This window comes from Juglans regia, chromosome 1, assembly GCF_001411555.2.
Source record: "Juglans regia cultivar Chandler chromosome 1, Walnut 2.0, whole genome shotgun sequence".
Lineage (NCBI taxonomy): Eukaryota > Viridiplantae > Streptophyta > Magnoliopsida > Fagales > Juglandaceae > Juglans > Juglans regia.
Window position 1 is genome coordinate 1,541,894 of NC_049901.1, and position 61,225 is coordinate 1,603,118.

General features: G+C 36.1%; 6 protein-coding genes across 12 annotated transcripts; 3 read left to right on the plus strand and 3 right to left on the minus strand.

Moving 5' to 3' along the window:
• Positions 1–2,469: 2,469 nt before the first annotated feature.
• On the plus strand, positions 2,470–5,475 carry LOC109012926 (GDSL esterase/lipase At1g71250-like). The gene is made up of 5 exons (XM_018994829.2): positions 2,470–2,797; positions 3,992–4,122; positions 4,283–4,525; positions 4,604–4,859; positions 5,261–5,475. Exons 1-5 carry the CDS (start codon positions 2,470–2,472, stop codon positions 5,473–5,475), a joined length of 1,173 nt encoding a protein of 390 aa, XP_018850374.1.
• Positions 5,476–19,625: 14,150 nt separating this feature from the next.
• LOC109001387 (RNA-binding protein 24-A-like) lies at positions 19,626–25,458 on the plus strand. 2 transcript variants are annotated; one of them, XM_018978636.2, is made up of 6 exons: positions 19,626–20,216; positions 20,499–20,631; positions 21,199–21,334; positions 21,955–21,994; positions 23,441–23,738; positions 24,102–25,458. In XM_018978636.2, exons 1-6 carry the CDS (start codon positions 20,034–20,036, stop codon positions 24,140–24,142), a joined length of 831 nt encoding a protein of 276 aa, XP_018834181.1. In that variant the 5' UTR covers positions 19,626–20,033; the 3' UTR covers positions 24,143–25,458. The 2 variants fall into 2 exon arrangements, with proteins under 2 accessions (XP_018834181.1, XP_018834182.1); XM_018978637.2 differs by having other exon boundaries at positions 19,627–20,216; positions 24,082–25,458.
• A 1,814-nt stretch (positions 25,459–27,272) lies between these two features.
• Positions 27,273–42,004, minus strand: LOC109001385 (vacuolar protein sorting-associated protein 52 A-like). Of its 3 annotated transcripts, XM_035688768.1 has the most exons (20): positions 41,761–42,004; positions 41,064–41,158; positions 40,806–40,863; positions 40,466–40,561; positions 39,352–39,453; positions 37,990–38,073; positions 37,338–37,418; positions 36,761–36,904; positions 33,273–33,364; positions 32,260–32,341; positions 31,857–32,042; positions 31,282–31,397; positions 31,129–31,187; positions 30,661–30,761; positions 30,402–30,452; positions 29,026–29,205; positions 28,798–28,932; positions 28,465–28,539; positions 27,764–27,821; positions 27,273–27,677 (listed from the first exon to the last, which is right to left on the minus strand). In XM_035688768.1, exons 1-20 carry the CDS (start codon positions 41,785–41,787, stop codon positions 27,373–27,375), a joined length of 2,127 nt encoding a protein of 708 aa, XP_035544661.1. In that variant the 5' UTR covers positions 41,788–42,004; the 3' UTR covers positions 27,273–27,372. The 3 variants fall into 3 exon arrangements, with proteins under 3 accessions (XP_035544661.1, XP_035544663.1, XP_035544665.1); XM_035688770.1 differs by lacking the exon at positions 40,806–40,863 and having other exon boundaries at positions 41,064–41,152; positions 41,761–41,981; XM_035688772.1 differs by lacking the exon at positions 40,806–40,863 and having other exon boundaries at positions 41,761–41,981.
• Positions 42,005–43,661: 1,657 nt separating this feature from the next.
• LOC109001388 (single-stranded DNA-binding protein WHY2, mitochondrial) lies at positions 43,662–49,997 on the plus strand. Its single transcript, XM_018978638.2, has 8 exons — positions 43,662–43,793; positions 45,723–45,844; positions 45,975–46,072; positions 46,174–46,266; positions 46,449–46,543; positions 46,736–46,809; positions 48,667–48,755; positions 49,624–49,997. Exons 1-8 carry the CDS (start codon positions 43,762–43,764, stop codon positions 49,738–49,740), a joined length of 720 nt encoding a protein of 239 aa, XP_018834183.2. The 5' UTR covers positions 43,662–43,761; the 3' UTR covers positions 49,741–49,997.
• Positions 49,998–51,198: 1,201 nt separating this feature from the next.
• LOC109001386 (phytolongin Phyl1.1) lies at positions 51,199–53,646 on the minus strand. Of its 2 annotated transcripts, none has more exons than XM_018978635.2 (2): positions 53,427–53,646; positions 51,199–52,910 (listed from the first exon to the last, which is right to left on the minus strand). In XM_018978635.2, the coding sequence occupies exon 2, from the start codon at positions 52,446–52,448 to the stop codon at positions 51,600–51,602; it is 849 nt and encodes a 282-aa protein (XP_018834180.1). In that variant the 5' UTR covers positions 52,449–52,910; positions 53,427–53,646; the 3' UTR covers positions 51,199–51,599. The 2 variants fall into 2 exon arrangements, with proteins under 2 accessions (XP_018834180.1, XP_035544674.1); XM_035688781.1 differs by having other exon boundaries at positions 53,503–53,645.
• Positions 53,647–54,721: 1,075 nt separating this feature from the next.
• LOC109001389 lies at positions 54,722–58,075 on the minus strand. 3 transcript variants are annotated; one of them, XM_035688789.1, is made up of 7 exons: positions 57,967–58,075; positions 57,605–57,698; positions 57,197–57,267; positions 56,866–56,971; positions 56,629–56,761; positions 54,999–55,148; positions 54,722–54,825 (listed from the first exon to the last, which is right to left on the minus strand). In XM_035688789.1, the coding sequence occupies exons 2-7, from the start codon at positions 57,679–57,681 to the stop codon at positions 54,751–54,753; spliced, it is 612 nt and encodes a 203-aa protein (XP_035544682.1). In that variant the 5' UTR covers positions 57,682–57,698; positions 57,967–58,075; the 3' UTR covers positions 54,722–54,750. The 3 variants fall into 3 exon arrangements, with proteins under 3 accessions (XP_035544682.1, XP_035544680.1, XP_035544685.1); XM_035688787.1 differs by lacking the exon at positions 57,967–58,075 and having other exon boundaries at positions 57,605–57,929; XM_035688792.1 differs by lacking the exon at positions 57,967–58,075 and having other exon boundaries at positions 57,637–57,928.
• Between the last annotated feature and the right edge of the window lie 3,150 nt (positions 58,076–61,225).

The window sequence follows — 61,225 nt, forward strand, 5'->3', positions numbered from 1 at the left end:
GGCAAACCGACGGTCGATCTTGGAAGATCCAGAGTCGCCAGTTCGGGAGCATCCGCGCGTTGCAACAGCGGAGAGCTCCTTGGTGGCGCGTGAAGGACATGCGCCGACGAGCTCGAAATTTTCGTCCCGCGCGTGCAGGCTATCCTCCACTCCGATTGGGGCCGTATTCGGTGGACGTGTAGATCGGCGGCTAGGCAACCTCCTGGTGGGGCGCGTGTTGACTATAGGGACCCGAAAGATCACGAACGGCGATTCTCCCTTTATTCGGCCTAGAAAAACAAAAAATTAAAAACAAATACAAAAAAACCAGAAGGGAGAGGGAAGAGTGAGGGGGGAAGGAGCCGAAGCTCCCACCCCCTCAAGCCGGTCAGAAAGTTTTAGAGAGAACGGGAGTTTTTGAGAGAGCGTCCAAGAGCGGAAGTCTTCACGATATTATAATTGGAGATAATCGAATCCGTGTTTAAGAACTATATATTTATATATATATATTTACCATTTCTAATCTCTTTGTCCGTACATTTCTGGAGTTTAAATGGTAAATGAAACACGCACACACGGAGAGATCCATTTACAAATATGCGCGTCGTGTGTGTGTGTGTGTGTGGGGAAAATAATGGAAAACGTTGTGCGGCAAATCCCCCTTTACATTAGTAATTATACATAAAAAGAAGATTAAGATAATTAAATATGATTGGTGGCCGTGCGCGATAATTAATTACGACGAAGAATGTGGATATATAGGGAGTTCATATAATCTTCAATATTGCCTTATTCTTATTATGAACAGGAACGCGAAGCACAGATGTCATATAATGCTCTTATTCTATGCTTCAATATATATGCAATGCCATTGAGTTTGACCCCTACACAGAGAAGGGGCTTCTTTTAACTGTGATAAATGCAACTTGCATGATAGCTAGTGGCCATTACGCCAGCTCCTTATCTCATGTGCTACTTTGGCAAGCAACTATATATCATTCAATTAACTCCTCATGATCTCCTTGTTTTACCAAACTTTGGGAAAAGATGGTGCAAGAAACTATAATCTCTTCCCCACTCTTTAACTCGATGATGGCAAACAAATATCAAGTGAAGAGATATATGGGCAACGTGATCGTATCCGTAATATATCCGATCTTATTCGATGAATAGATTTCAGTGATTATGCGCCTTGATTTCGTTAAGTGGAACCTTGAATATGCTCGACCTATAGCTAGCAACTGCATATATATATATATATATAAATCATGATTTATTACATTAATTATCTCTAATTTCTATCAGTACCTTAAGTTTTCGAGACAGTATTCAATAAGCACAACTAGAGATTGGGATGTAGCATTATTACAACCCTACGTAGCCATGATCCCCTTGCAAACCAAAACAGGGTCTCATAGATCAGATGCATGATTGATTATATCTTAAATTTGGAAATTTAAGGCGGTTGCCTTAAGCTTAGGTCCCCGAAGAAATGAAGACCCTTAAAATAGCATTCTACCTTCAATTAATGCCCTTGTAATACATACCAAGAACAATTAATTATCTTGTAAGAGAAACTCATGATGCTCGCTGTTTGGTGTATATATATATATAATATTAATTAAAGGAATTAAAACAATCAACCAAACATTATGATCATAAGTCTCACAGCTCACTGGCCGCCAAGACAGCGAGAATGCACTAGAAACACTAGATCATCTGGAACATGAAAACTGATAGGGATGGTCTCATTGTTTGCAACTAAAAAGTTAATATATCATGCAGCATGCATATCTTGCTGCATGGCTCCTAATAATTGCCTGCGTATTTAATGGAGTACTGGACTCATGTTAACAATATATGATAGCTTACGGGCCATGCTTGTTAATCCAATTTACAATTAGGAATATTGATCCCCTCGATTACCGGCCCGCTTAATCAGATTTACATGAATAAAATGAAGAATTTAACTAGCATATATATACAAATATATATATATATATATGTATGTATATATGTAGATATATATCCCCGCCTCCATAATGGCGTGCATGTCTATATTATATATACATTTGGGCGTTTCCTCTGAATAGAGATAATGATGTTCCAAAGCTCAACCAAGAGCAGATCATCGCTGACGAATATCCATGCATGTAGAAACCTTTAAATTTGTCTTTGTTAGGCTGATCGGTTACAAGACTAAACGAGATTTTACTCATAGACCGGCTGCCTACTGCAAGAAACCTTGACATGCGTCCTTGTACTTTAGATGCAAAAAGGAAAGAAACGGACATCCAAAACCTATAAAGGCAAAACGAACGTTAAAAAGACCATCTGAAAGTCAGGGGAAAAGGCATACACAAACGCAACAAAACATGTGTATTGCTTGCATTACATGATTAGCCGTTTCCAAATGGACAGATTTCACCTCCCTTCTCACCACCTTTATATATATTCCCCACCAGCTGCATTCATTTTCATCTCCAAAGCATGTCTGATCTTCCTAATTTTTTCCGTTACCGGAAAACAATAATGAAGGAGGAAGTAAAGAAAATTGTTACAATTTCTAATCAAAAGCTGTGGTTCACAACGACAATGATGCTTGTAACCCTGCCATTCTCTAATGGGATTAATGCTGCAGGCGGGTCACATGAGCGGGTTCCAGCAATGTTTGTGTTCGGAGATTCCTTGGTTGATGTTGGTAACAACAACTTCCTAAGCTCCATAGCAAAAGCCAATTACTTTCCTTATGGTTGTGACTTCAAAAGTGGCCCTACTGGGAGATTCACTAATGGCGAAACCTTTGTTGATATGCTAGGTATTAAGGTTCTATTTAATTTCATGTGTATGTTGGCGTTCGAGCAAAGAACATTAATCCATTTTTTTTTTTCCTTTTGGCATTTATTTTTCTAAAGAAATGGAGGAGAAACATCTTTTTTTTTTTTTAAATAATTATATATATTCATCCATGATTGGTTTTTTCAAGAGTACTACTTTTAGATATTATTTTAAACTTTATATATGATTGATAAATTTGAGAATGCATGTCATAGAAACCAGCTTCATGCGCAAGAACCTAATTAATTAATCATAATATATATAGAGAGAGATCAGAGAGTACTGGTACAACCGTAGAGATAATCAGAAGAACCCGAGTATTATATCAAGCTAGCTTCATATGGCTGTTTTGTATGCTTAAATATTGATGATCAACGTTGTTACTTTAATTTTGTTGTTCTTGTAATCATGCTCTTCCTGATCCTCGTGTTTTTATTATTTTAATGCACTTCTAAATGTTAATTTCAATCAAATTTAAATATAGTCATGTCTTGCATGCAACCGAGAGATATACATGATGGCGCTGGCATCGCGCCTAATTGCATGCGTAGATAACTAGATATTCCTTCGGAAGCAGTAGTGTTCGACAAACATGTATATATGGGCAAGAGCAATACTACACAATTTCTCCAACCTAGATATACCATATTTTTTAAATTTTTTAATATTTAAAAAAAAAATTTTTTTGAGTTTATTCTTTTTAAACTAATTCAATTCTTTTATTTATTATTCATATATTAAATATTTGATAAAAAAAATTATAGTGTGTGGATGTTGTGTGAATAGTAAGATCGAGGTTGTTTAGATTTTTTCATATGGGCAATAAATAAGTACCAAAATATATAAAAGCAGATTTTAGGCCCAACTCGCTTCATTAAAGGGAATTAACATTAATTCCCCCCACAAAGAAAGAAAAAATAATTAAAGATTTGTAATCTTCAATGGATAAAATTGGAAATTAAATAGAAGATATTTGGAAGTCGGTGTTATTAACATGCAGGAATTTCAGAATTTGGCCGTATGTATGGATCATCGATCGATAAGTAAATATTATTGTCAAGCTCATGTTCACGATCAATTCAAAGAGAAGTTAATTGGGCTAATAATTGAGCAAGAAGAGGTTTTAATATTTAAGTTCAATATTAATTTCGAATTAATCTAATTTGGTTTGCAGGCAGGTTGTTGGGTATTCCATATCTCCCGGCCTTTGCAGATTCCAACACGCGGAATGGAACTAGAATACTTACTGGAGTGAACTATGCTTCAGCAGCTGCTGGCATCCTTGATGAGTCCGGCCAGCACTACGTACGTACTCTAATTAATTAAGCAATATTCAGACTAATTAATATATAGTTGTGGAGGGCCCACTTATAAATTGTACGATTAATGTTTATTTCAAGTAAAAATGCATATATGTAGTATTAATAAAATTAAATAATTGTGTTGCGGATGCGCATGCATGCAGGGAGAGCGGTACAGCCTGAGCCAACAAGTGCTGAACTTTGAGACCACATTAAATCAATTAAGAACGATGATGAATGGGACGAGCCTGAGCCAACACCTAGCTAAATCCATAGCCATTCTGGTATTTGGAAGCAACGACTACATCAACAACTACCTCATGCCATCTATGTATCCATCCAGCTACAATTATAACCCTCCTGATTTTGCAAACCTTCTCCTCAACCGCTATGCCCGTCAACTTCTGGTATATATATATATATATAATAATATATTTTCACCCTTTTATTAACTATATATATGATTGATAATTTTGTTAAACCAGGCGCTGCACAGTGTAGGGTTAAGGAAGTTTGTACTAGCAGGAGTTGGACCGCTTGGCTGCATCCCTAACCAGAGAGCCACAGGTCAAGCCCTGCCGGGAAGGTGCGTGGACAATGTCAATCAGATTCTTGGTACCTTTAATGAGGGGCTCAAATCGCTGGTCACGCAGCTCAACGGCAACCACCCCGGCGCTGTTTTTGTCTATGGCAACACTTACGCTGCTATTGGTGACATCCTAAATAACCCTGCCTCTTATGGTAAGGATCATAAATAATACCCATAAATAATTATATATATCAGGATCAAGCATTGATCACGATGGACCAAAAACTAATTAGAGCATTAAGATCATTAGCATGCAGTTTGTATACCATGTAATTATATGTGAGAAATTTTATTTGCAGTCTCCATTTGGAGACTGTATGTGTAGGCCCTTTATTAAATGAGAAAAAACATCATTTTAGAAGAGATATTTTTATAATTTTAAAAAATCTTAAAGATAAAATTGCTTAGACTTGCATTGTAGTCCCCGTTTAGGGATCCACATTTAGGAACTGTATGTAGCATTCCTCATTATATATATACTTATTTTGGCATCATATATATATATATATATATAATTGTGATCACTTGGAACGATGAGAAAATAATATTGCAGGGTTCAGCGTGATTGATAGAGGTTGCTGCGGAATTGGACAGGGACAAATAACGTGTCTGCCATTTCAACTTCCATGCCTAAACAGGAGCCAGTATATGTTTTGGGACGCCTTCCATCCCACAGAAGTTGCAAATGCCATTCTTGCTTGGCGAGCTTTCTCCGGCCCACCCTCCGATTGTTACCCCATCAACATCCAACAACTGTCACTCATCTGATCATCATAAAAATATATATATATATATTTATATATATATATATATATTTTGTTCATGTTGTTGTCTGCTGCTCATGTTAGTTATATATGTTTGCTTGTTTTCGTAAGTTGGCAAATTGGAAAGTTTTGAAAGTATTTTGCATATATGCTTGTCGAATTCCTTTTCTGGCAACTCCAGTACTTCTCAACCAAGAGAGTGCATGCTAAAGTCGATGTTCGTTCTTTAATTAAAATTGAGTGCCGATGCTGAATCAGAGATGAAGATTATAATCGAGAAAAGAAAATGACAATTGGACAACCAAAACGTACATTATAATCTACAACAAGGAGTAATTGCAACCACCCTAAACGAGGTGGATCTTATATATATATATATATATATATTCTTTTAATGGGCTTGTCTTTTGGAGCCGGTAAGGTAGGCCGAACGGCTCCTTCAGAAGTGGTCTGAGACATAGGTGGGCTATGAAGGTCGATAGTGTTTAATTTAAAAGTATCAATCACAGTTCCAGTTCTTTCATGGTTGGGTATATATCGATCCCACAAAAATTATAATCCGGAAGAAACCCTTGTAATTTGAGCTAGCTGAAGTCAGAATATTAATGCATATGGTTAATTCCCTGTTTGGATATAGAGATGGTTTTATCTCGTCTCATCATTATAATTTTTTTAAATTTTTATACAAAATATAATAAATAAATTAAATTTTTCAAATTTTTATACAAAATATAATAAATAAATTAACTTTTTCAAATTTTAAAATAATAATAATATTAAAAAATAATATTATAATAATATTTTATTCATCTCATGATCTCATTCACTATTCAAACTAACATTAAATATTTAAGCATTTATTCAAATATTTAACTATAAAAAATACCTTTCTCTTTAACTAGATAAAAAAATACATTTCTAAGGGAGAAATTAATGATAATAATAATAATAATCTCTTTTAACTAGATCTAGATAAACAACCTAGTTGGTTAAGGGAGGGGTGGTAGTAGTACGAGGAGTAAGGATAACATTTTAGGAAAGAAATGGACAAGCTGGTGGGAGCGAAACCTAGTTGTAAGTGGTCCCCAGAGAAATACTGTGGGGGAAGGGGATGGAATAAAGCTGAAAGACAGGCATGAGTATGAATGAGCTGGTTCTCACGCACAAAAACGCAGACACTCTGCCCCCTGTTTCTGCCTCTCATCCCTCCCTTACAGTTCAAAGACAGCTAAAGTAAATATCCAGAAGCAGTAGTACTGCCTGGCTGTCGTATGGCATATGTATGGATAATTGTCGCTTTCTCTGGTCAAATTGTCAAACAAAGTTGGAGACAGCTGCCCCGCCCAACTGCCACTGCCAGATAATACTCCTCCTCTCTCTCTCATTCCCCACTCCTCACGTGTACTACTACCTCCTCCTCTCATCCCACCAGTGCCGCCACCTTTTTGGAATTTCACTTTTCCTTGTTACCAAAACGCACTTGCTTATCTGTCTTATTTCTTTAATGCCATCCCGTTCGTTTGCTTCCCCCACCGCCCACCCAGACGGTAAATATTGGATCGTTCGGGTCTAAATCAATATCCAAAAGCCGACGATGTACGTACGTAATATTGTTTAATTCCACTATTATTCCAACTATATTATTCATCAATACAAGTTGCTCTAACTTTATTATCATCCTTTTGTAACTTCCCTTATTTAGCATATTGAAATTGATTTTTTCCTTTCACTTAATGTTGTCAACACCATTCAATTACTTTTCATAGAGTTGAAAGAGGTTTATCCGTTTTATTTGTTTGTGAGAAATGTTAGATCTACACATAAATTTTACACAATAAAATTTATTCAAAAACGTAACTTAATGTAATATATTATATATATTTTAAAATAAAATAAAAATTATACTATTTGATGGGTCAAATTAAACAGTGTAAATTTTCTTTTATAAAAATTAGATATAAACTAAGTGTTAACGTCGTGTTTCATACGCTTTTGGATCAGGTTATAGCGACTCAGATATTCAAAGCTAGGCTTGCGAAAACAAAGAAGAAAGAAGCTGGGAAAGGGTGGCCTTAATTGGAGTCGGTGAGTCTTCGATGTTAAAGTCAGTAGATTATTTTTAGAAGTTTATAAATAATGAAAGACTCCAACGAGATTTTTCTTACTTATTCCTGTGGAGCTCATGTTCTTTTTATTATTCATTTTGTCAGAGTTTTTTAAATGCAGCGTGTCTTTACGACGACGTCATTAATGTGACGTGTTGCTTGGATAGTAGTATCATTAATACGACGTCGTTCTCCGATTTACTTTACTATGCTTGTATTTTCGGTAGTCCATCAATGTTTCCTTATCAGAAGATCAAAAGTTATCTGCCTTTTTCAATCTGTCATGTACGAGTCTTCATAAATGGAATATGGTCGAGTGACGTCAGGCCTGTCTGTCCCATCAACCATCATTACTTACTTTTTATTGCAGGAAAGTTACTTCGTAAACAAGTTTAGGCCCTGGGACCAAGTATTAGGACGAAGCCAGTTACTTTTAGTCGAGCGTCTAGTGGACTTATGAGTGAGGGAGAAATCCCCTTACACTAATTAAGCATCTATATATGTCTGTTATATAGTAAGACCTCCGCGTAATGCCATTTTCCTTAAGTGTCGCATATTGCTTTAATTCTCTGGTCTTTCCTTCATGGATCAACATCCCAAAAATTCCTGGGTTTGGCATGGCAGGTCATGTCCCTCGATCTGTTTAGAATAGAAGATAAATTGAGGGTATAGAAAGTCAGCAATTCATTATTTAAAAAAAAAATCAAGTTTCTTTAAAAAAAAATAATAATTCTGGAGACAGCTTACTGAACAAATTAAGTGGCCGCCAACCATGCACTATGACGTACGTTTGAGGTGGATAGTGCACCCCACACAGATAATCGAAGAAATTAAGATCCATCGTAAATTGATTTTGCCAAATCACGAGCAATGACTAGATCAGATTTATCCTAAACTAATGGATCTGACCATGCTGTACAAGAATCGTTATACAAACACGGATCTTCTACACGTATATAAGAGATAGACTGATAGATAAGGGCAAAATATATAAAGTTATTATTTACTAAAGTTTTTAATATTTATATACTGTTTACATCAATAATAACTTGTCAGTTTTGGTACTCATCATTTTTATACACTACACATCATATTTTTTTATTTTATAATTTTTTTTATTTTTTTAAATTAATTAAATTTTTTTATTTATTATTTATATAATATGTACGTAGTGTGTGGAGATGATGAATATATAAAAAAAATTACAACTTATTTTGTCTTTATTAGTTGGTACTCTAACTATAAGCCACCTTGCTCGATCTAGGGGTGGATTGATCGAAGCCTGCAGGCAATGTTAATCGTTATTAAACCGGTCCCGATCATGCAGTGTATCATAATTAAATAACATATATATATGATATAGTTATCAAATCTAAATGATATCAGAAAAGACAGATCATAATTGGGATTCCGGCCCCGTAATTATTTATACATGAGTCAACGTCCACGAATTAAGAGTACTACAATCAATCACATAAACCTAGCTACACTAGTTTTAATTTCCTATTCAATCCAATCCGATGGAGCATGTATGACATTTACCTATCAATAAATTAGACATGGAAGTAGCTCGCATCTTGTACGAGTAAAAGTTAGATTAGTCGACGACTTTTGTTAAGTAGTGAGCCGACAATATACTCATCATGTATATATATATATATATATATATATATATATATATATATATCCTGGCTGCTATATATGTTCTTAGTTCTAGGCAGCTATGGTCCTGCATTTATATATAGATATATATATATATATATATATATATATATTAATGCTACTAGTATTAATGTGCGCGCTGATGTTATATTTTGGTGTACCGGCCAGCAGTGATATTCATGTGTTCTGTCCAGATATATTGCATCGATCAATGTAATTTCTAATTATTAATGATATACACATTATACAATAATATTATAAAATGAGGATATTTTTAAAAAATTATGTTACTTTTATAATATATTTTATAAAAATATTCTTCATTTAAAACATAATTATGTAAAATATTGTAAAAAATATTATGCTTAAATCGTTTTCCATTTCTAATTAATCCAATGCATAAATGAAAGAAAAACAACATGCAACCACCGGCAGCATGATATATATAAATTTACGTATCATCATAGCCGTGGGACATGACAGAAAATAAATATTCTTTTGCATGCATTCACCGCATGATGATATCAAGGTGGTACATGCAAAGAGGACGGAATTTATATATATATATATATATATATATATATATTATATACGGCACACACGTACGTACAATTAATATAGTGATTCGTAAGCAAATGTGTGTGATCATTTTTGCTGCGCAACAAGGCAAAGGCCTTGTGACTTGATCGATCACGCCGGAATTTCTATCAAAAGGTAGAAGGGAGTGGCAGAATTCTGAGCACGAGGTAATCGTAAATGGGTCAAAGGAAAACGCCGACGGATTTGAAAATGCAAAAGAAAGAAAAAAAAAAAATCAGAGAGAGAAGATGTAGCTGTTTGGCCATCGGTGAATATTATTGGTCCATGTCGTGATCAGCATGCAGAAGAAATTAAGTCGCAAATGAAAATTCCGAGTTTGGCCTAGAAATATTAATTGTACGGCGCTTCATTATTAATGGACCGACTAGGGGACCGTTTTTGAAAAAACATGCGTACCTCTAAATTTAGTTGGACTTAGAGTACATGCATGATCGAGTAACGTCTATCAAATATATATCATTCATGTTGATGATTAAATAAAATGGTTAATTATAATTTTCAAATATATATCATTCATGTGATGATTAAATAAAATGGTTAATTAATGCATGCATGGGGAGTACTTGTCACATGCATTAGTGTATTTAATTCACAAAATAATAAATAAAAATGTCCTACGTTCACAATCCATCGATCTCTTGATCTACTTATGTGAAGATCAGTTCAGAATATATAATAAATTATATAATCCCTTAAATCAGAGATGGATCGAAAGTAGATCAGGATCATGAGATCGATCAGGGAAGGATCATCATATATACAAAACTGTGTCTTTATAATTAATTATATATCTAAGCGGAAGGAGATGTGTTGGAAAGGAACAAATGACTATAATTCACTCTAATCACAAAATAATTACATAAAAGTAATTCTACAAACTGACATGACTTTATATAATCCGTCGGATTTACTTTACAATAAAAATAATTTTACAATATAACAAATCACATTAAATCTCATCAGTTTGTAAAATTACTTTTGTATAATATCATTTTGTAGTTAGAATATTTTTATATTTTCAACATCGAACAGTAAAGATCAATGTCCTTTCATTAATATCAGTACTTACTCTACATCAAACGCATTTTTCTTCCAACATATGTTTATCAAGCCAAGTCATCGATCGATCGCCACATCTACAAAATTCAAAAAGTAAGTAAATAAAAAATAAAAAAATAAAAAGATGGCAAGGAGGGGTCTTCGGACTGATCTAATTCCCCATCCCTTTCCAGCACCTACTACCCGCCGCAATGCCTTGCAGCCCCAGCCATGGCCTCGATCAACCCCAATTGCTATTTACTTATCTAGAAATTAAAGAAAAATAAAAGTACTCGGCCGCCGAGTTCTAACGATTAGGCCTTACTTTTATTTGGGATTCTCATTTGATGGCTATGGTTGGTTATGCATGCCTACAAACCACTCAAGGCTATATATATATATAAATATATATATATCATGATACTGTACAGACATTATAATATAATTAAGCAGCAAATTAAAGCTTATAAAAATAGTTTTAAATTGATTGCTTAGGTTTGAATTTCAAAAATTTTGCGTCGATTTAGGTGGGTAGTTGCTCATTTCGATAGATCGATAAAAGAAAATTTAAAAAGGTAACAAACAAATTAAGAATAAAGTTTTTAAAATAATAAAGTGAAGGGTGGAATGTCGTTTTACATGAATTTTCTGAATCTTTACCAGAACCATCATGTCCTGCCTACCAAGTTAATAATATATAATAATATATTACGGAAATCGCGTCATTTTTTTGGGACAAGATATATGTTCCTCAATGCTCATGCCCTGCCCTTAGATAGGACAAGCTGCCCACAGAAAAACAAGCACGAATTAAATAAAAATATTTTTGTCACGAAAAAATTATACAAAACAATATAATAAATTAATGTGATTTAAAGTGATTCATCAAATATAAAATTATTTTTATTATAAAATAAATTTAACGGATTAAATAAACATCAATTTATAAAATTATTTTTATATAATTATTTGATAGATGTAACAATACTTCAAATTAAATAGCAAATTACCATTAAAATGAGTAGGATGAAATGTACGTACGTACGTCATGTGGCGCAGGTACTAGAGATGATGTTCTCGAATATATTGTTCCCACTTACCTTATTAATTATATCATGTAGTTATAAAGTTGCTATCGATGTGACAATATTATTATCCAATAGATAAGATGGTCAGTACCATACATATATCATATTAATTATATTTGTCTGCTTAATTATGAGTAATAAATATGGCCTGGTTTCAACTAACTTAATTATTAAGTTGTTGTTTCACAACCACAACAATATTGCATGCCTATTTATAGGCATATATATGACAGGACAATAATAATGTCCTATGTATCATGCTTGTTGTAACTGTTGCTTGATAAATTAATTGTCAACCCCAGCTCTAATTACTGTCTATTAGACTCGAGCACTGCTAGGCACAGTCCTGTGGGGGGGTTGCATGCAGATGAATGGGGAGCTTTCGGTCATTTACTCCTTAAATTGTGGAGAAATGTCAAAAAAGTCCGTGGCATATTTCTCCTTCAGCGATTATCACTCCCTCCCGTGATAGAAGAAGACCACTTGCATTGTCCAAATCCAACCCGATGCCAAACCTTCCATTTCCCCTACCCATGAGCTCTGGTACGAGTCTTCACTATTTGCATTAAAACAAGGACGGAACCACCAGCACAAATCACCAGTCATCTCATCCACACATACTCCAACATCTTCCATGGCTTCTCCCCGTGCTTTGGGACTTCCTGCACATTGGGACTCCTAGACTTCAGAGATCTCCATGCTGGCGGCAACTCCTTTAATCAGGTCCAAAATCAGACTTTAGAGATATCCATGCGTGCACTTTCGGGGGCCCGATTAAAGCTGCTCCAATTAAAGCTAAACTTTAACAAATAAATTAGCTCTGCAAACCAAGGAAATGAAAAAAAAAAAAAAAACAAAGATATTGCAAATTCAATCGATTAGAGTAAAATCCAGAAAGGAAAAATCACCCGTTACTCCTTTCAAAACTCAAGATAGATTCCAGCATAATTTGCTCACATGTAAAACTAACAAAAAAAATTGACAGAGAAAATATAAACAGAGCGTAAGCAAAAAATAACTAAAAGAAGACTAAGAAAACTAGAATGAACAATTGCAGTGTAAATATCTCTATTACGATTCAACCTCCGTAAAGTTTCTGAAATGAAACTCACAACAACCTCTCTAAGGATGAAGATGGAACCCACGGGATGAAGGTTTAGGGCATAAGGAAAACGATGCGTTTGGTTTGGTTTGATTTTTTTCTTCTCATCTCCAGGATTGGGACACCAACCGTCCACTACATTCAATAAATGGGGCCTACTTTAAATGAAACAATGTGTTTCATGGCGTGCACAGGGAGCCTCAGACTGCAAGAAGAATTACTCATTAGACCCCTGCCAGGGAATGGGTCCCTGTAGAATCATCATTCACTTGAGGGATCAATGCTACCATAGTCGACCCCCCCTCCCTTCTGATCAACTTTTTGCACTTCGGTTTCGTGAGGATTAGTCCCCTCATAACTACTTTCTTTGTGCACATTCTCCTCCACCCTCTTCCTTATTCCCTCTTATCTTTTGGTTACTCTTTGAGATGCTCTCAACCAAGGACCGTACTGACCCCCAGGCCCTGATCCTTCACACGTACATCCCTGCTCTTAATGTAGTATTCTCCCTCATCTAAAGGACATCTTCGGTAGCTTCTCATACGTAAATAGTATCCACATCTTCTTCCCTTGAATATTAACAATTCTGCCTCAAGCCACCACCTTACTCAAATCACACTATAATTCACCCTTAAACTACAGCCCCAGCCAGATCCATCCTCTTGGGCATCAACTTCCAAAACCTCCCCGATAGAATCACCAATTAGTTCCCCAATAGTTTTATTCATACATGCTAGTGGTAAGTTACGCATTTGCACCCAAAACGCCTCTTGATCAAACTTCATCAGATATGGTTGGGTCATACCATCAAACAGTTTCAACACAAACAAATAGTTGTCAAATATCCAAGGTCTCATTTTCCATCGTTCTACGCATCTCCTTCCTGATTATTCGATCTGAAACGATTTTTCCCACCAAACTCCTCTCCAACTTCTTCCTCAATGAATCTCCCAGACTAATCTCAATAGGATCGTTCTCCTCCTCGTTTAGTTGAAATCAATCCCATCCTTCCTCCAGCTCCTCCATCCATACCTCTTCAATTCCACTGAGATGAAATCAGGGACTGTAACCTCCTATTTCTAACCGAAATAGGTGCAGACTCCTTACTCCTCCACCTGCTTAGAGCATACGTAGTGGAGAGCAGACTTGAGGAGAATGAGAGATTCATATCTTAATCAATTGATTTTGTTGGTACTAAATAACTTTCAACTTTGTAGAAAACGAAAAGATAGTATTAATATATACATTAATTACTCGATTGATCCTTATAAAACTGTACAAACAGAGTTTATGAAATGATATGTCCCCATTAACCTAAGTTCTAAAAATGCACCACAGTAGCAAAACAAGAAGGAGGAATCCACCTCAGTAGACTCTTCTGAATATTCTAGCTAATTATGTTATTTGATGCTTATTTGTACAGCTGTTATAACAAAATTTATTCCTTCTGTTATGCAATATTTTCATTACTCTGCTTGTAACTGAATGCCTATATAAAGGCACACAAGATACTGAATACATATTGTGGAAATCCATTACAGAAAAACTACATGCCTTTTATTTTCTTCTTCTTCTCACATGGTATCAGAGCTGCTGACTAGCAGTCTCTCGATCCATTCTTTTTCTTCAAATGGCTACAGAATCAAACTTCTCATATAGTCTCAATAAAATTAAATCAGGATAATTACCTGCTTTGGAAGGTTCATATCTCTGCTTACCTCAAAGGACAGGATCTTTTTTCTTTTGTTGATGGCTCTCAGACCATCCCTTCTAAAACCCTCCCAACAGACTCAATCTCAGCACCCAAAAACAACCCCGCTTATCTTTCCTGGAAAAAAACTGATCAAGCAATTCTTAGCATTTTATTTTCCTCTCTTACTGAATTTGTTATTGGTTTTGTTGTCTTAGCAGGAACATCAAGGGAGCTACGGATTTACACTTGAATCAATTTTTAGCTCTCACTCTCAAGCAAAGGAATTCCAAATTAGATTTCAACTCACCAACTTGTCAAGAGGAGACAAACCTGCCTACGAATTCTTCAGCAAAGTAAAAATGCTAGCTAATACCCTTGCATCCACTGGAAATCCACTCCCTAACAAAGAGTTTGTCACCTACCTTCTAAATGGTCTTAGTCCCTCATTTGAGTCCTTCATTACCTCAATAACCACAAGAGCCAAGCCTATCACTTTTCATGAATTATATCATCTCCTTCTTATCCATGAAAACCGACTATCTCATACCTTTCGTAATACCAGCTCTCCTACTTTCTTTACACCATTAGCGAATTTGAGTACTGGACAAACTCATAATCAACGAGGTAGAGGTTCGCATAGGGGAACATATTTAATTGTGGCCGAAACAGAGGTTCCTTCAAAGGACGATTTTCACCCTCACAGCCTTTTCAAAATAACTACTCCCAACAAAATTCTCATCGCCCTACCTGTCACTTCCCCTTCTGCCAACTACACTTTCCCTTCTGCCATAATTGATTCTTCATGGTACCCTGATTCAGCAGTTACCCATCATATTACCCATTATCTTTCTCAGTTAAACATATCTTCAGAACCTTACAGAGAAAATGAACAAATTCGTGTTGGAAATGGGAATGGACTGCTTATCGACATCATTGGTGAATCTTCCTTAAACTCTAATCTCTCTTCTTTTCGACTTCACAATCTTCTTCATGTACCAACCATTACTAAAAATTTGGTCTATGTTTCTCAGTTTTGCACTAACAATGACTGTTTTTTTGAATTTCATTCCGATCATTTTTCTGTGAAGAGCAAATCAACCGGGAAGCTCCTCATCTGCGGTCCAACCTGTGATGGTCTTTATTAGTTTTCACCTCCTTCGTTCTCCTCTCCGACTACCCTTCTTGGCGAGCACACCACTCTCAATCAATGGCACCACCGGCTTGGACACACTTCCCTTGATCTGGTCTCCTGCATTCTGCGATCCAACCATTTGTCATATTTCCCCACTGCTTCACATTTTACTTGCCCAGAATGTCCCCTTGCTAAGGCTCAGCAGCTTCCTTTTTCATTAAGTTTTACTCGCACCAATAAGCCTTTAAAGCTCATATGGGCTAATGCATGGGGCATATCTCCTTTTATTTCCAGAAATGGTTATAAATATTATCTTTCTATTGTTGATCACTTCACAAGATTCTCATGGATTTTTCCACTCAAGTTTAAATATGATGTTTTATCTACTTTTACTTCTTTTATTAATTTTGTTGAACGATTTTTCAATATCAAAATAATATCTCTTCAAACCGATGTTGGTGGAGAATTTCGTTCTCTCACACCAATTTGCAAAAATCTCGAAATCAACCACCGATTTTCTTGCCCACACACCCATCAACAAAACAGACTCATTGAACACAAACATCGTTATTTAGTAGAAACTGAGCTTGCTCTTCTAGCCCAAGCATCTCTACCTCTTTCATTTTCGGATGATGCGTTTGAAACGACAACGTACTTAATTAATTTGCCTCCCACACATGTTTTACAAAATAAATCACCATACTTCATGGTTCATCCCAAATCACCGGATTACTCATTTTTAAAAATTTTTGGATGCAAATGTTGGCCAAATCTTTGTCCTTACAATCGCCATAAACTAAATTTTCAGTCTACCTCATGCATCTTTCTTGGCTATAGCTCCTCCCACAAAGGCTACAAATGCCTTGATCTAAAAAACTATCACACTTACATCTCTAGGGATGTCTCCCTTGATGAACACACTTTTCCGTATAAAAAGTCCATCTCAATTACTGCTTCATCTCAAACCACTAATCCAACGGCTTCCCTTCCTTTTTCTTTACCCTCCATTTAGGCCCATCTCCTTTTTATTCTCCTAGCCCATATTCCACTAATCAATCATCTCAATCACTCAATCCGTCTCCAATTTCCTCTCTTGGACCATCTCCACATCTTCCACTTGGCCCATCCTGAACAAATCAGACAAGCCCATCCTCTCAGTCCACTATGTCTCCTTCCTCCCCGATAGAATCCCTTTCTCCTGAAATTTCTTGTGTCTCGACCTTTTCAATCTTCCCCTCTTTTAATTCCCCCACACTTTCCGATCATCACACGTTCTTAGACCGATTCATCTCGTCCCCGTATTCTCACCGATGGTACCATTCCCTACCCATCTCGTACTTGTCTGCTTTCCACTAAATCAATCCCCGAGGAACCCTCGTCATTTGCCCTAGCTTCCAAATTTTCAGAATGGCAAGATCCCATGACCAAGGAGTTCGATGCTCTAGTTAAAACACAAATGTGGTCACTTGTTCCCCCTACAGATGTCTCTAATCTTGTTGGTTGCAAGTGGGTCTTCATAAACAAATTACACTCGGATGGTTCGATTGAAAGGAGGAAGGCTAGGCTCTTTGCTAAAGGCTTTCATCAACAGCCTAGTGTGGACTACACCGAAACCTTCTGCCTTGTTGTAAAGCCCACCACGATTCGGTTAGTCCTTTCTATTGCCATTGCTCAAAATTGGCCTCTAAGGCAAATTGACATTCAAAATGTATTTCTCTATAGAATGCTCCATGAGACAGTTTTTATGCAACAGCCCCTAGTTTTGTTGATCCTAAGCACCTTGATTGTGTGTGTAAACTTCACAAGGCCATTTATGGCCTCAAACAGGCACCACGTGCCTGGTTCTCTAAGTTGAGTATATGGCTCCTCAATTACGGCTTCATAGCCTCAAAAGGGGATCCCTTATTGTTTATTCTTCATAAAGAAAATTTTTGCATTTTTACTTTGGTGTATGTAGATGACATGGTCATTACATCCCTTACATCCCCTGCATTTGCTATCATCGATAATTTCCTTGCTGATCTTAGTCAAGCTTTTCTTGTGAAAGATTTATGCTCTCTGTCTTATTTTCTTGGTTTGGAATTAGATTATTTGCCTAGAGGAATGTTGTTGTATCAAAGAAAGTACATATCCAATATACTCAAGAAGACAAACATGACTAAAGCCAATCCCATTTCATCCCCTATGTCTGTCTCCATTAAACTTTCAAAATTTGATTCTCCCTCGTTTGACAATCCTACCCTTTTTCGAAGTGTTGTTGGAAGTCTCCAATACTTGTCATTAACCAAACCTGACATTTTCTTTGATGTAAACAAGGTTTGTGAATTCATGCATGATCCTAAACTCACTCATTGGACTGTTGTAAAAAGGATTCTGCTATATCTAAAATTTTCAATAAATCATGGTCTCTTTTTTACGAAAAAGTATGACTTCACTCTTCATGCTTATTCGGATGCTGATTGGGTGGGTTTTCCTGATGATCGACACTCCACCGGAGGATTTTGCATCTTTTTGGGTCATCACTTAACATCTTGGTGCTCTCATAAATAGAACACAGTGGCAAGATCAAGCACGGAGGCTGAGTATTAATCCTTAGCCAATACCACAACAGAGCTTATCTGGTTGTAGACCTTGATCAAAGAGCTTGAGAGCGACGTACCTTACTTCTAATCCTGTCTACCACTCAAGAACTAAACATATAGACATTGATTTTCATTTTTTCTAAGATAGGGTAGCTGCCAAGTCACTCTAAGTTTTATTTTGTAGCAACAAAGAGCAGCTTGCAGATATTTTTACAAAACCATTAGTTGCTGACAAGTTTTCTTCATTAAGGATGAGTCTCAATGTGTGTGATACTCCATTAGACTCGAGAGGGTGTATTAACCTAAGTTCTAAAAATGCACCATAACGGCAAAACAAGAAGAAGGAATCCACCTCAGCAGACTCTTCAGAATATTCTAGCTACTGCAATTTTGATACTTATTTGTACAACTATTATAACAAACTTTATTTCCTCTGTTTTGTAATATTTTCATTACTCTACTCGTAACCGAATGCCTATATAAAGGTACACACGATACTAAATACGTACTGAGAAAATCCATTACAAAAAAACTGCATACCTTTTATTTTCTTTTTCTTCTCATAGTCCCCCAGCACAATCAATGGCCACAGGGCCACGCCGAGCGACAAATACGACTCTCTTTTTTTTTTTTTTTTTTAAACATACAAATAAGACTCTTAAACAATTTCTAATTCTTATAAAAAGAGATCCACTGAATCAATCAACCCCTTTTATACAGTTGGAATTGGGCGGTTGACCGTTGACTTCCCCGGGATTTGATTTGTTCTCCCCCCAATTCCGTTCCCTATGTTGCCACAATTTCCCGTTCCGTTTCTGCCACTACCCTACAAGTTTTGAGTGTCGATGTTTCATACGGTAAGTTACGTAGTTGTCAGAAACTGTCAGGGGCTAATTAGTCATGTAGTATTCCCCTTAAAATAACCAAAAGTACAGCTATGAGGGACATAATAATACTACAAAACCCACTCCCACGCTCATCATTGTGCGTGTCTCTTTACACTTTATCGAATAATGTGGGTCAATCATATTCACGTAGCGAGCACGCGTTATAATGGCGCGTGAGAGTCATTTTTTACATAAAATAATGGGGAGTGAGGGCTAAGGAGGTGGGGGCTGCTGTGTATATAATTCATGTCCGTATAATGAGATGGCCTTTCCTCTATTTCTAACTTTTGCTTTCTCTTCCCTCCCATTTCTCTCTGACCTAATTGCCTCCATCTCTCTCTCTCTCTCTCTCATCAACACCATCACCGGCACTGGGAATTCACCTCTAAATCTTCAGAAGATCCTTCTGGGTTTAGTGGGTCTTTCTCATCATCTTGTACCACACACCACCTAGCTAATCTAGATCCCATCTTGAGCCATAGTTCTTATTCCTAGCTAGGACTCATTAATTAACACAAGAACAAAAACGCAAGCACTTTACACACACATATATATATACCAGTACCTGAAGTTGTTGCTGAGTTTGGAGGGTGAAAGATCGATCAGGAAGTAGAAGAGCAGGAAGAGACACAAGTACTTCAGTTTCGAGAAGTGAGCGATCGAGTTAGCAAAGATGACTCCGGCTAATTTGGCAGGGCAGTTCGGTGATACCACTTACACCAAGGTGTTCGTTGGAGGTTTGGCTTGGGAGACCCAGAAGGAGACCATGAAGAAATACTTTGAACAGTTTGGGGAGATCTTGGAGGCTGTTGTCATAACTGACAAGGCCACTGGACGATCCAAGGGCTATGGATTTGTATGCTTCTTCTTTTGTCATCTTTTACTTTCCGGTACATATATTGAGGAACTTAGCTCATTCTTCCATGTTAGTATCTGTTTCCTCTTTGTGATTGGTAGATCGTGAAATAATCGATCGAGACATCTGGTAATGTGCTTCTCACCGAAATGGAATTATAAAGGAACAAGAAAATATGTGGTTAATTATTATTATTATTTTATCATGATCCTGTAATGGAGATTAGTTGTAAAAAACAGATTCTTGCATGTGATGGTGAATTACTGTTTTTCTCTATTTCAGGTAACTTTTCGGGAACCTGAAGCCGCCATGAGAGCCTGTGTCGATGCTTCTCCTGTCATAGATGGGAGGAGGGCTAACTGCAATCTTGCTTCTTTGGGTGTCCAGAGATCCAAACCCTCAACACCAAAAAATGGTATATATTTGTGTGAATATACAATATGGATATATATACCTTTCTTCTTGATCTCTCTCGTTTTTCCTTCTAGTAATTATCTGATATATCAGATCTGGAAAAAGTTTCACGAAGTCTTCCATTTAACTTGTCTTATCCATTGTCAAATGCAGCATGAATATTCTTCCAAATGGAAAAGAAAAAGGCTCTATTCGATGCTTCCATATAAGATTTCCTAAGAAATTATCTTTCGCAACAGCCTAAAACCCACTTTCTTCACACTCACATATTATATGTTCATCAGTAGGATATTTTTCTCAAGCTGAAATGCACATGATTCAAGCCAACATTATACGTTTTCCATCATGCTAGTTTCTTTCTTCTTCTTGATCTTCTTCTTCTTAATACGCATATAGGTTTAATTTTCAATAAAGTAACTTTTATCGATCCTTTCTTTGGGATGAATTATAATAAATTAATTTCATTCAACCGGTTTATTTTTATCAATATAGAAGATATAATTAGCTTTAAAAAAGAATCGATGAAGTACTAATTAGCTGTAAAATAAATGTGAAATGAATTGGACAGGAGGAACAGGCAGAAACTTTAGGGTAATGGGATCTTTTCAGACAGGGTTCGGAGGTGGAGTGGGAACAGCTTTTCCTTCAGCAGCAACCTTCCCTCATTATGCCATCCAACAAGGGATACCTTATAATCTTTACGGGTACGTACGTATAATGAATACGCTTTGCGCTTTTTTTTTTTTTTTTTTAAGACGTCCCTCCTCTGATCTTTTGTGTATGCATGGTCAGTAGCATGCACGTGCATTGCCACCTTATGCACACAGCATACCCATGATCAAACCTCATTAAACTAGGATTAATATTATCAAGCATGCTCATGATCTATCGCCCTAACCAGCCATGCACTCCTCTCTCTCTCTCTCTCTCTCTCTCTGAACCCACTTAATTAACACGCTTTTACATGAATTACTATTGTTGTAACTACGATAGCATTCATGCGTTGGCAAAAGCGACATCCTTTTTGCACGTTCATGCTGGCCAGCATCACATGATGTGTGTCATGCACCAATATTGTATGAAACACGTCAGGAACACGTTCATGTGCCTAGACCATACATTTTAATTGCATGCATACCCCGAGGCATGCATCATGCATGTGATGATGGTCATGCATGCCTCTATATATGTTCGTATGCTTGCTAGCTAGCTTCAAACACTAATTTGAACTGTGGATTTTTTATCAATTGCTTATTAATTCCCAACTTCAAATAATATTAACCCTTTCCAATTTTCTTGTTCATTTGATCGCTATTAATTTCAGGTACTCCACATACAGCTCGCCAGATTATTCTTACCCCACGGTTTGTACAAATTTCGCCTTTTCCTTCCTTTTTTTTCACACTACTTCTTAACTTCTTAGGATGCGTCTGGCCGAAGCATATATACTTTTTAGGAGATGCAATGTCGACCTTTTAACTTTAGGCGATATATAAATAATAAAAATCTTCAAAAGTTTTTTTCTCCCAAATAAATTATATTGGATACCTCCTAATTGTTTTTCGAAAAAAGAACAGCTTTTTCTCCCGAATCCATCCTATTCATGTGAAATATGACAAGACATATCTGATTTGAGAGAGAGAGAGAGAGAGAGAGAGAGAGAGAAAAACGTATTCCATCTTTAAAATTATAACTCCCGAACAAAAGTATCATTTACTGCTGCAAAGTCATTTTAACTACATATATATATATATGTAGATATATATGTAGATATATATATATATAATAAAGATGAAAATTAATTCTCTTGGTTCGAAAAGAGTTATAAGATGCCTCTAGCTAGCCAAAATGGTCACAGTACGGCCTTTTTGGAACAAAAGGCTAGGCCGAAATGGTTTCGGATGGATTTTCTTTTTCTACTTTTTCTATTTTAATTTCCGGATTCATTAATCTTATATATATAATGTAAATATATAGTTAATGGTCTTTTCCACAATCTAATGTAAAAAATTCTCTAGAACCATCTAATAATTTTATGATCTTTCGAAGTTAATTAGTGAATATCATATCTAATTGCATGCGATCCATTGATCTCAACATATATAATCTCTGGATTAATATCTGCTTTATATATTGAAAGCGGACACCAACATGGATGTGATTTGTAACAAAGAATGAAGGAGAGATCAAACAAGGCCATGTCTTTTTCTCTCTTCTTTATACCCATTTAGAGAACCTGCAGACTCGTGGTCCACTCTCTCAGTTACTTTTTCACGGTCTTCGAGGAACCACCCACTGAGCAGTCACCACCATGCAGCATGCATATTTAGTTTTTACTAACTTTTTTCATCAATTATGTACGTTGACTGGCTGCAAGAAAACATGATAAGCAAACAAACTACGCTTGGATTTTCTGCTTCGTGTGTAGCTGCCAACCAGACATTATAATTATCTACGAGGCAGTACAATCCAAAATTGGAAAAAGGTCAAATTCACATTTGAAATTAGTTGTCTAGCTGCGAGGACGTGTATATATAGTACCACTCCGAACGCATGCAAATTATTTGAGCACATTCCCATGTAAATTACATCTAATACATGATATATGTAACCAAATGTGACCTAATTTCTATGTGACATGTGACACATCTTTGGACCCTAGTTTTGGACATGCATGCAATAACCTAGAGCTATATATATTGTAGAAAAACAGCGTACTATATATATATATATAAATGTATGTATGCTAATTACATGTAGAAAAAGTACTATGTATCTAGCTTGAGTTTTTATTAATGTGGCATGCACAGAGCTACTATAGCGTGTACGGAGGAGCATCGTCCCAATTCCCAATGTATGGAACGGGACCCGGCGGGATGGTCACCAGTGCGGCGGCCGCGGCAGGGGGTTTCTACCAATATCTCCAGTTTGGGGAAGGGAGTCATGGCACTGGAGGTGCGGCCAGCGGCTACACTTCTGGATCACAGGGTTATGGTGTCAACTATCCACATCACCTGTTTCCATATTCGGCCATCAACTCAACTGGGGGATACCCACAGCACTATGGTGCACCCATGTCTCTTGCACCTACGCCCGCCTTGCCATCAGGTTTGTACTTCATAAACAGCCCCGCGCATTCAGATTCGTAGACATTATTTTTCGAACGGTGTAACGACCTAGCATTGTGGAAAAGAAGTTTCTTGCAAACGCATTTTATATATATTGATCATTTTGATGTTCCAAAACTTCTAAAAATATCACCCAGCTTGTTAATTACCATCACTTATAAACATGTCGATATGGGTCTAGACTTAATTTGGGGTTTCAGAATAAAACTTCAACGTAGATCAAGTACTGCTTTTAAGAATTACTTGTAAAATTTATTTATAGTAAAACATGTCGATATGTGTCCTTTTGATTTGATTCAAGGAGTTACTAACATCTTTGACAGTGTGTTTTGCTGTGCCCCAGGCGTGACCATGGCTCTTCATGCACCAATTCCTCATCGCTAGAGATTCATCTCAATCTAGCCACACCGAACTTCTCAGCTGCTTCTTGAAGTCTCAATTCTTCAACCTTCGGCCTAACCATGGTTCTCTCTGTCACTCTCTCAGTGTCTAACATAAGCCCAATTCTGGTGATTTGGGCTTCTGCACACATACATGGCCCCCAATAGGGGCTAAATACCACCTCCAGAATTGGAGGGACGTCATGCATTTTTCCCCTTTGCATCTTTTTGAAAGAAGGGTTCCTTGAAGAGAACCATAGCATGTCATGCGTAACAACCAACTGATCAAGCTATTGGAATTAGCTAAGACGTTGGAAAATAGTTTTTGAACCTTTGCCCCGGAAAGGCTAGGTAAAAAGAAACTATAGTACTACTTTGTAACTTTAGCCCGGGAAAGGCTAAGACAATTTAAAGAAATGGTTTGCAAAAATTGTAAATTTCAACAACTTATACAGCGAGCCCCTCACTCTAGAAATTTAAGTTTTGGAACGTCTAATCCCTCCAGCTTCAGCTAATAACCTCTAATGGAGAGGCAGTTTTAGCAAATTCACGGGCGCATGGAATGCCACCCCAGCTTTTTTGTATGTTAACGTAGCTAGTCTTAGGATTTTAGAGGTAGGGCCACTCATGTCTTTTTCAAAAAGTCGTCTTTGTTATCAACTTCACTTCAACTTTTTAGTAGTACGTGCGTCTAATCAACCGTCTTGATCCCTTAGGTTAAGGGGATGCAAGATCTTGTTTTTTACTTTGTAAATTCATTAATGTGGCTATAAACATGGGAGTTTTAGCCCCATTTAATTAATTTCTAAAGTACTTTAGGAGGGATAGTGTTTTCTTTTATATTGCATTTAGCTTTTAGTAAATTTTTATCATCCTTTTTGAGAACTCCATCTATGGATGTGGAGCTAGCTCAAATCATCTGCATGCAACCCGGGGAGATATTTTGGTTCCCTTGGGTTTTTCTCCACTAACCCACATAAACCATGGTTAGGACTTAGGTTAAGCTCGTCGCTTTCTCCTTCGATCTCTTCGTTGCTTTGTCATCATCAGCATTCACCACACTTACCGCCATCCTCTCTCTCTCTCTCCCCAAACATTTACTTTGAGATGGAACAATTGGTACTCTTTAATCATATGTGTAAGCCTATGGATTGGATTGTAATTAGGGATGCTACTTAATTAGGACGATTCAGAATCATTTCCAATCATGCTGGTTGAGAATGGATGATCTGATACTTAATTCTGCTATGCTTTTAATTCAGACTCTCATGCTTACTTCTACCAAGTGCTTAATCTTTCCATGAAAAATATCAAATTTAATATTGTTCCTGCTCATCAACTTGGAAATTATCATGTCGTGGTGTCGGCTGAAAATTTTTTGTACTGGTCAAGTTGCTATGCAAATGGATTAATTGGATCAATATATTTGTTTTGAAGTGCTAAATTTTTTTTTTTTTTTTGAGTAAAATCAAAGTAACTTCATTACATATCATCAGCTGAAACAGCACTACAGAGTTTATCAGTCAGTACTAAACTCATAATTGCTATATATAAGACCCTCTTCTCTACCCAACAGTGAGATATATACCTCATTACATAAAGCCATGAAATTGGCTAACTTATGCATGTGCTACCACGTTCTCTTCTCTATATGTAAATACGAATTGACCAATCAATATAGTAATTGAAAACCTTTTTCGTATCTTCTATAATCTATCCAAAAGTAGACCAATCCTCTTCAGTATATATTCTGTACAGCTTTTACAATCTTTTGCGCATCACCTTCAAACAAAACTCTTTGAAACCCAATTTTGTACTCATGATCTCCACATCCCTCCATAAGGCCATGCATTGATCTGCTGCATTGATAGATCTATATATTCCCTGTCTTTGTTCATGCAAGGCAGCCAATATTTCACCATTACAATTTCTAACAATCACATGACCTATACCCATTATCTGGTTTTTAATTTCAATTACAGCATCAAAATTTGCTTTGCAGCAATCTTTCCCGCGGGGTGATCTCTTCCAGCTTTGAGCTATTCTTTCGATCACCCTATTGTGTTGCTTCTCCTCTTGAACCATATGGGCTCCTGATGAAATTCTTCCAAACTATCCATATTATATAGATCATGCATGCAATTAACACCCTTTGAGGAGCCGATCGAGAACGTACTTAGCTTCAAAGACGAACAAGTTTCTTCTATGCCAGATGCTTCTCATGATGACCACAATAGCTTCAAGTTGATCCTTCTTTTAACTCCCTACACAGATCCTCCCACATATTTAAGAAATTCTCCCCATAGCTTGACCATTTCTGAAGTGGAGTACTACCCCTTTACCCCCATGCATCAGATGAGTAATTGTTTCGACTCCATTGAAGCAAATAGGACATGATCATGTATCATAATCAATAATCTTTCTACTGAAAATATTATACCTGGTTGGGAGAAGCTAGCTAGGTAATAATTCTCTACCCTCCCTCCAGATAAAATGCTTAATTTGCAACTCCAGGAATAATATTTCAACCCCATAGCTTCTTCCACTTGTTTTGAAGTGCTATTGATGCTTGCGGTAGTAACCAATTCACCGCATGAGTTTTTGCCATTTACCCCACATTTACCAGATCGAGGCGCTGTACAAAAGACTTTTTAGCGAAATATTTCTATAGCGGTCCCTGCATGGACAAAATTAATAAATGTGACTAACGTAATTCTTATCACATGCAGATGAAAAATAAATTTGATAGCTCCACGCGAGCTGATTTTGTCGTTGTCGTGAAATCACAAGGGCAAGCAATTCTACGATATTCCCGGCCAATAGCGATCATTTTAAGTTGTAAATTATTTTCTGACCAATATAAAAAATGTCGAAAATATCTTTCAAAATAAACGAGGCATAGCTTTCATTAAAGAGCCCCGGCCCACACATCGGATATCATTCTCCAAGATGGAAAACACACTTTGTTTGACATGTGATTAACGTTTGTGCGTGTCAGTGAGAGAGAGAGAGAGAGAGAGAGCAATTTTCTCACCCGGCCCACTAAAACGTCCATAGCTAGACGGGGACTGAAAATTTCAAATTTTTAAAGGCTTTCCCTTGTATATATTTGATGCAGAGAATAGCAATATATATATTAGCCCGCAAGTTCAAAGATTAATATATTTTGAAACCTCAACATTAAATTCGCCATCCAAATTAACCCGTTTATGAAAACACAAGCTCGTGAAGGATTTAGAAGGTCCTCGAGTATTTCTTAATTTCATACATGATTGAAGATATGGAAACGAGATCCTTGTTTAGTGCAGATCCACCAACAATCCTCTTTATGCAGTCCGAGAGCCTGGTATAATATAGCAGCAGCTGTGTCAATGCAGCCCTCAAAATCTCCATACCACACAGTAAGCTGCTGAAAGAAGTTATGACGTCTTTATGCATCAGCTCTATTGCACCTTTCCATCTACTTGCAAAGTCCTTCACCAGTGGCTCAACTTCTCCAACGGCTATGGGTTTCTCAGAACTAGAAGTCGGGTCCTCCGCTGTTAATAGCTTGCGAATTAGCCCATTTCCTTAAACAAACATATGACAAAATTATATTGAAACATTGCATCGATTTAGTACTTACAGGCTCGGGTCTTTACAAACTTTATTATATCACTGAAATGCTCTAGTAGCAGCTCTTCCTGCAAGAAGAAACAGACGAACTAAAACAAAATGCAAACAAAAACCCAAAAGTCAGGAAAAAAGGGCCTACACAAAACAGATCATTGATAGGGAGAACGATATAAGCTTCAGAATAGGCATTTGGTTGTTTGCAAACTTTATGTCAGCACGTTTTGCGAAAACAAAGTTCTTCCCCTACACATAACAGCTAGTTCCCAAGGAGCTTCCTGAGGGGATTAAAGGAAGCCTTTCTTGCACACCCTTCAGTAAAATCAATTGTGTTTCAGTAATATCAAGAAACACAAGTTTTGAAAGAGGGGTAAGTTGAAGATAGCACCGTTCTGTTGAGACAGGAATCAGGACAAGTGTTTTAATCCTTCAAGGAGATGCGTACACTCCCTTCAGTCATAGAATAACAACCCATGGAAAGTCGTCATCATTTTTATTTTATTTAAAAAAAAAAAAGAACATATATATTCAGTTTCTAAGAGCGACTATTTAACCCTATGGCTTCCCTAGATGTCTTTATAATAAACATAAAATACAAAACAAAAAAAGCATCACTAGCAACCAGCCTAGGCACAATTCTTCAATTTCAAGATCGATAATGAAATTTTCCTTTTGCATCTAAACTATGTCTCAAAGCTGTTGGTTGACAGTTACCACAAATAATGCTGTGTTGCTCTTCAGCAGCTCCTCAAAGTGCATTTGAATTTTACCACCATCTGGACTAGCTTCCTGAAATCCAGCCGACATACATGTTAAAATTCACAGCAGCTTAAGGCCAGAGGACACTGCAAATTTCTTGAGCAACAAATATGAGCAAATATGCTGTCCATCCAAAAGGCATCATAACGAAGCAAACTTGTCCAAAAAGTTTTTTTGGATAAAAAGGAGCTTGTCTGAAAATTTATTGCCCCGACTACCCCAACTTCTACCTTTACATTAATAAAGTTGATTTCATATTCCAGAAGCGAATAAGAAACTAATCCTTACCTTCAAAACAGAAATTGTCATGTCATAGTTGTTAATCAGAAACACAATTTGTAATTTGGTTTTTGGGAATACTTTTGCAAGCTTGATAAGCAAGTCATCAACAGCCATTCTCAGTCGTTCCAAATTCAATTCAAGCTGCAATGTTGAGGAATTATGTATTTTGAGAAATTGATCTCATTATGAAACCAAGCACATACATGTTTCATTACTTCAGTTCTTGTGTCTCACCTGCCCATCTCCATATTCAACATTGAGGCGGATTAGTGAAGCTGTGAATTCAGCATAACGCCTCATGACATAGTGAGGACGAACATCATCTTCCCATAACGTCTTCACGTTAGCGTTGCGCAGGCTGTTGAGATGCATATCGAATACCATCTTGAAACGGGGCCATAGGGAAATATTGACCTGCTCAAATTGAGTTAAGAATGAGTCACCGTTATAATTTGTGGTAAGGTTAAAGATCCAAGACACAACAGCAGAAGAGTTTCAACAGTTTTCTACCCCTGTACCATTTTGCTGGACCTCCTTTCTTTTTTTGATGTCTAATTATAGTTTTCCAAAGTGAAGACTTGAAGGATCTTAGATTTACAAAATAAATATTCTATACATTGGAAAAGAGAATACACGAGCAAAACAGGGAGGTAAACACGGCAATTCAGAAGTAACACAGTAACAATGATAATCTCTTAAAACTTTGGAATCCGTGTAGAGGACAAAGAAATAGGATCGATAGATAATTTTTTCTTGATAAGTTAGCAAAAACATAAGCAGGATTGAGGGAGAATTTTGAAAATGAAAACCACCTATCCAAAAAAAAAAAAAAAAAATTGCAAAATTAAAGCCAATATGTTGACTTGGAAACAAATTCTAGTCATTCAGCAGTTGAGTTCCATCACTTTCAAATTTCAGGAGTTTTTATAAGGTGTGGCCAATAGGGATTAAAAGTATTTTGTAAGGACAACAACATTAGAGCCATCTTCTGTCAAATTACACGAGGGCTCCACGTTTTTGCAACCAAATTTTGGTGGCTGAGAAAACCTGAAATAAGCCATTAGATCCAAATCCCTGAAGTGGTACAACAAAAGACATGGACAAATAAGGTCAGCTGGTCTTAAGCTAGAGGTTTTGGGAAAGAAAATGTCAATTCAACCATATTTTCTTCCTGATTTTCCATATATGGTAAGTTCTCCTGTATTCAGTCAAAGAAGAATATATGCATATATACTTTGTCTATGATTTAAAAAAATTAGTGACCCCAACAATGGAGAAATTAACTGGAGACCAAAAAAACAATCTTTTATATGTTATGGTCCTTGATCATTTTCCTAGTTATACCACTCCTTTTCTACCTATAAAAAAAGGTTATACCGCTCCTTTTCTAGCATTAGAGGTAGTCTCTCTTCCAAGTTACAAACTGATTTTCCTAGTTATACCACTCCTTTTCTACCTATCAAAAAAGGTTATACCACTCCTTTTCCAGCATCAGAGGTAGTCTCTCTTCCAAATTACAAACTGTGCTAATGTATCTTTAGACAGAAATTTGAATCATCGTTGGGCAGCTCAAAAGATAAACATAGCAACTATATTAAAAAATAACGGACCTTGTCTAAATATAAATCCAAGCATGGAATCCGTCGCCGCGACATTGTGAGCTGAAAAGTAAAACATCAGTTACACATTAACCACAACCAGAATCACTATTCAACACAGTTTGAGTAATGAAACAATGATTGTTTTGGACACTTCACTAAAAATCAGAACTGCTATTTCTAACCCTATATGATATAATCAAAATATAACATGAAACAACAGAGAACGTTAAGAAGTAAAAATAGGAATGATCAAAGCTTGGAATGCTACCTGGTGCTGATGTATTATCCGAATCATGAGCATTAAACCAATTGCATCATAACAATTTGGAAGTATTGAATTGAAGTGCTCATCAATGACAGCAAATGGACCTGATAATCTCAAAGAGCAAGCAAAGAATCACTAACCTATCCAATTGTTTTTGGGCACAAAAAAAAAAATACACAATTCAAAGTTTACAGTGCTCGTGAATCATCTTGTATTCGTATGAAGCTTCAAAATATATAGAGGCAGACAAATGCCCAAGTATACGAGAATGATGCTTTATTCAGAGGAGAATGTATAATACAATCTGAGTTGTAAACGTAATGATCAAATTCTAATACAAGTCATTCCCATAGACTGCCATTTTTTTTATATGTTGAATAAAACTTGATAAGAACCACCAAAACTCAATTGACATCAGTTGTGTCTAGAAACATTTAATGCAAGTAATGCAGGAATATGTATCAAAGTTACCTGCAAAAATTTCATAAAATATGGATTCCTCACCAAAGAAATCATCACAGAAATGATATCTGTAGAAGACAATAAAATGTAAAATGCTTATCACCAAAGGATTATAATTCATTATCATTTAGAAAAAAGCATAATGAGCAAACTCCACAGTACTCAGAAGTAGCAGTATCCATAAGCAGCTTGTGCAAACTCCTGAAGAGAACCTCATAAGGATACTTGCTGGAACTGGCTTCGGCTATATGTGGAATTAAAGCAGGTTCATCAATTTCCTGATAATTCCAGACCACGGCATTAGCAAGCAATTAGGTCACAGTGTCTACCACAACTGTCTTAGATTCATTTATAAAAAATATGGAACATGCTTTGACTGGCAAATGCAATACTAATAAGCACTTTTTTAATACATACAATTCAATTTATTAGAAAAGGGATGAAACTTAAATACACAGGATGCGTGTAAGAATGACTCCCTTGAGAATGCAAAATTAAGCTCATGGGAATATTGACGCATGGGTGAAATAATATATAGGAAGCAACTCATTAATGTTAATCTACAGAATAAGCATTCCATAGAGAAGCCAAATATAATAGAAACAGACCAATGCCCAAAGAGTTGAAATTGAAATTTAAGTGAGTGATTGCCAAGAGAAGCTACATGCATTACTTCCACAAAAACCATATTTCACAGCTGGCAGAGAAATTATTTGTTAAAAAGTATTTAAGAAAACCTTCAAAATTTTTATCCTCTCCCCCAAAGCATAAACAGCAGAGCGATTCTTCAGGGGTTCCCTCCCTCTTAAAAAAAGACCAGCAGTGCTTCTAGTCTCCACACCAATCAAATCACTATATGTTGCTATATCCAACTGTAGTTTCTCCAGAGCCAGAATATATGCACGGAAATGTGCACTTAAGACCTGCAGAACATGTAGCTGCACTTCAATACTCTTCAAAAATATCAATGTGAAGATGAGACAAAATATGAGGAAGAAGAGAAGCAAATGAAATTAAAGCTAACTCTATAAAGATCAAATGAACACTGCCAAGTCCTCATAAAAGTAGAATTGCATGGGTGAAAGTTTTCATCTGCATCCCGACTAATTAAAAAAATAGATAATTGGTTCAAATATTCACCTTGTTCATTGTGTCAATGTATGCTCCACGGACCTCATTATATACTTCACTGCCATGTTCTTTGAGGAAGGAAACGATGTACCTGGGTGTTCATGTTTTAATATACTTTTATGATATGCCCATGATTGACCCACAGAAATATGATAAAACAATACCCTTCTAGTGCACAAAGAAAAAGGGAATGACTTCACGCATAATGGCAATGTCATAAAATTTTTATTAAGAAAGACACTAAAATAATTTGCGTAAAATAATTCATGTACACTAAATTTATAATACCGTCCGACTTGGATAAGTAGCTCTCTTTACAGGCATTGATGCCAATGCTTTAGCTAGCATCACATACAATTAATTACCTGAATGAATGCTGGGGATGCACAGAAAAGCTTTAACCATCAAGAACATTCTTAGCACAGCTCATGATGGGCTCAAAAATGATGGTGTTTGATCAGCTCTCAACCCCATGATCAAAGGAAAGGATACACACATATAACTAGCTCTTATTATGTAAAGTCAAGTTTTTCTAATCGACAAATCAAAAGAAACAACCAATATATGGTTGCAGTTTTCCCAAAATAGGTTCAAAAAGAGAAAAGTACACGTGTGCAAGAAGAATTCCTAGCTTAATAGTTAATGGTGAACAAAAAAGAATGTATCTCAAGAAGCTTCTTGGCACAATATTGAACAAAATAAGGAACTTTCAGCGATAAAGAAGTTGTAATTGGATTCAGATATGATGGACGATATAAATATTGACCGATGATAAAACTCACAAGCATGCTAAGAAGATTTCACAGAAAGATCAAACACAGCCCATCACCACGTCCTTTAGAGATCCATACGCAATAAAGATGCAATTGCATAACTAACAGGTTAGCTAGCCATAGTAATGTAAACCCATGGGGAAAGAAAAGAACCAAAAAAAGGGATTTGATGAATGGAAAATACGTATATGATAAAACATTGCCAAATTAACATGTGCCATAACTAAGAAGTTATTAGACACTACTCACTTGTATTTTAAAAGCACACTCTGTTGAAGGATCTGGATATTTGTTTTTGGTTTTCTCAAAGCATAAAGCTTCTGAACAACGAAGTCAAATGTCTGCAAAAAGATCAAAACAGTAGAAAGAGTTTACAGTTCATGTGTCAAATCCTCATTAAATGAGTGATCATATGGTAGAAAATGTCAACTGTTAAAACTTGACTCATAGAACATTCTTTTATTTTTGATGATGTGGAACCTCATCAAGGGCCCTTCCGACCCACACCTCAGGAGTACATGACGCCACCCACCAAAATTCATAAAGACATCTGAACTTACTTCGCAATTAATATGTCAATTCATCCTTAAATGAATGAAATTTTGCATAGCCTACTGGCAGTTGTAATCAATTAAGAGAAAAAACTGTTGATGAAGGCCGTTATTCCTATCCTCGTGGCAATCTTTGGTCTTAGAAAAATTACCTCAGACTTCAATTTCCATTCTAGATGACAAACTAAAAATACTAGTTACTATTCAATGTAGATGAATATATGACTAAGACAGATACTAAGGCCCCGTTTGGATGGTGCAAGTGTTTCATCTCATCTCATCTCAACAGTACAACTTTTTCAAATTTCCACACAAAATATAATAAACAATTCAACTTTTTCAAATTCCAAAACAATAATAATATTAAAAAATAATATTCTATCAATATTTTATTCAACTTTCATCTCATCTCAATTCACTATCCAAACGACACCTAAGTCTCAATGTTATTATGCTCAAGTATCAAACGTAAGTACCAATAACCAACTTTTTCGAAGGTACACAAGTGTCAAAATTGTAGTTCTTTACAAGATGTGTTAGAAACAGACACAATATGATCGAAAAAACTACATGTTAGGGTCAGCTCCTCATGTCAACCAAGCTTTGGGGTTGCCAGGGACTCTAAGCCCAAAATGTTTGTCACCAAGGATGGCTACTATTTCTACTTTTCATGTTTTAACGCATAAGGACTGTTCTTACTAATTGATATTAAGCAGTCTAAACAAGCAATCATCCGTGTGCAAATCTCTCTGTGGGCATTGATCATAAAGCAACTACATATTTGTGGATATGATATGCATGACATTGTAGAGGATGTAGTCTCATTAACATTGTAGAGATGGAAAATGTACATTTTTTTTTATAAGTAAAAATATATATTAATATCAATAGGTGTAACCAAGTACACTGAGTGTATACAAGAGAGAACACCTAGCCCATAATAGAGTCCCTAAATGAACACCGCCCAAAGAGGGAGAAATTAGAAACCTATCCAATATACACCAAGCCCTATTAGGACAAAACACGGCTTCCCAAAACAAAGCAAGTCATTGTAACTACCCCGACCCTTTGTCTCCCACACAATTAATACTCCACCCGAATTATCCTACGAGGATTGAGGAAGGCTTTATGCCTTCCCTCTAGTTCTCCATCGACTTGTACTACCTCCATTTGCGTCGTAGTTGATTGCTCAAGTAAGACATTTTAACTCCCTGCTCTTCTTAAATCTTGATTTTGTTTCAAGCGAGTGACCCACCTCAATTGCAGCGTGTAGTGCTGTGAATTGGTGGTCAAATCCTCCACAAGTAATCCCCACACACTATTGTATCTCATTAACCTTTTGCAAAACCCAATCCGATGATGATCCAGCTATATTGTTTAATAAAGAAAGAGATAATAGGGGGACAACATCTTCTCCGTACACAGTTCCCAACTCAACACCAAGTCCTAAACATTTATTCTGGCAAGGCACCAACGACAAACTCATATTCAAATCCCGTACCTCCTCAACAACTCCATTAGTTCTCTCCAATGGTAAGGTCATGGTCACCATTGGAGATTCTAGGTTGGTAGCAAGTCCTTTCACCTCTGGCAACCCTTTATGTGCAACTTCAATGGACCCTACATCTACTTCAGACCTCGGCGTTACACCATTTTCCTTCAACTTCGATGTGGGAGCCATAGTTTTTTCGGGAAGAACACTAAACAAGGGTGTAACACCGACTGTCTTTCCTGTGTCACCTGTGGCGAAGGGCATTCCATTACGGATGTGGATCTAGTTATAGGGACAAAGTCGAATCCGGTTTTCCGTTTTCCTTTATCTAAGATTAAAGGATTCGGGCCTATCTTAGGCTTGTTTCTTATGACCATTTTGCCTCCAGCTAAAAGCAAATCTATTTTCCTAGACAAGAAAGCGATCGCTGCCTTCAACTCGACAAGCTGGATTTCCATCTCCTTTAATGTATTGTGCATCATGACAAGTTGGTTCTAAGCTTGTGTGATTTGCAGGCCACTTTCACAGTTCCCCTCACTCTGAGTCACCAAAGCATGACCCGTCTTCAAAGCTGCTGCATATGATCGCCTCGCCACCGTGGTTGTGCCTGGGTTTTTTTGTTTCAACTCCAGGTTGATGTTCTCATGATCAGATGTCCTCTTCAGGCTTTCCTTCCTTGACCCATCAGCATGAAAGGAAAAAAACATATACGCGACTCTGCATAATTCAACAGCAAACTTCTCCCAACCCAGACCTTCATACCCTTCAGGAATGACTACAACACTCCGCCTGCCTCCACCATATTCGATGACAGTTACATACCTACCATGCATGTTAGAGCATCGTTGAGCCACGAACGCTCTGTTTCCTTCGTGCAAATGTTTTGTGAAATCCAAATTTCTCCCTGCTTGTAATACTACTTCCACCGTAGCCACCAGCCATCCTATACCACTCCTACCCATAGCAACAGACCTCCAAACCCTTTGCTCCTCTCCACAATTTTTAATGAGGACCTCCATGCTTCTGGCAAAAACTCAAAAGCCTTTGATTCCACCCAAAAGCGCACCAACTGACCCATATTAAGTTCAAACCTTCGATTTTAGATGCAGAGGCTTACCAAGCTCAAGGGCTTTCCAAGCTTCATTCCTGTCGAATGTTTATGCAAAGATACGAGCACAAGCTTCAGTGCAGATACAAGCACAAGCTGCGAGAAGGACACAGCTGAAGAGCTACGGAGCTCAGCTGCAGATAGGGCTCGCGGGACAATCTTGATGCCGGAGTACTCCCAACAGACTCGCTGGAAGCCAGCGACTCTTTCTATGTCGACGGCACAGCCAACGGAGCCATTGGTAGTAAGCGCCACTACACACGGGCTCACTCTAAAAGACGACAGAGAGAGAAACTTGCAAAAGTCTAGGTCGCAAGAGGGAGGACAAATGCCGAACGGCCCTTAGCGAAGTCGCCAGGGACCGTCGACCTTGTATGTGACGGTGGTGAGGTGTCACATGCCAGCTAGGGTGGCGGCGGGTTTGGGTGCCCTAGGGTTTTCTCTCTCCATGCGTATTCTCTCGAGAGGCTCTCTCTAATTTCAATTATCTAGGAGATAAAATAACTACGAAAAATGTACGTAAAACAAAAAAATTAAATAATGTTCATCAGCCAGTGCATATGCAATTGTAGTAAAAAAAAAAAACCTTTGAAACTGCTTTCTGACGGAGTTTTTCTAGCTCAGGTTGAACATCTTTTAGAGCTTTTGAAACTTTGACCATAGGATCCACTTCTACAAACTTCAGCTTCTTACTTAGAATCTCAAGAGTTCTCAGGAATTCATCATTGACCTGGACAAATTCCACTGCAAGTATGTTAACAGTAACAAAAGGAAAGGGATAAAAAAAAATTCCACATCACTACATTGACGAGGAAGCACAACCAAAATGAACAAAAACACATGTATTCTCCTCTCAAATCACCTATATCAATATTTTTACATTATTCACTTCCCTTAAATTAATAGCAACTAGAGTCCTGGTAATCTTTTATGAAGATAATCTTTTGTGATAGAAGAATCAATGAAACTCTTTGATTTGGGAAAAGGGGACGGTTAAACAAGAATAATTTTGGTTGAGTGGGATCAAGTTGCAAAGCTTCTTTTCTTTCTTAATATATATATATATATATAATTAACCAAGTTCCATAGCTAAGACAAACATGTAACAATATCAATCATCACATGAACAAGGAAAAATTTTGTCATACAAAAACCAGTGATACCTCTCCATCAATAATTATGTCAACCATCCGCGGTGGGACTATAATGTCTTCTACAAATTTTGCCAATTTTGATTCTGCCACCTGTTTAAAGAGCATATTTAACGTAAGGCGCAAGAGAAAAACAGAATGTCTAGAAATAATAATTTCACTTGAGTTCCTTTTTATTCCAAGAAACAGAAAACTCTAATTGAGCACAAAAACAAACTGACTGATGATGGTTCAGAATGAATTCTATTATCCAAGAGTCCTTCTACATACTCCCCCCCCCCCCCCCAAAAAAAAAAAAAAAAAGAATCATAGAATGAGGATGCAGTCCAACTAGGTCAAACCGCAAAGGACCAATTGAAGAATTCTTATTCTGCCTGTTTCATTACCTGAGTTCCGTAATTGTGGTCCATACTTGACAAAGCACAAATAAACCCCAAAAGAAACTCCAATTGAATACAACATTTCTTAGGTTTTTTTTTTTTTTTTTTTTGTACTAACTACATCTAGCTCCTTCCACACAAGACAACTCGAATCAAATGGTTTACACGGCCATGTGACAAGATGAAAGCATCATTAAAATCTAATTTAATCCACAATCCATGCTTCTGTGGTTCTCAAAACTGAAAACCCAACAGAAAAATGAAGCAAAAATTCACAAGGATACCTTGCGATTCTTAAGCTTCAGGCCCATGTCCATAGACTTCTCTTGGAGGATTTTTATGTCTGAACTTATGGAACCAATTTCAGCCTGGGAAATAAAATGTCAATGAACAACTCCATTAAAAAGTGAAAGAAAAAAAAATCCAAACACAAAGAATCAATCCACGACAAGGTAACAGAGAGATTGTATATCATTTAAAATGAACATGTATTCAATACTTCTTAGTTAAACATCCCAAAGCTGAACAAAAATCACTATCATTGTTCACAATAGTTTGTAGGAAAAATATGACCACACTTTTAAACACCTCTTAAGCAACAACGAAATGAAGCTAGTGCCTACAATCAGCGTTTTCTTTTTCACAGCATATAAATGGTCTACTTGCAAAATCATCCAGACCTTCTACATGGATCTTTTGTAGTAATCTTTAGTACTTTCTATATATAAGATCCAGGGGTATGGGATCCAAGAGGTGCTATTTAAATATTTACGATACCAAGAAACTAATGAGGGAATTAACCTAGAGAAAAAGCCAGATCATGCACTGATCTGCACTTGGACTTCATAGACATAGTGTGGTTGTAGAGGGAAGTCAGGCCTTGTCCTCATTGATCAGACTGTGGATTACAACATCGGGAATTAACCTAGAGAAAAAGCCAGATCATGCACTGGTCTGCACTTGGACTTCATAGACATGGTATGGTTGTAAAGAGAAGTCAGGCCTTGTCCTCATTGATCAGACTGTGGATTACAATATCTAAATAACCATCAAGATGAACCCCTCAAATAATATAATTTGTTGCTTGTTACATCCTCCGCCTATTTACATTTGAATTGCATTTTGGGTATAACTTAAAACTAGTCTTTGACCCAAACCACACAGTTCCTTTATGCTTGATCTACCTTTGAAAATACAAATAATTGCACTGCAAATCAAAATATGAAAGTTTTTGCACAAGGTTTCGGTCTTGTTGAAATAGGCAGGAAAAGCCAATGAACTCTAAGCTCAACACTAACCCCTCCTGATGGTGATATCATGTGTTCAAGATGCATTAGGTGGGTGCATATTTACCAATCATAAGATTATTAAAAAGAATGTCATGAATTATAATTGTTGCGAAGTGGCAGAATTATACTAGAGATATGATTGACTACGTTCTCAGCCAATGTGTTATTAGAGTGATTACTTGCTTATTTCCAACAAATATGCTTGAGAAGCCATTTAATCAGTTCAAAAAATATGAAAAAATAAAACTTTGCATTATTAATGAAACCTTTGGTTACTTCTAAAAGAAATGAAACAAAGTCTCACTGAAGCTGCAAGCAAGTAAACATTTGTTTATTGCCAAGCAAGGGCCAACATACTTGAAATCCACTGAGGAGAGTTTCCATCTGTGACAAAATGCTGTCACATTCACGAATTTGATCATGAAGAGACACCAAGTTATCACTTTCATGTATGTAATCCTGCGATGTTCAAAAGATAGAATACCAATAAAGTCAACAGAAAACCTCCAATTTTTTTTTTTAAGTTACGCAAAATGAAGAGTATCTCTGCCACACAAACAATCAAACAAGTAAATAATGTCTTATTCTTCATTGATGTGCGTACGCATGCTTGTACGCACTTCCACATACACATGATATTAGATAGACTGCAAATGCGTCTCCAACTAAAGCTTGGGAGCTCTGTATATGTAAGTGTAATGACCAAAGTAAAAATTATCAAAGCTATCCTTCCAAAAAGCATTTGTCATAAAAGCTATGCTCCATGACCCTTACGGCCTAAATTCCCCAACCTAATCATTATCACCTTATATTCAGGCTGCTTGAACTCTTCTTCTTTATCAGATAAGTAAGCCCAAGTAGATCATACATACAAGGTAGGGCTTACTTTGCAACTCGAGTCTCGTGTACATTGATTCAAAAAAAATTAATGGAGCCATGTAGCTCGGCTGTTAAAAGGGGAAGGAGGAATGGGATAATCCTGGATTTAAAATTGTACCAAACTTATAAAGTTGATCCTAGAAAACAATGGCAATGGCATGAAACTCAGAGGCTCAAGACTTTAACTAGGAAATTACACTAATCTTTCATCCAATAAGAAAGTACCTCCCCAGCAAAAAATCTCTATTAAGAAGAAAATCTGTACAGGAATGCAATGCTACACCACTAAAGTCTTTGGACAATATTATCTAATAAAGAAGTGTAACAAAAAGACTATTTTGAAGTAAACTTCCTAAAATAAACAAGAAAACTAATTACGCCATATTTGAAGAATTACAGGTTTTGCCACAACAAAGTATCAACCACCTTATGCTGTGGACACCATGTTTAAGTCAGTTTTCAGGTTACCATAACTCAAGCAAAGCCTAGAAGGAGAGAGTTACAATATCAAGTAATGATGAATTATATAAATATGTGCACTCACAGACACATATGGATCACCACCAAAAGATTTAGTTTAGTCACCACATACCTGAATCGAGTCTAATTCAACTTGTCGTAAATTGTTCTCGACTCCCTTTGTATACTCTCGTAATTTTGCACCTTTAGACAGTATGTTTGCAACCACCTACGGCATTAAAGAGGCCAAAGTGGTGAGGAGGGAATCGCTAACATATAGAAAAGAAAATCAAAATCCATTTTTCAATGAGCAACAAAACTCAATTTAAACACTGAAACAAGAGGAGAAGGTGCAAGGAGAAAAGAATAACGACATTTTTTTTTTTCAAAGGTTGCATCTTAAAGAAGCATTGATAAATCCGTGGCCAAGGAAATCATCAAAAATCCAAGAAAATGATAGTGAAATTACATACATCATCATTTTTACATTCTTCTAGTTCTTGCTGTAGGCCTTCCAATGATATATCATCGCTGTACAACATGTCAACCAAATATCTTTTCAAGATGCCATATTTGTACGGGAGGCTCATGAAACTGACAACGTATCACATAACAAAAGAATGAAGATAATCTATTCCTAAACTAATCAGTGTGCATGTGATATGGATCACTGATTCCAAATAATGTAAAAGTAGCACTAATCCATGCAATGATATAAGGACACATCGTACTTGCTCACATCCTCCTCGATAGTCAAGTCCCCAACAAATGCTCCCAAATCAAATATATTTTTCTGATCGTCATTTGTCTCGCCATACGACTGTTCCTACAAGCATGGGAAAAATAAAAAGAAAGCTGAAATTAAGTGAGAACATATTACTTGCACAATAAATGGTTAGAAATATCATGGAGAATGGTCTACTACTAAGCGAAGACTCTGTGCATCGGGTATTTATTTTACGCCTCGATGCTATTTCGTGTATTCGGTCCTCTTCGAATGGGAATCTCCTGGGGTGTTTTGAAGGAAGGAAAGGCCTGAGACACGGGAGATCCGCTTCATCCTAATCTCTTTGTTTTGGTTATGTTGAATGACGCAAAAGGCAGTAGGAAATAACTTCGGTTTCCATCCAAGATGCGAAAGATCGAGATTATCACATGACTAAGTCGTTTTCAGCTGCTCAAGTTTCTTCAATTCAGACAATTAAGCTAGTGTTTAATGGTTCAAGAGGTTTTCGGGTCTAGAAGCAAATGCTTGCAAAACTGAGGTGTTCTTTGAATGCTAATATACGAAGAACAATCATTTTGGCTTGAGAAGAAGCATATAGAGCTATCGGATCTTACAATCGAAAGCAAAATTATGATTTACGAGAATAGGATAAACTACAAATACGAACTAAACCACTGCGAAATTTAAAGTTGAACCCTCACCACTTTATTCATTGCGACATCGGCCATAATTGACGAAGCGCTTCAAGGACTGAATACACCTGAGAGAGCTTGAAGAGCAGATGTTCAGATTGAATGCATGGTGGATGAAGGGAATTTCAATTCAGATACAGATCGGCAAATTTTTTCCAGTTACTACGATTACTATAAGAACTTAGGAAGACTCGTTCTGCGGGTCGGGCCGTGTCGGTCATATAGTTGTTTGGAATTGGTATAACCTAAAATTGACGTAATAAGTGACTAATGCGCTGTCCGATATTACCTTCCGCCTCATTCATTATATTACTTTTACTATCCAGTTTTTTTTAAGGTACACTTTTATAAAATTAAATTTATTTTTAATTAATTTATATAATTATACTATGGATTGAATTTATTTTTTTTTAAATTATTTAAGAGAATCATATTCTGAAATTTTTAATTTAAATTTAAATAGTAAAAATAAAAAAATAATTAAATAATAAAACAATAGTAAAAAAAATATAAGTAAGAATATCATTATTCATTACCCTATTACAAAGGAAATTACAAGTTAGAAAATGCTACTTAGTCCATCAATTTTACTATTCAAAATTTTCACTCAAATTTCAAAAAACAAATTATCGCTTGAGTATTTTAATTTTATTTATAATTAATAAATTGACTATTAATGAAATTTTATTTTTTTTATTTTTTCTTAATAATTAAATTTGTTAAAAAAATATATAAATAAATTAAAAATAAATTGGGCTAATAGTATGCCCAGTAGCTATAAATGTTGGACAGTCGATTGTACCACCTCGGCTCGTTTGTTTTCAAAAAATTTCTTAATTCATATCATCTTATTTAATCATTACATTTTTCTCAAGTTCTCAATTAAGATAAAATATATAATTTATCTTTTTTAAATGTTAAAATAAAAATTATATTCTAACAAAATTTTATTAAACTTTTTAATTTTAATCTCAATTTATCTCATCTTATATACAAAAACAAATGAGGGGTAGACATTTATAATATTTTGGAAAGTAATAAAATAATTTATAAATAACAGTAAAATAGTTTAAGTTAAAATATTTTATTAAATTTTTAAAAATGAGAGAAAAAAATTAAATAAAAATATTTTAAAGTAAAATAATTATTTAAAAATTATTTTTGAATATTATTTTTATTTTACAATTTAAAAAAATTATAATAATTAAATAAAAAAATTAAATATTTGAAATTGAAATGTACTTTGTATTTAGTGATGTCTAAGAATAGAATATATGAGAATACTTGTATTCCTGAACTAGCACTAAAGGTTTTTATGGCGGTAATATACGCAATAAGAGAAGTGATATATTCAATCTTAAGATGTGTAAATGTCGCACATTTATTTAAAAAAGTAAATAAATATATAATCTATGTACAAAAATTAGTTTTTTAATAATAGTTAGTGAAATCATTTCATCTTATTTATCTTATCATTATAATTTTCTCAAATTTTCATATAAAAATATAATAAATAATTCAATTATTTCAAATCTAAAAATAAAAATAATACTAAAAATTATTACTTGTGCCAAAATTATTACAAAATTATTTAATTTTGAACGAAACATCTCATCTTATTTTATCTAAACTCTCTATCAAAACTCACTCTTAAAAAAAAGAGTGGGGCTATTATGCCGCTCCACTCTTACCGTTCGGCGTATCGCCCAGCGTTAAATTTTTTTTATATATATATTTTTAATATATTTAAATATTTTTAAAATATATATATCAATATACTTAAAATTAATTTTTTAATCACCTGAATAAATAAAAAAATTACAAACAGTCAATTAGAGCGGTAAGATTGGGGCGGCAGACTATCATTTCCCTTAAAAAAAAACCCTAAAAAGTGCAAATATATTTAAGTGAGGTGTACCGATTGAAATTTGACGATCCCGTCCCTGCAAATCATAAAGACCGCCCAAATTCGCGCACAGCCTCTCTCACTCTCTGTCTCAGTCTCTCAAGATGATGAAGTTGTCGCGACTTTTACAGTCCAGGTATCAACTTATTTAAGCTAAGACTCATTTGCGCTTGTAGTAGATCCGATTGTTTCGCTGGAATCTATTTTCATTTCTCTGCTTGGCCCCCGAGAAAGTAAAAGATAATTAAAGTTCAAGTTTTTATGGGGATTGATGTTGCGGTCTCGACTCAACTTAACTTAATACAACGGCTGAGTTTTAAGTGAGTTGTTTTTCTTTATTTTTGTCGTTTCCTTCACTATCTCAAGTTCTCAACTATCAAACCTGGGCTTCGGACATTTTTGCTTCTAGTGTGATATTTTACTTGTGCCATTAAGGAAATCAAAATTGCAGACTTTGTATGTTCGGTTGGCCCTGAAAGTATATGCTTAAATATGTTTCGTCTTCGGAGGAGCAAGGCATCTCAACTTTTGTCGGTCATTTTGCAAATTGCTTGTGGTGAAGCCGCAGGATAGAATAATGTTCTATTGAAAAGCATGACCAAACACTTGAGAGAACTTGTAGTTTTTTATTTCATTCCACACCTTGAAACCGAGACCACCGCTTGTTCTAGCAAGACACGTGCACATTGTGGTTGCATTTCGACTTAATTTTTTTTTTTTATATAAGTAAAAGATCAATATTATATATATGAATGAAATAGGCATAGCCCATGTACACATTGGATAGATTCTCATATAAGTAAAATTTTTATGATATGAATAAAATTTTATGATGAGTAAAATTTGTTTGATAAGTAAAATTTCGACTTAAAATTTGAACAAGGGATGTAGAAAAATTCTTATGCAGCCCCATCTCCACCTCGGTGCTGTTGTATTATGATTGGCACATTATAATCACTTGGCATTGTGGTTATGGCATTGTGGTTATAATCACTTGGCATTGTCCTTCACTATCTCAAGTTCTCAACTATCAAACCTGGGCTTCGGACATTTTTGCTTCTAGTGTGATATTTTACTTGTGCCATTAAGGAAATCAAAATTGCAGACTTTGTATGTTCGGTTGGCCCTGAAAGTATATGCTTAAATATGTTTCGTCTTCGGAGGAGCAAGGCATCTCAACTTTTGTCGGTCATTTTGCAAATTGCTTGTGGTGAAGCCGCAGGATAGAATAATGTTCTATTGAAAAGCATGACCAAACACTTGAGAGAACTTGTAGTTTTTTATTTCATTCCACACCTTGAAACCGAGACCACCGCTTGTTCTAGCAAGACACGTGCACATTGTGGTTGCATTTCGACTTAATTTTTTTTTTTTATATAAGTAAAAGATCAATATTATATATATGAATGAAATAGGCATAGCCCATGTACACATTGGATAGATTCTCATATAAGTAAAATTTTTATGATATGAATAAAATTTTATGATGAGTAAAATTTGTTTGATAAGTAAAATTTCGACTTAAAATTTGAACAAGGGATGTAGAAAAATTCTTATGCAGCCCCATCTCCACCTCGGTGCTGTTGTATTATGATTGGCACATTATAATCACTTGGCATTGTGGTTATGGCTTCTCTAGTAGGTTCTTTGCATTGTGTGGTTGCTATCGCTTGGGCAAGAACATATTCTTTTTCGTCTGAGTAAAATTACGTCTAATTGTAATCATTTGATTTATCTTGCATCCCCCCACCCCCCTCCCACCAAAAAAGAGTAGCAGAATGCATTTGCAATGGTTTTTTTTTTTTCAATTGAATATATTAATTATATGTATGCCTTTACTGTAAATTAAATGTCTTTGTACTGTTGTACCCTAGTAAGTACGGTAGCCTTGACACATACAAGCCGCTTAAGTTAAACTTCACAAATATTCCATGTTATTTTATTCTTCCCTGTGACATATTGGATGGATGTAATGTTCTCTTACTGACCACTCGGACCTCGGACTGTTTATTCTTTAGGTTTTTGAACATTATTTCTGATTTTTTGATTGCTTTGTCAAAAAAAGGAACCTGTTGTCTGGGAAACTTCTATATGGGAAATCTGGTGATGTTAAAGATGCTTCATGCCTGCATGCATTTACAGTTCATGCTGGGATATCAACTTCAAGAGAGAATTCTGCTGCTAAAGGTTTTTAATTTGCCTATATAGACATTTTCAATGTTTTACTTCCCTTTTTATTTGTTTATTTGTTTTTTTCTGTTTTTCTAATGTACAAGTATGCTGGAACACCTGCATCCTTTTGGTTCTGAACCTGCAGGATATGCTGCACAGCGAATATTTGCTTCTTATTCTGTTTTCAAGGGCAAAGCTGCACTCTCTGTGACTCCTGTTCTCCCAACTTTCACAAAATTGGATGTATGATATTTTTTTGGTTCAATACCATTATTTGGTACATCTTTTATTTTTTATTTTTTTGGAGTTGAATAATGCTTCTCATTATTTCTTGCGTTACATAGTCTGGCAGTGTTGTAGTTGACCGTCGTGGTGTCATGATGTTTAAGTTCTTACCTGCTATTGGTGAGCGCAAGTATGATAATGAGAAGAGACAGGTAACTTCTCTTAGTTCCTTTGCTATCACATTCTTAGTCATACGAATTAATTCCCAAGTCCTCTACCACACATTTAACATGTGCAAGCAGTTTGTAGACTTTATTATTGTTTAATTACCATAACCATGTACAGGACTAATTTATGAGCCTTTTAACTGACTGGTTTAGTGGATGTTCTGTAGGTGATTGCTTTGTCAGTGACAGAGGTTGGGTCTTTGATTAGCTTGGGCCCTCAAGATTCTTGTGAGATGTTTCACGACCCATCAATGAAATCAAGGTTTATTTTCTTCGACATCCTATAGTGCACAAGTCTACAATGTAGACAATTTTTTATGGCTTAGAATCATTTTTTGATTAAACCAAATTGTTCAGTTTGCATGATCCATCTATTTCATTATGCAAGTATCCTTTATTCTATGCTGGTTGAAAAAATGGCAAGTGGCTTTTCTGATGAGCAATAATGCTACAGCAATGCTGGTCAAGTCAGGAAGAGCTTATCAATTAAGCCTCATGCGGATGGTAGTGGCTATTTAATTTCTCTGTGTAAGAAGTCTTTCTGCCCATAGTGGCATTTTTCTTTGGATAACTTTAATCTGCCACATTTTTGTCCATCGTTTTCTCTATGCACAAGTTGTTTTACTTTTAAATTGTTATATATATATATATATAAGTAAGACAACAATTTATTAATAGTAGTATATAGGCATAGCCCAAGTACATAGGAGGTATACAAACAGCATACACCTAGTTACATAAAAATAAGCTAGAAAGTGATACAAGAAAGTCATCGAAGCAAGCTCCATTAAGTACATGAGGATGCCCAAAGAAGTAAAGTATGGAAGAAGGAACTTCTTAGCCTGTTCAAAGAATGCTTCTTGTTTTCAAAACTTTGACCATTCCTTTCAATTCATAAGCACCACATGATACATAGAGGAATTATCCTCAATATGTAAATTGGCCCTGCATCTTTGCCAACAAGCAAATAAATCAACCACCCTCTTGGGCATTACCCAAGCAATGCCCGTTCTATAAAATATTTTCGCCCATAAAATTCTTGCCACCTAACAATGAAGTAAAAGATGGTCCACCGATACACCACTCTTCTTACGCATATAACACCATTCCATAACAACAAGACCCCTCTTTCTCAAATTATCCAACATCAAGATTTTTCCAAGAGATGCTGTCCACCCAAAGAAGGCAACCTTAGGTGGAACTTTATTTTTCCAAATAGGTTTTGAAGGGAACAAAATATGATTTTGGCTTGACAAAGCCTTATACAATGACCATACAGAAAACTTCTGCTTCCCAGTGTTCATCCCCAACATCCTGTTCACCTCATAATTACCAAATTGCTAGGAATACAATAAGCTCTAAAAATAAAAAATAGATCCAGTTTCCCAATCGTGAACAGCTCTATTGAAATAAACATTCCACAAAGGGAACCCACTAGAATGATCCAGCAACTCAGACACCAAAGCCTACTGATTAAGAGCCAGTCTAAAAAGAGAGGGAAATGTGGTCTTAAGGGCTGAATCACCACACCATAAGTCATGCCAAAAGTTGATCCTCCCACCATCACCAACCTTGAATTTAATTAACCGAGTAAAATCGTCCCATCCATTTCTAATATACTTCCACAAACCAACACCATGCACTCTTCTCACTTCATTTTAAATTGTGGGCTAGTTGTTGTAAGTGTCCATAGTTAATGAGCTGTGATGCTTTTTTTCGTTCAAATGTGTTTAGGATTAAAGAGTGTGGTTATGGTGTGTGTATCTTAGGAGAACATTTACATAATATTCAGAGATTTCAGAGAAAAAAGTTCAGAGATGTCATACTCAATTCTAAAGATCAGACTGGGGGATTTTCCCCTTTAATTACCCAAGGTGCACTTGCAGGAAATTCCTTACCGAAGGCTTGTGCACCCCGGAATTAGTAGGGACGTTGTTCCCACACACCCGGTGCCAATAAAAAAAAAAAAGATCATGTTTGCCAACCAAGAATTTTTCATTCTTCTCTATTTTTAATACAAACATGTATTAAACCTCAAAATAACTTCCATCCAATCATCAGCGAAACCCATCATTCACAAAAACCCAAAAAAATCAAAACCACTTCTAAAAAACACAAAATTTCAAGTGGATCCCAACAGTTTCACAAATTTAAAAGACACGTTTCAAAATTTTTTCTTTCCTAACTTCTTTTCAATGGGCCCATCAATTTTACAAACATAAAAACCGCGCACATCTAAAAAAATCCCCTAAATTCTAAAAATTTGTGTTACGCAAGCATTCTCTATAGTTTGGCATGATGTTAGTCTGAATTTATCAATTTTCTTTTTTTCCTGTTAGATTCTTTATGATTTTTTCAATTATTTATACACTTCTTTTTTGGCAGCTGTTGTCAACAACATTCTTAAAACCAAAGAATACTTCACCGTTCCTGTCACAACTGCTGAATTCTCAGTGATGAAGACAGCTTGCAGTGTATGACCAACTAAAGAACTTTACTCACATTTCCTTTCAGTTAACTTGAATCATGGCAATGAATATCTTTTATTAGATTATAGTGATCATGGAGCATCACTATCAGGGTGCAGCCCAGTAGTCAAACGGTGGGCTTGGGATGAATCTACAACTCAGACATTCTGGGTTGATCCCCCCACTAGGAGTTCTCCTGGTTTACTAATACATGGTTCTAGTTGGTGGAGTCGTATATCTAGGGTTTTAAGAATCCTGCCTTGGTGAGGTTCCATGTTGTAAAAAAGAAAAGAAAAAAAGCGATCATGTAGTTCATGAAAAACTGGATGATACTGATGCATCAAAATAAATTATCACGATTTTTAATGAAATAGACAAAGTTTGCCTACTGATTGCTAGACAGGCGCACACTTGAAGAAATAGGTTCTGAGGGAAAGTTTTTGGATACTAGTGAACTCAGGACTACTTGACAAACATGGGCAATAAAAGGAAAAAAGTAACTCATGCAAGCATTGTGCATACTTTTGTTCTCATAATTCATGATACGGGCTAAATGGGGGATTGTGTTGGAAAGGGGTCAATCGTAACAATATCAACATTTTGAAGATAGTGATTTTCCTGATCGGTTTTGAAGAGATTTGTTGAGTGAGGGAGGGGTTTTACAAAATGTCGTGGATGGTACAACAGCTTTTGGATTGGCAAGAAAATTATTCCATAATCCCCAATGGTAGAAGTACTTGCTAAGATCTGAACATGGGATAATGCAAATGATTTCCTTGATATTGGTCAAACTCACCAATGCCTTTTGTATTGTCAGAGGTATCTCATACTCTTAAGTTTCCTCTAGAGGTCACTTCTCTTGTTTATTTTGCAGTTTGCATTGCCCCACATCTTAGGTTGGGGCCGATTAACAAATCAGCTGCCGAGAGGCACAGAGGGACAGCCATCAAAGGTTGATTCACAACTACTGGATTTAGAGTGGGATAAATGAAATCAAGGCAGCCGAGAATCAATGATGCCACCTCTGCGCATTGTTTGTCAATCTGAAAATATTGTTGTGTGCGTTATGTCGAGTTGTTAGTTCATGAGGATAAACAAAATGAATTAGAACATAAAACTTGTCATTATTACGTAATCTTTAAGTCTTCTGGAATTAGCTATGGTATTTGTCATCTAGATTATGGAGTGGTACTTGATGAGTATTCGATAACCCTCTGGATCAGGATCTTCAACAGTTTTTTGCTGACCAATTATTTGCAGGTGAGTAATAACTAAAAAGTTCCAACTTCCAGGCGTTTTCTTCATATCGTTTGGTACTGTCTTTACGCCCTCAAGCCCTTCTTTCCTTAACTTTCATAATTTGAATGGGTTGGTATAATCTCTTAGCAAACCAACTTCGTTTTCTGAACTTTTTCATCAAAATGGCGTTCAGCCTTGTGGGAATCCTTTTATTTTTCAGACTTAAGGTGCCTGATGTTTAAGTAAACGCCAGGGATTTATTTAACACGAACATAGCCCTCATCAGAAAAACAAGGGGGGTTTTTCTGATGGAAACCTAATTAACAATGGAGGGCAGAGACAGCATTGAAGTGGAATGACCCCGCACTAGTAGAACCAAAAGCCTCATGAGGCAAGCTGAACCAAGACAACTAAGCTTAATGCAAGACTCTCTCGCCAGTGGATCATGTTGAAACCAGACAGCTAACATGGCACCGCTAGAAGAATTAATTTCGTAGAAACATCTACAAGTGAAGATGAACTGCTTTTGGGCCCCCCAAAACGCATATTTCAAACATACAGGTACAAAAGTGAGTACCTTGCTCTGATGCCAGGGAAATCTATTCGATGCCTCAGCGTATAGTTCAGAAAGGAAAGAGAAACCTATCTGCTTCGGGCTTTCCTAGAAGGGCAAGCGCTATCTAAAAAAACAATTGGACCACCACTGAAAAGAGGGTGCCGATCTTCGCCAGATTACATCCTAAGCAAAAAATACAAAAGAGACGTCTTTGCCACCATACCACCCAGATTTAAAGGAAAGCATGCTTTATAACTAGAAATGAGGGGTGAAGTGGATAGCAGACAGACACAACACAGTACTACAAAGTCAGAAATTACCATCATAATCTGCATTCACTCAGATCTTGCCACATGAATAATGTGCGTGCAATCATATTCATGATTCTACTTCTCAACTAAAGTAGCTTGCCTGTCCTCACCAATGACACAAGTATTTCTTATATATTTTTGGCCCCCTGGCCCGTGGAGATTTAATGGGCAACACACAAAAATTAGGTACATAATATTGAATAGGTAAATATAATCACTAATAGGCACATATGAACCATTTAATCAATATGAGAGTTGAGAAAACCAACTTCACGATGATTGGAGGTGAATGAAAAACGGCTAACATTGAACAAAAATAAACAAAAAAAAAAAAAAAAAAGTAGGATGTTTCAGTACACAAAATAAATAGAAAGAGCGAACAAAGAAAGTTTCAAGGTTACAGAACATTCACACCATCTCAGCAAACAAAATATAGAATAACTAAAACCAATAACTTGATAATCTCCCTAAATACTTCATATATACATACAAAAGCTATGAAACTAAACAGCAAGTTCCCTATATCTGATGCGGCTGAATGCATAATTTTAAGGGACATGCCTTCAGATATATAAAAAATCCTACCAACAAGATCAGTATGTGGCTTTCCGTCCTTCACCCTCTACAGGGACCTCTTCTTCAAAGAATTTGCTTCACTTTCTTCCAAATCATCCTGGTGCAAATTGCCACCTTAACTTTGAGACCACAAATTAAGCTTCAAAATCTAATAGAAATGGCAATCTCTCAACGAAGGCAAGAAATACCACGACAGATCAATAGCCAGATCACAAACAAAATGATACAGACAACTGCATCAATGGCAAGAACAATTCGTACTTGATGCCAATACTTCTTTCGAATACTTTGAGAACCTGATCTTATCCTCATAGAACCCATATCTTTCTGCAATGAGACTGAGGAACCTGCCCCACCTTGATTATGAGAATCCAGGCTTTCCAAATCAACCTTGACTCCTCTGTCTGTAGATCTTCGGTTCTCCTCCAGCTCCATGTCTCTCGTTCCAATGACATGATCCTTTGCCTTCTTCTTATCTTGCTTGCTGGATTTTCCCAACAAAGGGGCTTTTGTAGAACTAACAGTTTCAATTTGCCCATTTACATTATGTGATGGTGGAGACAGACCGACATGAAGTGATGAGCGTGTTTCACCAGTCCAATCACTGCCACCCTGAGAAACATTCTCCAATATGGTGATCAACCGCCGGATGACAGGCACTAACTGCTCCTGTAAACCAATTGAGCTCATACTTGAAAAACTTCCCCTTGAACCTTTTCTTGCTACCTTCTTAAATTCATCTTGCACGTGTTCTAGAAATCGAAGAACACCCGAGTTACCCAGACCCTCATCAACAATTGTGAAATAAACATACCCATCTTCCATCAAAAACCCAAAAGTTTTTTTACACATTGTCTCAAAGTACCACCTATGGAACGGGGGAGTTCTTTCTAAGCACAAAATGGCCAAATTCTCGATTTCACGGTCTCCACCACTATAGGTGTACAAAATCCTGTTACCCCTACGCCTATAAATGCAACAGTAATACACTGTATTCTGAATGGTATCCATTATCATAGTGATAAAAAGTCCCCCAGTTTGGTCTGCAGCAAATTCTACCTGAAAACTAAGTTGGACCCAGGATTGTCCTTGTTTCTTGTTTTCTAGGTTCTCGATCTTCAACACCCACTTGGGTTTACCATCCACTAAGCAGTCTGACCCTCATACAAATGTGTAAGCAAACACTTCTGATATGGGGCTCTGTAATAATTTTTCTGGATGCTGAATACTCTAAGCAATCAAGATTTGGCAGAAGAAAAATCCAATAAACTCCTCAACCAAAACGACAATAACCAAACAAAGTGCAAGTAGTTCTTCTGCAACAAACTCAAAAGCCTCTAACAAATACCAACTCAGTCCCTCAGCAAAGTACTCAAAATCAACAATGAAGTCCCTCATGCCTGCATGGCGTTCCTCACCCTCACCAATCACAAATACCCACATAAACAACAAAAAAACTGCCTCGCGATGGCATGCACACTGTAATCAACAGAACAAAAAAGTATAGATAATCAGAGATTATACTTGGTAGGTTTTATATGAAACGAATTGACTTCAATTTCATTCTCGAATCTCGAGAACCCATTTGAATTTGAAAAAAATGATAACCGAGGGTTTTCACGACCCAATACACGTCCAAAATCCAACAGTTATTACGACTGTAATCTGAAATAAACTTAAAACAAATAAACACAAACAATTAAGGAAAAGGTAACATTTGACAGAAACTCAATCGAGTTCTCCAAAGATCTAAAGCTAAGAAATTAAAAATAAATGAAAGTCAACGATTATAAAAAAAAAAAAAAACCTAACCTCTGTTTGATTGCTAAGAAAATTATAAGACAAAATTAAAAAAAAAAAGGGGGGGGGGGGGGGGGGGGGACGACTCAACTGTTTCTAAAGTTTTCGGGCAAATACGTACGTAATAAAGAATAATTAATACACGAAGAATGATGTGGGCTTCCAATTAGCTAATCTAAGGTTCTAGGCGCTTACCTTGAGTTCCAAATCATCTTCAAGAACAATCGCATTAGAAGCTCAGCAAAGAAATAAAAGGGGAGTAAATACTCACTTTATTGATTATTGGTATTCGAAGGGTAAGGAGATAAATGTTACGAGCGCTTTAGTGACAAAGTTGAGTGTTTGACTTTTTGACTGACTCCGTCCCTCTCTTTTTTTTTTTTCTCAGCGACTCCGTCCCTTTCATTTTCATTCTTTCCTTTTTTTTTCCTTCTTTTCCCCCGAAAGTTGCCTATCGCTTCGCTGTTTGGATTCGGGAAGGATCTCCTGAGGGCATGACCTCACCGTGTGGGCGTGGATCTCTTGCTTCAAAATTTAAATTATTTTATAAAATATTTAAAATATATTTTGTATAAAAGATTGTAAAAAAAGGCTGTATGTTTATCATTTTTCAAATCTAAATTATCAATAAGTATTTCTATTATGAAAAATTATATTTATAATTTTAGAATGTATAAATATTGTGCACTATCTTTAAAAAAATGAATAAATATGAATTATATTTTTTTTAAAAATATAATGCACACAAGACTTACAACATTCTAATACTGTATCTAATATCCGTCATTATTATTTATGGTAGTTATATTGTTGTGGTTATGTCGTCGTCGTCGTGTCTTCTTTTTTTTTTTTTTTTTTGGGTCTACCTATCAGCATGTTCGTAACCAAAGTTATAACGAATATTTGGCACAGCCCAGGTAACAAATCAGCCACAACGCAGTGCCTATATGTTCCATTGCAGCCAGCCAAGGACGAGCTCGATCTATTAGGTTCTTCGATTTGTTTAGAAAATAAACGAGAGACAAGAAAAACATCTTTTATTACAATTATAAGGAACAATTTCAAATAAACCAAGATAAAATTTCCAAGTCATTTCTTGATGAACATGATCTGCATTACTCTCTTCGATCCCTTCATTTATGTGCCAAAATGAATAGAGGTTTGATAGGAAAGTGGAAGAGACTTTTTTGCATATGATAATCAAAGGGAGTACTGAGATCTCCACGAGAATATAATAAATCCAACAGTCGAGGACGAATAAGACCCATGCTTTCAACATATATTGATTATTGAGAGAACTAACGGCATGAAAGGAAACCTTTTTCTTCTTGGTCTAAATAAAAAGAAACAGATTAGTCTATGATCATATTTTCCATCTAGTCAACTGTTTTGTCCAATGAACATACCACGATTCATTCGCATGCTGGATGCCAAAAGGTTTTTCAGGGGGATGGGAAAAAATTACTGGAAAAAAAAAATCACGAACTTCATAATAAGTGAACTTCAACTTGTGTCCAACTTAGAACCACATAAATGATTCAACATAGGAGTACATCCCACAATGCAGGGCAATAGAAAGAAATGCATCATTTTCCTGTCATGATGTAATACAAACGATCTCATCAAACACAATGATACAAACATCTTAGTACAACTCGAGCACAACTATGTACAAGCATTGGGTTAGAAACAAATTACAATGTTCCGCATTTACAGGATGAGTACCACAAATTTTAGCTTACTATAAGTCATTCAGGCATCCCTTACCTTCAGCCTAACATCTGAGGGTGAGTTAGGTTGTTTCTTTGGGCTTGAAGGAACGGAACTAAACTTGTGAACCAAGAGCTTGAAACAAGGAAGAAGAATTACATAGAGGGTTGCCAGGATAAAGGGTGCCGCTACAAGCCATCCCAGTAACTGTAAAGATTGAAAGATAAATGGAGTTTCAATTGTGGCCATGTCATTAAACATCAGTGGAAGCTGAAGCAAATAATGTAAAAAGGCAGGAGAAGATAACCTAGGTCAGGACTGAAGTGCTCAAGCTTTAAAATTTTAATAGGATGTTAAAAGTGTCTAAAATTACATGACAAGTAAATATCAATCTTCTTATTAGCTCCCAAACCACGACTGTCTGGTCATATAGCACCATTGTCCCATAAAGTCTGTAGTTGTCCTTTAATTCTCACTGTGGTTGTGACTAGCTCTATGCACAGGCAACAAAGTTTGAGAGGGAAATCAGGCTAATCAACCATATTGTTAAAGACTCATTGAAAATTGCTAGTCCATGGCCAGTCTGTGAACCTATATTCCTGAGATTTTTCTTCTTCTTTTTTTTATTTTTTTTTTTCCAGATAAGAATTGATTAGATATATTGTTAAACGAACGAGAGATCAAGAAGTGGTCGTTTTTAGTGCATGGGGTACAATAGACTTACCAGACTAACAACAATGCATCACATTTTGTAGCTCCTTGCACAAAATGTGTAGGTGCAAGCACTAAAGATTGCTAAAAAAAATTACAAACCCAGTTACTCCATCAGTAATCCAGTATATCTGCAGTATAATTTTACTGACACTGGAGTAGTAAAAAGCCAGTCTGCCATCAGAATCAACTTAATGAATATTCACATTGTATCAATTGAATAGAGGTACCCTCTTCTACCACAATGAAGGGATAAGCATATGAATAATCAAGTTGAACTCCTAACTAAGGAGACAATTTGGTTATTGGACTCACTAGTATTCCAAACCTCGTGCTAGAACATCAAGAATTATATTCGGGCATTTGGAGTTAAACAATGACGGTTTCTAGTTCACAGTCTTCTCCAAGTAGTTAAAACATTAGAGGATAATTACATTTTTCACTCACAAACCACCATCTATTTTTCATTTTTGCACCCTATATTCCAGAAGTTTCAATTTACACCCTAAACTATTTATATTTTTCAATTTGCACCCTTACAAAGATAAAACCAATACGATGAACAAAAAAAGGCTAACTTTTTAGTTAAGGATCCAAAGTGAAAAATGGGTGGTAATTTGTGAGTGAAAGGTGTAATTTCACCTAGAAGTATTGTAGCTGATACAATACACCACCAACAGACCCCATTAGTGACACAACATCATTTGAAATTAATACGCTCAAGATCATCCTGGCATCTGCACCTAGCAATTGATGGTAGCTGTCCTAGTATTGGGCACAAAAGCAATACCAGTATACAGCGAGCCAAGACCACAAGGAACAATAACTAGAGCCATGAATGTGTCAAAGATAAAGCAATGTGAGCTTAGATAAATCAAAATTACAGACAATTAAGGGCATGAAGTATGAACGAGTCTCTATGTGTGTGAATGAGAGAGAGGATCTTAAGTAACAGAATGTCAGTTTAGACACCTACCGCATGTGCGACACTTAAGAGGACTTCCCAAGAGGCTTGGCCGGTCAAAATCTTCTTCAAAGCATCAGCCGTCAACGGAAATTGAGGCCCACCAGAGAGAATTTCACCAAAGCGTAAGAAGGGTACCAGTAGGCTGGAAGTAAAGCATATCAGCAATCAGAATACATAGTGAAAATTGAACTCAACTACAAATGATGAAATCAAATGCAAATTGGTCTTCTAAAAGCACACAAATACCTCAACTCTATCGGAGTTGCAATAAAGTTTGCCAGCATTACACTTGGGGCATGGCAACGAGATCCAAGCAATGCAATAGCCATCCCAGATAGAAACACAGTCACCCCTGTCAATGAAGCCTTTGTTCATCTAAAGAATGCTTGCAATACAACAAATAGCTTCACTGTTCTTTCCACACACATATATACAAAGCACGACTAATGCACATGGTATATAATAAACTATGCATAATGATTCAAAGACTGATCAATCAGCACAACTACTTAATTTCACTGCAAAATCACCTTTAAGAGAAAAAATTACACAAGAATAATTGTAGATGAGGACATACCACAAATTGGAAATACTCCCATGGTAATGCCAAGAGCAACAGAGAATGCCAATTGCTTTGGCTCAGCACCCCTGGGAAAAAGAAAAGAACTTGCTGAGCTGAGCGGATCATTCTATCCCAGAAGTTTAAGGATTAGAATTACCCCCCTTCTTTTCTGTTTTATTAGATTAAAAAAGGTAAAGAAAATATAATTTCATGAACAAGTTTACTTTTTTCAGGTCTCTGAGCTGTTTCGACCAGGAATACAATGCGTGATGTCAAACAGTGGTAACAATTAAAGAATGATAGATAGCAACGAGTAATTAAGCACAGCCGCAGTACATATTTCTATTCAGTTACAGTCAATAACCCATCCCACAAGCTGAAGACAAAAGGAATCGAATGAAAGAAAAAATCTTGAGAGAGAACCTGCGGAGGATTTGGAAAAGAGGATCGATGACCTTATTGTGGAACCAAGGAGCCAATCCAATCCTTGCCGTTGCCATCTCCTTCGCCCAGATGTCTAAGAGAAATTTCGGACCGATTCTCCAAATCAGAGTTTAAAAAAAAAAACAAAAAGTGAAATTGTGTTTATTTCACTTCTCTCACAAAGTAATTAAATAGGAATTGTTCGTTGAATTATGTTTCAGAGCTGAGCATATTTTCTTCAATTCGCTCGTCTAGTGCTTCAAGTTTAATTCATATATATATAGAGATACATTAAACATCATGATCTGTCCTCAAATCTTAACATACGTATATCAGATATTAGTTGAGATATTTGTTTTTACCAGAGCTATAGAACAAGATAGAGAGGTGCGTTTGGCGGTGGGATTGGACACCTTCTGGATCTAGTGCGGCCGAAAGCACGGTAACACAAAATGGTAGAACTCTGCATCACAAATCGGCATGTGTGGGGTCTAACCGCATTGTGTGGTTAAATAAAATGATAAAAGTGACAAATTTATATGTTAGTGTTAGTGTAGGAAATGATAAATATAATTTTTAAATTGCAGAAGGAGTAGTCCGGATTTTTAGGTGTCGTTCGGTTATACAGACGAGATTATACAAATCTATAAATGGTATTGAAACATTTTATAAATAGTAATAAAATAGTTTGTATTAAAATATTTTATAAGATTTTTTTATATATAAAATAAATAAATTTTTAGGTCTCGTTTCGTTATGTATATGAGATTACACAAATCTATAAATAGTATGAAAATTGCTTAAGACAGTCGCCTGCCTCAAGCGCCATGTAAACGGCTGCTGAGTTGGCAAAAAAATAAAACGCTGCGTTTTATTTTTGCCAACTTTTTGTTTATCCCGCTACAAGACCCTCCCTCTCCTCCATCCCAAATCACTCTGCAAGACTTTCCTCTCTCTCTCTTCAGACCCACGCTACAAGACCCTCCCTCTCCTCCATCCCAAATCACTCTGCAAGACTTTCCCTCTCTCTCTCTTCAGACCCACGCTACAAGACGACAAGACCCTTCCCATGGTGGGGGCAAGGCGCGACGAGGCTGGGTTGGATGAAACCCTAGTGGTGCGGCTGAAATTGGCTGAGGGCATGCGGTTGGCCACTGGTTGAGAGAGGAAGAGAGGGTGATGAGCGAGAGAGTGAGCGGAGTAAGCCGAGAGAGGGACTCACCGAGAGGAGTAGCGACGGGCTGGGGTGGCTTGGGCTGTTCGGCGATGATCTCTGTGCAGGTGGTAGTGGCCTGGAGGAGCTGATTGTTTGTGGAGGAGTCGTGCCAAACGGAAGAGCTGGGCTCTGCTTTCGGGAGTCAAAAGAGAGATATTTCGATGATGTGGTTCTTTGTCGGGTGGGGTGGAGGGGCAGTGGCTCGGGTCATGCACGATGGTGGTTGGCTACGGGTGCTTTGGGGGTGGCGATGGTTCAAGACTGGGCAGCTTGCGAAGGGAAGAGCCGTGCTCTGTTTTGGGTGCAGGAAAATAGAGTATTCCAGGGCGTTGGGGATGAAGACGAGCTGAGGTGCGACGGCAGCCGAGGAAAACAGAGCTGTGCTCGCTATGCGGCAGCTGGGTTCTTCAGTGACTACACATCTAAAGAGGAATAAGGAACTAGGGAAATGACGATTTGGCAGCAAAAGAAATCAAAATGAGATAATCACATTAACAACGCACTTAATTTGCTCCCCTTCCCATTCCCAATCTCTGTTTTTGGAACAGCTTCCAAGAGTTTTGAACAAGTAAATTTGATGGAAATGAAAATAAACTTGAGTCACTGCATATGGGTTTGCAAACTGAGGGAAGGAGAGAGGAGATATCCTTGGTTCACTGCAGATTGGTTTGCAAACTGCGGGAGGAGAGAGGAGATATACTTGGTTTCACTGCAGATTGGTTTGGGAGAGTTGCTCAGATATTGAAATCTTTTCTGCAATGATTCAGTGAAACAAAATAGTAATAAAACGCTGCCGTTTTTTTTTCACTAACATGCCACGTCAGATGCCGATTGCACGGCGACTCCCACTAACGACTGTACGTAGCAGTTCTGAAATAGTATTGAGATATTTTATGAATAGTAGTGAAATAGTTTGAATTAAGATATTTTATAAGATTTTCTTATATATATAAAAAAAATATTTTATGAGATTTTGAAAAATAAAAATAAAAAGTTGAATACAAATATTATAGAGTTATAATATTGTTATAATATAATTTTTATTTTATTATTTAAATAATTTTTTTTTATATTTTGTTTGAAAGTTTAAGAAATTTATAATATTAAATGAAAATTTTAAAATTTTTGAAATTAAAATATATTTATATTTAAATAATATTTAACTGTTGAGATAAAATAAATTGAATTAAAACTATCGATAAAACCAAATAGAGTCTTATGAATGTTGAAGTGAGTTGAGTTGAGTTGAGTTGAGTTGAGATGATAAAATATTATTATAATATTATTTGTTAGTATTATTATTATTATAGAATTTAAAAAAATTGAATTATTTATTATATTTTATATTGAAATTTAAAAAAATTATAATAATAAATTGAGATGAATTGAGAAGATTTAAAGAACCAAACAACTTTGTGCATCCATCAATAACAGGAGGGCAACTGGGCGGCCCCCCATCTTGCCCACCAAGTCCATCCATCCGTATTCTTCGAACAGTCGGGCTACTCTGTTGCTGCCCGCTTCGCTTTTTCGTTAGTTGTATTTTATTTTATTTTTTATTTATATTTTTTAATAGATTTAAATATTTTTAAAAAATAAAAAATATATTAATACATTTAAAATCACTTCTTTAACCACTAAATAAAAAAAAAAAAAAAAAAAAAATCACCAAGTGGTACATTTAAGCGATTAGTTTGAGGCGGCATAGTAGCTTTTTTCTTCTCCGAATTCTCACCCACCCGGTACTAGTATATAAAGAAGATAAGTACTAATAGTACTGTATTATAATTACAAAAAATATATATATATATAAGTAAACTTACAAAATGATATTATTTCATATAAAATGTTATATATATTTTACAATAAAAATAATTTTACAATCTAACATACTATATCAGTTTATAAATTTATTTAGTAAGATCTATTTATGACTAAAATATTTCCCAATACTAATTTTATCTCTCAACCCTCTCATTTTTCCAACTGCTTTTTTTTTTTTTTTTTTGAAATAGACTTCATTTTATTTAATAAATCGAAGTTACAGTTATGACTTATCAATACAAGAAAAACCTAAAACTACAAACCAAACTACAAGTCAAACTACGCATCTACTTTGGGACACCCCCACACACAAATTTATTTGTGACGAACATTATTTTAACTTCTAAAAAACTCTCTCCTAACAGATAAAATGTTCTATAAAAACATAACTAAACGATCCATATTCCAAACAAGAGAAGCACTAGCCCCCTCCGTTTTCTCATGAATGAGGAGTACAAGACTTATGGACACCAAGTCTAATAGTTTATTTCTTTATTTATTTATTTATTAATAATTAAAAACAAAATCTGCCAACATATACAAATTAAAAAATAAAAACACAAAAAAACTACAAGTGAGGC

What these genes read in the sequence shown, in the direction of transcription:
- LOC109012926 (XM_018994829.2), top strand. Translation starts at nt 2,470, where the DNA reads ATGTCTGATCTTCCTAATTTTTTCCGTTACCGGAAAACAATAATGAAG. An exon ending in AACCTTTGTTGATATGCTAG is followed by an intron (nt 2,798 to 3,991) that starts GTATTAAGGTTC and finishes TTTGGTTTGCAG; the next exon opens with GCAGGTTGTTGGGTATTCCA. An exon ending in AAATAACCCTGCCTCTTATG is followed by an intron (nt 4,860 to 5,260) that starts GTAAGGATCATA and finishes ATAATATTGCAG; the next exon opens with GGTTCAGCGTGATTGATAGA.
- LOC109001387 (XM_018978636.2), top strand. Translation starts at nt 20,034, where the DNA reads ATGACTCCGGCTAATTTGGCAGGGCAGTTCGGTGATACCACTTACACC. An exon ending in GATCCAAGGGCTATGGATTT is followed by an intron (nt 20,217 to 20,498) that starts GTATGCTTCTTC and finishes TCTCTATTTCAG; the next exon opens with GTAACTTTTCGGGAACCTGA. An exon ending in TACGCCCGCCTTGCCATCAG is followed by an intron (nt 23,739 to 24,101) that starts GTTTGTACTTCA and finishes GCTGTGCCCCAG; the next exon opens with GCGTGACCATGGCTCTTCAT.
- LOC109001385 (XM_035688768.1), bottom strand. Translation starts at nt 41,787, where the DNA reads ATGGCCGATGTCGCAATGAATAAAGTG. An exon ending in AAGAATGTAAAAATGATGAT is followed by an intron (nt 40,562 to 40,805) that starts GTATGTAATTTC and finishes TTAATGCCGTAG; the next exon opens with GTGGTTGCAAACATACTGTC. An exon ending in GCAACACAGCATTATTTGTG is followed by an intron (nt 27,822 to 28,464) that starts GTAACTGTCAAC and finishes TTCTTCTTGCAG; the next exon opens with GAAGAGCTGCTACTAGAGCA.
- LOC109001388 (XM_018978638.2), top strand. Translation starts at nt 43,762, where the DNA reads ATGATGAAGTTGTCGCGACTTTTACAGTCCAG. An exon ending in TCGCGACTTTTACAGTCCAG is followed by an intron (nt 43,794 to 45,722) that starts GTATCAACTTAT and finishes TGTCAAAAAAAG; the next exon opens with GAACCTGTTGTCTGGGAAAC. An exon ending in ATGATAATGAGAAGAGACAG is followed by an intron (nt 46,267 to 46,448) that starts GTAACTTCTCTT and finishes GATGTTCTGTAG; the next exon opens with GTGATTGCTTTGTCAGTGAC.
- LOC109001386 (XM_018978635.2), bottom strand. Translation starts at nt 52,448, where the DNA reads ATGATAATGGATACCATTCAGAATACAGTGTATTACTGTTGCATTTAT.
- LOC109001389 (XM_035688789.1), bottom strand. Translation starts at nt 57,681, where the DNA reads ATGGCAACGGCAAGGATTGGATTGGCTCCTTGGTTCCACAATAAGGTC. An exon ending in TCTTAAGTGTCGCACATGCG is followed by an intron (nt 55,149 to 56,628) that starts GTAGGTGTCTAA and finishes CAATCTTTACAG; the next exon opens with TTACTGGGATGGCTTGTAGC. An exon ending in CCTCAGATGTTAGGCTGAAG is followed by an intron (nt 54,826 to 54,998) that starts GTAAGGGATGCC and finishes ACATCATGACAG; the next exon opens with GAAAATGATGCATTTCTTTC.